The following is a 72,089-nucleotide window of genomic DNA, read 5'->3' as shown; positions in this document are numbered from 1 at the left end:
TTCTTTTTTTTTATTCAGCAAAAACTTTTGAGTATTTCTTATACACTCAAAAGTGTCCTAGGCTCTTAGGATATATCAGTGTACAATATAAACAAAGAGCTTTGAGATTTTGAGACTGCAATTTAGTGAGGGAAACAGTGAACAATTAGTATACTAATGAATTAAGCAATATAGTATGTAAGAAGCTGATAAAAAAAATCATGGAAGAAAATAAAAAGTAGGGTAAAGTCTAGGGGATTGAGAAAAAGGGAGTGAGAAAGTGGGCTACAATTTTAAATATGGTGGTTAGGGTAGATCTCCTGGAGAAGGAGACATTTTGTAGAAGCATAATGTACAATTTCTAACACATTTTCTATTGTTACTGGTCTATTCTGGTTTCTCAATTTGACCTAATTATATGTGAGCACTTTATATGTGTCTGAAAAAACTTTCATATAATATTGTATTTAAAGTTTATTGATATCAGACTATAATTAGTGATGATTTCTCAGTCTCTTCTGTATCTCAAACCTAATGTTATTTTTAAAAAGAGTTGACATGGACTGTATCTATATTTCTTTAAAGTATTGCATTTAATTTTATTTATTTTGTTTTTACATTTTGTTATGTATTATTTTTGTTATTAATTCCTTTCAACATTTTTCATGGCTTTCTCACTCTTTTTCTAGTTATTGGAATGAATTACTTAGCTAATTTATTTATTTTTCCTCCTAAAATATTCATTGAAATTTAGAGTAGGAGCTTTTAATGACAAAGACTGGAACAAAATTAATCGTAAGAATATCATAATATTGGATTTTATCCTGTAGGGCAAAATACATTTTCCTGAACCCATACTGACACAAATTATCAAATAAGAAATTCATTCAAGCTGTCTATTTTCCAAGATGTATCATTTGTCTACATCTCTTAGGTTTTCATATATTAAGATCTCTTATTGTTCTTCAGTTTCTTAAAGGAGTTCTTCACTTCAAGAAGTCATGTAATACTTTTTGGGAAAACTGTCTTAAATGAATATGTAATGGATTCTATAATTTAAAAAAGAGTGTGTGATAATAAATAATGAATAAAATACTGACTCTGAATCTTTGTGTTTAGGCTGAGATGCACATTTGATGTCTCTATGCAAGATGCTTTATGTTGACCAAAAGGAGCATTATCTACCTCATCTACCATTCCACCTCCGAATCTCTGAAAACTTATAAACCAGTGTCTCACTCAAATTCAGTGCTGGACTAGATTCAGATGCTGCATTTATCGATAGCTACTCTTCTTATTTCTGGCCTTCACATGAAAAGGCTCCTCATCTTCCTCAAGTCCATAAAACTCCACAAACTTTCCATTAAAACATTAAGTACATGTTGCCAAAAATTTTCTGTTGTGATTTGTTTTTCAGCTTTGCATGAAAAAGAATAAAAGAGTGGGAGCCAGGAACAGCACCTAGACCATTCATGAGCAATGTGGCAGGATTCCAGAAAAATAACTTTCCAGTTATCCCAAGATTCCACGTTGAAATATGCTGCTCTTGATCCCTCTTGGGGGCGGGAGGGAGGGGGAGATGTGACATAAAATTACCTGGAGAATGGCATAGGTAATGATGCCATTATCTCTAAGTATACACTGAGAATCTCTGAAAATTTTGCCATTTAATGAAGCTGGAAGTTTTTTTGTGACTATTGGTATGTTTCCACTAACAAAGCACTGTTATATTATGACACAGCATAGCGTGTGCTATCCTGATGACCTCTGACACGGGTCTTCTGTAGAGTGAGACAGAAAGCTCCTTTCATAAAAGTCTCCTTTGCCTCTGACTGCCTAGTGCTGGTAGGTAGGCTCTTTTCTTTTTGTTTTGTTTTAACTCCAATTCCTTAATCTTGAAGCTAGGAAAAATTTCTGTATTTTGCCAATACTTTCAATCGGAGGACTGTGTCTTTGAAAATCCAATGTACTACAATATCACCACTCTAGAAGGATGCTTTTTACATCAATTTTTAGTGTTTGCAAATCATTCATATATATTTTAAAAGGAAAATAGAAGAAGGCACAATAGGAGTTAGTGGACTAAAGCTATTTTAATGTAGTCTATTTTAAAAATTATTTCAGTCTAAAGTATTCACTAGTTCTATTGTTCTTGTTTCTGTTGTTCTTAAATATTTATTACATCAGATTATTTCAAGTGCTAATAAATGCATCTGTAACTTTGATTTATTGTTTAGATGAAATAATTTTCTTATATAAGAATATACATAATTTTGTATATTTTTATTAACAGACTAGAACTTCATCATGTAAAAAAAAATTAAACTTGACTCTTTACATTTTGTTTACACTAGTTTCAAAATATAATTTATATAAATAAGAATGAACATAAATGTTTGGATTTATTAATGATGATTTACAATTAAAATGCTGAGTTTTAAGATATTTTAATTTATATATTATGTATTCAACAAAAGATACTAGCTGTTTAAAATCTATTTTACTTTTTGGCGAAGAATAATAAAAATAAAATAATAATAATAATAAGATAATAATAAATAAGATAATAAATAAATAAATAAAAATAAGATAGGAAGAAGATGTTATATAAGCAAGTTATGTACTAAAAACCTAATTTTGAAACGGAACTCTTAAAATATTTTATATTTATTTATATATTACATAATATATATTTATTTGGCTATAATAGTATTCCTTAGCTGTTTTCATTTTGGTTTAACTGAAAGTTTGTCTTTTTAGAGTTCTTTTCCCCTACAAGTAGGCTATATTTTCAACCTCTGTAAGTCTTTGGAAAAATTCTAGATCTTTCTGGACTCATTTAACTCCCCTATTCATAATCATTTTTTATAGTTCCAATCTTCTGTTGCAGTCAGAGACATAAGTTTAAACTGATGTTTCCCTAAGATTCCCCTTCTCCTTTTGTCTTTAAATACGGATATTTACTGCATAAAAGAAAAAAAGAAGGAAAACAGATGGAATCTGAGGCATGAGAAATAATTACAATATGCCTGTAACAACACAGGAAGTTGTTTTAGTCACAATAACAATTTCGCTTCTTTTCTTTGCATTTATTGTTCACACATTCACCTGTAAACGAGTAAAATACTAGTCATTCCTGCTGTACCGCATTGAATCATAGCAGAATTAAAGAAAAAGATAATCCTATAGCGAGATGGTTATACCAATGGAAGACACACAAATACTTTAACCACCATGGATAAAATATAATTAATGTAATGTCTGAGCATGGTGGACAGAACATATTTGTCATAAACAAAACAAAATAAAACAAAAAATTTATATATTTTTTTCAATGTTTACAATTATTTTTATTAACAAGGTTGAGGTCAAAGTAGCCAGCAAATTCAGTACACTAAAATGAAAATCAACTAGAATTCAAATGTGTCATTAGAATATGTGTGAAAAGTAGAGAGATTAGTTAAATGGTTCTGTGAGACATACTGTAAATGTGTGAGACAACTCTACGTTTAGTCTTGATATTCTCACTAATCTCCAGTAAACATTTCATCATTGTTAAATTAGGGCAAATAACAAAATCAGCAAGAAAACAAAGAGGGTATTATATTAAGTAAAATAAGTCAGACAGAGAAAGACAAATACTGTATGATCTCACTTAAATGTAGTATCTGAAAAAACAAAACTCATAAACAAAGAGATATAAATTCATGGTTGCCGAGGCAGGGGTAAGAGGTGGGGAAAATGGGTAAAGATGGTCAAACTTCCAGTTATAAGATGCCTAAGTTTGAAAATGTGATGCATAGCATGGTAACTATATTTAACAGTACTGTTTTGTATTTTTGAATGTTGCTATGAGAATGAATCTTAAAAGTTCTCTATAAGTACCAAAAATTTATAAATATGTTTAGTTGACAGATGTTAATTAAATTTATTGTGGTAATCATTTCATTATATATAGATATAGACAGAAATAGATATAGATATTACATATTTTATATATATTATATCAAATCATTTTGTTGTATAATTTAAACTTGCAGAATGTTATATGTCATATCTCAATAAAACTAGAAACAAATTATCATATGATTTCATGTGTGGAACATAAGGGATAGCACTGAGGACCATAGGGGAAGAGAAAGGAAACTGAACGGGAAGAGATCAGAGACAGAGAAAAACCATGAGAGACTCTGGACTCCAGGAAACAAACTGAAGGGTACAAAAGGGGGGGTGCAGGGCTATGGAGTAACCAGATAATGGGTATTAAGAAGGGCATGTATTGTGATGAGCACTAGGCATGTATGTGACTGATGAGCCACTGAACAAAAACTAATAATGTACTATAGGTTGGCTAATTGAACAGAATAAAAAAAATAAATCAAAAAAAATTTTTAAGTAGCAAAAATACAAGTTATCATACCATCCCCCACAAAATTAATGATAAGATCAAAGAAGAATAAAAATACTTAATCTTTCCATTCTCTTTCTTCATCTTTTTTCTTTAAATTATATGCAGGAATGGTAAGAAAAGGTAAGATTCCCCTTGAGAGAGTTGTGTGTGAAACAGAAGATGACCCTTCTTCCAGGGATGGATGTTAACTATGTCTAAGACCAATGCAAATTCTCAGGTCAAAAAAAAAACTTCTCACGATCAATTTTCTTTCAAAAATACTTAAACCTAATTTGTTAGAATTTGCATTATTAGGGATAGTAACAATTTTACATTTGAACAATCTGAGGGGCAAATTCGTGCATTTTAATTGTTAAGACAAATAAAATCCATATTTTTCACACTTCCATTTCAGAGTAGAAATTAACAATAACACCTACTAAAAACTATTTTAAGCAGACTGATGACTTAAATTAACTAGAGAAATGCAATTATTTTTAAACAATAACAGAATTAATGCAAAAATAATACTAAAGAAGAGTCCTTGCCACTGCTTTAGGTAGTTTTACTCCAACACTGAAACAATGTATGCCCAAGTGTGCCTTTGGGGCACTTCTAGAGAGTAGACTTCCATCAGTGCAGGTTTACTTCCAACGCTTTTTTTTTTTTTTTTTTTTAAGATTTATTTATTTACTTGAGAGATAAAGAGAGCGAGAGAGAGTATGCATGAGTGAGCAGGTGCGGAGGCAGAGAGAAAGGGAAAGAATCTCAGGAAGACTCCCCACTGAGCACAGAGTCCAGCCACGCAGGCCTTGATCCCACAACGATCAGAAATCAAGAATCTGAAGCTTAACCGGCTGAGCCACCCAGATGGCCACTTCCGTTCTTATCGGTGCAAATATCTGAGATCTTTCTACAAATACAGGATAGATTTTAAAGATGTTGGGGAAACAGAAGATACCATAGGAAACCGCTACTTCCAATTTTTAATTTAATTAAGTGGTAGAAGCACAGAGGAGCAACAGTTCACAGATTTATATGTAACTCAATGGAAATGGAGAGCTTGAAGTGAAAAGAAAAACAAATTTAATATGTGCAAATGAGTACTTTAAAGTTTTCAAGAAGAATGTAGATACCATGGTACATTTTTAGATGAAAAACAATCTGTGTGTAAGTCCATCTTTCGGTTCCTTCCTCCCTGTTTCAGGATCCTCTGTTGGTGCTTCACCCCACCATTGTCTCTCTTTCAGGGGCTTCTCCACACCCCTCTGGTTCTCCCAGGAGCACCCTGACATCTCAGAGCTGTCCTGTGTTGAGGAACTGAAACCTGACCTATTCCATGTGCAGCCAACTGAAGAAGGTGACAGCGTTCATTCCTCGCTGGTGAGAACAGAAAGCCAACAGCTAAGAACACTCTGGGTTTGCCTAAGTCTGTGGCCTGATTTGTCTGATGAAGCAAAAAACAGTCTGATTGGTTCATCACTAATTGTCCAAAAAATTTGCATATTCATAATAAAGCAAGCTTAAAAATCAATCACCACTGCTAAAACCTCTTGCATAGTAAGTATTCACCACCGCTTGACAGTGCTTGCCAGTTTCAAGACACATTTCCTTATTATATATGGGTCATAGTTATTAACCTACTTAAAGATGCTGCTCAAGTTCAGGTCGGAGCAGTGTATCACAATTTACCTGAGAAACAGGCATTCAACACTTATGCCCTCACTCCTCATCAGATTTGTTACCTGTTGACCACATGACAGCTTGGTGGCACATGTAAGGAATTCAGGACAGTTAAAAGACAGCCCCTTTCCTTGAAGAGTTTACAGTCCACCCCCACCACCACCACCAAAAAAAGAGACACTGACATTGCTTATGAAAGCTATGATTTGAAACCTCCCCTGACAGAGGTGTACTGTAGGCACTGTCAGAGGACAGACGTTGTGTGTGGGGAGGTATGTGTGCCTTTGGGAGGCCGAGTCTTTCATGAGGGAGATGTTTGATTTGAATCTTAAAAAATGATGAAGAATTAAGAGGTGAGTGAGAAGAGATAACAGGACAAGGAGACGGTGAATCTATACAGAAAGAGGCAAGAAAGAAAGAAAGAAAGAAAGAAAAGGAAAAGATGAGACAAAATGTGTGTTCTAAGACACACAATCCCTTACCACAAGAGCATAAAAACAGTGGTAGGTTCAGGATGAAGTTGGAGAGAAAAGAGGTAAGATCATGGAGAGTCCTATCCTTGCTAACAAGGATTTGGGGTCTTAATCAACATAAACTGATTACTTATTTTAGATAGTCTCCTTATAATTCAAAAAGGTTGAATCCTAGTGAGAGAAACTTTTTATTATCCTATAATAAAAGTTAGTATTAAAGGTATTATGGGGGATAAAAGAAGACACATCCCTGAATCTCAAGCAGTTTATATATGATTTTTTTAAGTATGTATTTATCCATGCAAACACACAATCTAGTCAAGATCAAAAGTAGTGATTTATCTATTAAGTGCTATTACACTTGTCTGAAATGATTAAAGAAAGCTTCCTAAAGGAGTTGAGATATAAAAGATTGCTAGGATTGTCAGTGAAGAAAGGAGAAGGAAGAATATTTCAGAGTGGAGAATGGAACATAAAAACGCAGAGAGGGGGAAACAGAAAATAGATGCTTATGTTTGGAACAATGAGAAAATCCGAATGGCTGGAGAGCAAGACGATAGACAGTTGCGTACCCTGCTTGGTTGTTATTGCCAACAGGACTCAAATTTCTTACTAACGGGAAGTAGGATGTTAGCGCCTCTGTGAGAAAGGCATAGGTTTCTTTAATGTTTCTTGCAAACATTATTGATGATATTTTCCCCAATGATCATTATAGTCAAAATTAAATTCAAAGAGAAAGAAAAATCAGGAAACAGATTAAAAGCAATGAACCATTTTTACTTTAGAAAGGATGGGAACTGCACGTGGGAACTACAGGAGTTAACTGATATTGTAAACTCGGAGTCAGTGCAGGATGTATGGGGAATTGTGGGAAATAGAAATGGGCAACTGTTTGACAAGGATCTTTCTTCACATTCTCCTCGCCTGCAAACTGATGATTTCTCCACTGTGAAGACATAGTCTATGTGCAAAGCCAGATGCCATGACAAAGGTCTATTGTGTGTCCTGCAGTCATTCAAACGTTATATTCTTTCTCATTCAGAATATGAGTCAGTATCTATTCTGCTGGCTGAATATAAGAATAGAATGTGACTGATGCTTTGATTGAGAGGTTTTGAGCTTCGTTTCCCGTGAGGAATTCTCCTCCTATAAGTCTTTGTTTTCCTGGCATTTTACTCATTATACCATAACGCTCATCAGAGAATTCGTATCAGATCTAAACATTGGCATTTGATTGTAAAGTTTTATATTTAAAGGATGCTGTTTGGCTGTTTATAACATAGAAATGCCAGTTTATTTCTCTGGAAAGGGTCACAGAGAATAAGCCAGTAATTTTCCCTCACAGACATCAGTGGAAACTGCTTCCTGTTAGATCACTGCATAAAAATTCGGTTTTAATGCCTTTTCAGTACCTTAGCGTTGACATCTGTATGTTTAGAAATGAGTGTTGAAAACCTTCAGCATTTTATAAATGAAAAGAAAAATTGTTTAATTATAAATAGTGTATACAATAGTATGATTATTATTGCTAGTGATAATAACACCAAGAGATGATCTAGGGACAAATAAATATATATTTTTCCAATTTGTATGTTGATAAAGTCACTTAAGTAAATTAAAACCCAGTATTCTCTGCAGAGCAGTACATTATTCTCTGTACACACAAATAATTATGAAAGAATAAGGCATTTGTAGGAATTTATCATGTATAATATTCTACCTTGCATCTATCACGCAATGTACCATTAAAAGGCAACTTATGGCGAAGGGAATATTTTAAATTATTGACTTATAAATACTTTGCCAACCATTCCTTCTGATAAACTTATTTCCTGATCAGAGCAATGTTGTATAAATTTTGATCGTTCTATATTTTTTCCATCTGTACTTCTTTCAAGCTCAAGTCTGGATATCTTGAGTGTATTGCTTGTCCCCCATTAAATTGCCTGAACCCTATCTCAAAGCCTGAACCATGCTTATGTTACATAACACCCAGGGGGAAATTTGTTTCCTGCAGGGACTCAGTTAAAAAGATGCCTTTTCCACATAAAGATCTTTAATATTTCTGAAATCACATTTTCCCTGAATGCTAAAATCTGCTTTCCATTACGCTGTAATGGTAAATGTTTTTGCTTGGGCATCTGTGATCCAAAGGTTTCCTCAGCAGGGTCACTTAACAGTCTCTTAAAGTAAATCTGAGGAGCACCCCTTGGGAGGCATGGTCCACCAAGCTCAGCGCAGCAGCAGCAGGCCTTGCTGCTCATCGGGGAACCAGATCAATCGACCAGCACGGGAGCTCTCATTGGGCTGGGCCACTTCTTAGTTAATTGTTCGTATTCAAGTCAACCTTTCCAAAAGCAAGAAAGTTAAGAATTTATATTTTTAGGAGGTGAAGAGTGAAGAAAGAAAGCAAATATATGAGACACCTAGAGTAGTCGAACTTACGGAGACAGAAAGTATACAGTGGCCACCAGGGGTTGGAATCCGGTGAGGCGAACAAGAAATTACTGCTTAATGGGTACAGGATGGGGCAATGAAAGCATCCTGGAGATAGATAGTGGTAACCATTGCACAACAATGTGAACGTACTTAATGCCACTGAACTGTATATTTAAAAATGGTAAATTTTATGCACGTTTAGCCACAAAAAAGGAGTTCTTATTTTTAGGGGCACCTGGATGGCTCAGTGGCTAAGCGTCTACTTTTGGTTCAGGTCATGATTCCAGGGTCTTGGGATCAAGCCCCACAGCAGGCTCCCTGCTCAGTGGGAAGCCTGCTTCTCCCTCTCACTCTGCAGCTCCCCCTGCTTGTGCTCTCTCTCTCTCTCTCACTCTTTCTCTCAAATTAATAAATAAGATCTTAAAAAAAAAAAAAAAAAAAAAAGCTCAGGAAACTGGTGGCTTGGAGAAATAACCACCATGACAGCTTTCTCTGGGTGAGTGGTTGGCTCCTTAATTTCCTATGATAATGGTTTTCAATGATGAGAACTACCAAGGTGTCAGCACCTACATTTTATAAAAACTGACTAACTGGAGTATGGTATATGAGGGGAAAATGTTGTTCTACAGTGCAGAGAGGTAGAGTCATTCCTTTCTGAGTAACTTTAGAACTGTATAACACAGATGGGACCATTAAAAAAATTTAGATATTATTTGAACTCCGTAATATTGTGCTAAGAATTTTGTTGCTAGACAATTATGATTAAAATAGGTGAATTTTCAGCCCTGTGAAAACTGCTTAATGACACTGCCAAGTGGAAATTTGGTTTTTCTATTTATCACCAAATATCAAAATCAGACCTTTTTACAGGATGCAGTAACTTCAGTCCAAAGAAAATAAGCTACAATACAGTTACACATATGTAAATGCTAAGCATATACCTAAACCAGAAAGACAATTCATGTTTGCTTGAAGTCAGAATGGATTACCAAATCTGTAATCATTTTTTTTAATGATTATCCAAAGAATGAATTCACAAGTTCAACTTTTAGGACCTCTTCATCACCAAGAGGAAAAGTGATTAAATATTTAGCTCTCACAGCTCTCTATGGAGTAGTTACTATCATTCCCATTTTAAGATAAGGAGAAAACAGGAAGAAGGATTAAATAAATTGCCTAAGGACACATAGTAGACAGCACAAACAGGATTCAAACTTGTATCTGACCAAAAACAGGTGCTTTGGGGGCACCTGGGTGGCTCACTTGTTAAGCGTCTGCCTTCGGCTTGGGTCATGATCCCGGTGTCCTGGGATCAAGCCCATATCAGGCTCCCTGCTGCTTCTCCCTCTCCAGCTTCCCTTTGCCTTGTGTTTCCTCTCTCACTACCTCTCTCTGTCATAAGTAAATAAAAATAAATAAAAACAGGTGCTCTTACTTCCTTATATTTTCTTCCAATTAATAATTATTAAAATTGTATCTTACAAAGGATACTAAGACCCTATGTAAGCTAAAATAAACATAAATATCCCACTTCCAGATGCAGTGAATTTGGTGATATAATGATGTAATCTTCATACATGCAGAAGAAGGAACTGATCGTTAAGACTTAAACTTTCCAGGAGAGTCTGCAAGTGAAGCTAGGAAAGCAACAGATAAGGAACTCCTGGATGAAGGAGCAAGCTCACGACTTGGTCTTAGCCGAAGCCATGGAGAGCTGTGATCTTCCTTTGAGTCATCACAGACCCATGAGACAAGCTCTTATATAGAGTGGATGATATATAGTTATTGAATTAATGAGTATGAGAACTAAATAATAAAATAATTTGGCTGAAAGGAAGGCTTTATGAAGAAAAATGATAAAATTGGCCAGAGACATGAAGGGAGTTTGTAGAATGATTTCACTATGAGACTATGAATATTAAACTTAATCCTCTAGAAAATGGGGAAGTGACATAAGTTGAATAATAAAAGACAGAGAGGATTTGTTGTCTAGGAGGGATTGGAAGGGGAGAGATTGGTGAGAGTCATTAGCCCAGGTGTGAAATAATGAGTATATCTGCTCTGAGAGTGGAAGAGAGAGATGAATAGGCATAGTTTTTCCTATGAAAATGTGGAAACCTATTTCAAGAATAAGTACGACAAATATATTCCAACAAAATAAATATATCCCTATTAACAAATCTTTCTTACAATTGAAGATGAAGGGAAAAATACTGGTAATAAAATGAATTTATTTAGATTTTAATAAATTTTAAAGCAGCTTTATTATTTGATTAATATTTATTATTCATTTAGTTACCGGTCCAGATACTTTTTCATATACACTAACATATGATCTTAGCGTCTACACTGAGAAAGGGCCCTTGACTTCACTTAAGATAACAAAGCACTTCCTTTTCCCGCTGGAAGAAAAAAAAAAAAAGACTAATAAAACTTTAGGCCAAGAAGATAATCTTTTACTTCAGTATTTGGTGAAATTATAAGTTTAAAAAAAATAAGGAAGGTCTATTGGCTTTATCCAACTTCTTTTTGCCTTGAAGAAAACAAGTAAGAAAAGCCCAGCATTTTAAGATCATCTCTTATTTGGACTGAATATTATTCAACCTTCAAGTAAGTCTTTTGTTTTTAATCCTGGCTTCCTAGTAGACTCAAAATAAGGTATATTGGTTACCTGCCAGTAGTCAAGTCTCACACCAGAGGACAAGTGGCCTCTCACAGGCCACCAGGGTAAAGGAACACCCAAAAGTCATCCCGAGGTGCCCTTCCAAATCACTTGCAGCTATGCGTTATTTAATCCCCACAGCAATGCTTTTGTGACATAGGTCAGGATCTCTTTGTAGGCAACCAGGTGGCTGAGTCAAGTGACACAAAAGTCAGGATTTTAGGGCTTCATTCAGCTGCTCCATTTTCATCTCTGTTTATTAGACCAAAGTAGTAAGATTTAACCCAAGTATGTTTCCAACATGCATGATCATAAAAGATAGATTCTTGGCTGCAGTAAAAATTTCAAACCAAAAATAAATAAAAAGATGTTTCATACAGCTGTGGAGTTTGAGTTTATAGAAGGGTATTTATTAACACAATAACGACCTTAGCATTAAGAGCTTATGTTTCTTAAAAGCTCTTCAGAGCTTGAAATACTCACCAATACACTACGGCAGATGGCATATAAATGGGCTTACTTACTATTTTGTTCATCTTTTGTTTAAAATTTATTTATTAATCCACAAAGGAAGTGAAGTGTTTTCCATGGGAAAAGTATAAAGACTGAGTTTATGAATATAAAAAATGAGGAGTAGTAGAAAAGCTAGCCCTGAAATAACACAAAATAAATTGCTGTCAAAAAGCAAAAAAAAAAAAAAAAAACCGTGGATTTTTCCACTTCTAATGCAAAAAAAGGAAATGTTGCTCATTTTCATCAAACCCAGACTTACCTTTCCCCAAATTAAGTCAATTTCATAAGTAATTATAAGTACTTTTATAATCAGTGAGTTTTGATATTAAAGGTCTATTAAGTAGTAGAGGTAATGTGATTATTTGTGCATATAGATTTACATTTACAATCAAAATATACTATCATTTGATGCATTCATTCTTTAAAATGTCATTGTTTTATTTTAGAAAGAGAAACACAAAAAATTAAGGGAATAAAAAGAGGGGTTAGAAACAATGTGACACAATAATCGTGATAGAAAGGACCCTGGGGAGTCATAGAGAACCTTTATCTAACTGTAAGAAGCCTGCAGCATAGTTATTTAAGATAAATACTTGTCTTTGTTTTCTTCATGCACATTCCTGAAGCAATAGACTGGGAAGAAACACAACCACTATCATGTTGTGTGCGCATGTGCATGTACGTGTGTGTGTGTGTTGGGGGGGGGGTTGCTGTCTAACACCAGTATGTTTTTGGCATAATCATCAAACTTCTTTATGCCTCAGTTTAGCCATATAGAAAAACAATGTACTGTATTATAAACTTTTAGTGTTCTTCTATCTCTAAGACTCGGAAAAAAATAGATTACCTTTGAAAAGTCTTTTAGTTTCTCAAGTTGAATTCAGAGAATTTTCTCCTAGCTAATAAGCAATCTTTCAAGAAAAAAGGCCAAATTCCAACATCATAAGTAGGATGTGCATTGCTAAATATCTCCAAGGAGAAATGCAGATCTGTGTTTGGTGTGTGTGTGTGTGTGTGTGTGTGTGTGTGACCGTGTGTGTGTGTATGCATGCATTTGTGGTATTTGTCTACATCTACTTACACACCTGTGTACAAACTAATGGGACAGCATATTGAATGCGATATGAGTATAAAATCTATACTTTATACAAATATTAAACATTGAAATTCTATGGGATATTCTATTGAGCGAGCGAAATGTATTAAGATGTAAATCACAGAACTCATCAAGAGACAGCAGTTCTAATCTGAAGGCGGGTAAAGTCATACATGCAAAGTTTGCCTGGTCTTACTCTATAATAGATGGATTAAGTAAAGACATTTAGGTTTATAACTGAAGAGTGAAGCCATCCTCATTGAGAACAGTATCTTTTTAAAGTTGATTATGCATGACTTGATGTATGCTGCATTTATTTAAAGAGAGGTAAGATATAGAGGTGTCTACCCATCATCTACTGTGAGTTTCACAGAGTTACAGAATTTCAAGTGGTACTGGGGTTTGGCAAGCAGAGTCACAATAATTTTAGAATTAATTACTTAGGTTTGAAAGCCCAGAAATTCTATGAAGTCAAGAGTGAGAAAGGCATGGGTCTTCTTGACCATAACAGTATTCAAGGCAATACATTGTTATTTCAGAGCCATAGTTGCCTTAGTTTCAACATCAGCCCTGACACTTTCCAAGCAAATTGGAAAAGTCATTTAATGTCTCTGTACCTTGATGTCCTCATTTTTGGGGGAAAAAAAAAAAAGGTGACTGTGGTCTTTACCTCATAGGGTTAGAACACCCAATGTGCTTAGAAAAAAGATCCATGGCATAGAATCATAATGGGGTGAATCTCTGGTGCCAATTTTCCCAGTTGATGTTCCCAATAGCCACTGGACCATCCTGAGAGCACAGGGCTAAAGCTCCTTATTTTTGGTGTTTCTTCTGAACTTATCCACTTTCTAACTCCTTAACTTGTAGCTTTCTGTGCCAAGTTGAGACTTGATAAGATTTCTGGTCCTTTATTTTTCTTCCCTTGCCATGAATAAAATCCCTTATCCAGTAAGATTTTATTAAATAAATACTATGTGCCTGATAGTCTTCTAGGCACTGTGGACGCGTGAGTGTTCTATCAGATGGAGATACGTGCTTTGGAGGAAAATCATGCTGGGGAGTATCAGTTCTTCAGTCAGATGACATGTGAGCAGAGACCTATGGGAAAAGGTGAATTATCTGGGAGGATATTTGAAGCCTGAGTGTTTGAGGGACCAATGACAGTAAGCACCAATCTCCTGCAACTGGATCATACTGGCTGGATAGCTCATCATAGAAACCAATGTATCTGAGGCAAAGTGAGGGAAGAAAGGAGATCATGCAGCCCTGAATAAGAAATGTGGCTTTCTCTCTCTGTGCAGTATGAAACTACTGAAGGGCTGAAGTCAAGAAGGGGCATAATCAAACATGGTTTATGGGGGGAAAAAAAGATATGTCTTTGATTGATGTGCTGCGAATAGATTGAATGAGAGCAAGAGCTAATGCAGTTAGAAAGCTCTTCCAAATTTCAGGCAAGAAATGATGATGATGGAGAAAGAATTTACATTCTGGATGTCTAGGTTTGGGGATAGAGCCAACAGTGTTTCCCCACAGACTGGATGTGGATATAAGTGACAGAAGTTGTAGACAACTTCAATGTTTTGGGTGTACCTGGGAAGAAGGGGTTGATTTTTAATGAGCTGGCAAAATTATGGAATGGGTAGAGTTTGAGGAATCTGGGGTCATGTTAATTTGTTAACACAGGAGATGACTATCAGATATTTGAGTAGTCGAAACAAGGAGGCAGTGAGGTGAATTGTCAAGATGGGTTACTCTGGAATGAGAGCACAGGGGTGAACCCATCATTGCCAGGGTATTTGGGATGTATCCATGACTTTTATGCATTAACGGCATATTGTTAGTCATTTCTCTCAGTAAGTACATCTATGCCCATTGGTATGACTATAAATAATAAATAGATCTTCATTTCCACTCCACCCAGCAGAGTATTGGTAGAGTTGTAAGAGATCATCTCCACAAGCTTGATGAACAGCTGCATGGTGTGAGGTAAAGGGACAGCCCCATCGATTCTTGGTACCATTTTTTTCGGCCATCTCTCTACCTTTAGACATTATTTGCCTAAATTATATCTCCAGATCCACATCACATTGAGCTCCGGTCTCATACACAACATGATATATAGGGTGATTACTGGCTCCAAGCAAAAGGAGAAAAGGGAAACAAGATAATTTACCACTTTGGACTCCCCAGCTGAATCAGAATTGTGATCCTCACAGAGGAAGGTAAACATTTCAAATCATTTTCATTCCGTGAGTCTGAATGTATGTTCCTCCTATTACTAGGTCTCACTTTTTTCCTCTAACCTACCCTTGCTGTTTGTTTTTCTGGTCTGTTCTAAGTATATTTAACTACAGGGAAATGGAATTTTATTTACTCCTGAGAATTCTGATGATTTGTTAGCTGCAATGATTTCAAATGCTGTATTAATGTGCTTGTTACTACAGACTATAGGATAAAAGCGTGTTTTCTTTTTTTATTTAAAAGTTCCTTCTAAATGTAGACACAGATTCCCATGCAGTGCCTGCAAGGATTATAATTGCTTGTATATTTTCCTTGTTTGGTGTACCTGTTCTTTCTCTCATTTCATTCTATGCCACTTATTTTTAATTAAATACAATCACTTCTCACCAGGATGTTTCCTTTTATTCTAGAAAGTTGCCTCTAAATTCTTCAAATGTTCAAAAGCCACTAAACATTTATTAATACAGTGGGATTCATTCTTAGGAATGTCTCTAAAACAATGCATGTTCTATGCAACAAATCAAAATATGCATACCACTGTCCCTGTATTTCCAAAGCTGTTTCTGATTACTGATAGAAATTCCCCTGTTCTTCATTAAAGGCTGAGATTCTTTTAAAATGCTTATTTACGGCTGCCTGGTCCACAGGGGCAGACTGTGGATTTAATCGCCTACAGCACCAAATCTCTTTTAACGTTTGGCCAACTGAGCATAAGGTAACTTGTTGGCTGGGGTGTGCCACGTTCCTACTCAGTGTATAGATAAGGTAGCCACAACCCAATATGCTTCATTTACTTTCAAGTATTATTAACACTAATGAGCATTACATCCACACATGAAGAAAAGATACAGAATGGAGTCACTGCTTCTCAGACTTCATTAAGCTCAGCATTGTTTTATTCAGGGGACAAAGCTCTAATTTTAGAATGTTCTTTAAAGACAGATGAAAACAAATATGCTGTAATTAATAGAAAGTATCGCCTCCTTCTTTAATAGATAGCAAGTATTCAGATACAGCTGTGAGTCTTAAATGATATTTCCTGGGGTAATAGGAGAAGATAATTAACTGTACTGTAATAGAAAGTAATTCATTAAGTGACAATGAATTTTATTTTTTCCCAATATAAGTAAAACAGGCAAGTGCCCACATTATATTCATATCTTCTTTTGTGACTATGACCTACTGCATAAGGTTTTCATTTAAATTTAATTTTTGTTACATGATTAATATTATTATTTACTATATGTCTTTAAATGACTTTTAGCTTTGTACACACTATAAAATTAAAAATAGGTCTTTTCCTCTTGAAAAATGTCAGGTTTTTTTTTTTTTAACCTTAAATCTGGAGTATGTTTTCAAGGTCTCTTCTAAAATGATAACCTTCATATGAGTCACAGGAGTTTAAGAACATCTCTGGATTAGTCTGGCTTCAGTGAGGTTAAAGGCAACAAAGTATGCCCACAAAGAGATACGATAAGCAGTTTTAATGGGTATCACTCGACACAACACCAAATATAAATCAAAACTAACACATGCCCTCCCCCACAAATCCTCTCAAGTTAAGTTCCTTGAATTTAATTATTATAGCAAATGGTAATATAACAAGAGTGTCTACTGTCAGGGAAAAAAATTTTTAAGACAGATGTGAACCATACAAAGCGTATGTAAAACACGTGTGATCCAGAGCAAGGTCATAGGACCCACTGAAAGAACACATGTGGACTATACCCACCACATATGGACACATGTTGCAAAATCATGTGTTTCTGTTTATTGCCAAGACTCATATCATATTCTAAAGAAATCAGGGGCTCTTAAATAAACTTTGTACTTCTTAAAGTAAATGGATACCTTCTTGTTTAAAATCTGTTAGTGTAGGCAGACAAGGACCCTCAAATCTAATACTAGGCTTGAAAGTACTCAAAACCCTGTTTCACTCCTGTTTCCCTATCCCAGGGTGATTCAGTTGATTATTCTAAGGGAGCAAAGATTTCTTCCTTGCCCACAGATAATTCTTTAAGGATGCCATAGCTTATCATGAAACCTAAGCCAACAGAGCCTAAGTGTGTGAATTAAGAGCAACTTTGGTTTGAATGGGCTTTTTCTTTCCTAAAACCTAAATTAGCAAGACACTCATGCTGTATCTCATGTATCTGGAATAAAATTAAAATCCTCCAAACTTATAGAAAATCATTGAAATGTAAAACCCTAGTGAGAATATTTACTTTATTTTTTATCTTGGGGGAATAAAATATCTATATAATTTAAAGTGAAAAATAAAAAGACATATATATACATGAAAATAGGCAGAAATACGTCTTTCACTCTTATTTTCTAGAGGATAATGACACTAACAGTGCCTTGTACATAGGTATTAATTTAATTAGAACCTGAATCCTTAAAGAAATGTAGTACACCTAGAATTAAAGAAAGCAACTAGGGTGGCTCAGTGGGTTAAAGCCGCTGCCTTCGGCTCGGGTCATGGTCTCAGGGTCCTGGGATTGAGTCCCGCGTCGGGCTCTCTGCTCAGCAGGGAGCCTGCTTCTCTCTCTCTCTCTCTCTCTCTCTGCCTGCCTCTCCATCTACTTGTGATCTCTCTCTGTCAAATAAATAAATAAAATCTTTAAAAAAATAAAATAAAATAAATAAAGAAAGCAACTACATGATATTCGTAGAAAGAATCAAAGGTATAATAACAAATGAGGGGAGTCAAATTTGGCTCTCATAAGGGTGCCTGGGTGGCTCAGTCAGTTAAAGGCTTTGTCTTCTGCTCAGGTCATGATCTCCAGGTCCTAGGATCAAGTCCTACATCTGGTTTCTTGCTCAGTGGGGAGCCTGCTTCCCCCTCTCCCATGAACCCTGCTTGTGTTCTCTCTCTCTCTCTCTTTCTCTCTCTCTTTCTCTCTGTCGAATAAATGAATAACATCTTTAAAAAAAAAAAAGTTTGGCTCTCATAGCTATTAGACTTCTGCCTTCAAACAAACAATACACCTTTCTGAATCTCAGATTTTGAATAAAGAAACCTTCTTTCTAATAGTTCTGTAAATTTCACAAACTATTGTATGCAAAATACTATTGTAAACACAAATATATTACATATATATAATATGTTATTTCCATTCACAATATACACCAAGAGAAATACTGAGATTCAGAAAAGTAAGTCAATTGTCACATGACCACTAATTAGTAGGGCTTAATCAGAAGATCGATATATTTACTTAAGTTTCTTCCATCATCTTCCAAAGGGCAAAATAAGCAGAGTATGTTTCTCCTTAACAGGACATTCATTCTGACCCTAACTCAACAGACATGCATTGATACCATGGATAATCATTGTTATAATAATGTCACATTCACATTTATAGCATTTTACATTTTCCAATGAAAAACATGATCCAAGAAACATTTGTCTCTCCCACTTTATGGAGCAGGGAAGCAGGGAAATTGCCTCCTTTCTGTAGATGAGTAAACTAAGGTACCAAGGACATGATAAATAGGTTGCTTAAATTCATATATTTACTAAGAAGCAAGACTAAGAATCTAATTGGGCAGATGAAATTCTAAACCCAGTAATTATATGCTACTAAATTAAAATACTTCAATATATTAATACAGGCTCCCAATATCATGTACCTGAATACTCACATCCAGAAAAATATTTATTTTTTGTGTTTTCTGTACTAGTATTTTTTAAATTAACACTTAATGTATTTTAATGGTCTTGCCTTTCAAAATGAGGGGATGATGGAAGAAAAGCATGACATTAGGAAGAAAAACCTTAGCAGTAAAAGGAATGGGTAGATTTTCCTTTGTTACTGGTCTTGGCAAAGTACAATAGACCATCCAACACTTCCTGGAAAGATAAAGTCCAAGCTGCTTACTGTGCTTCAAACGGATCTGCTACCTATTGTCCCTTGTTGCTTTTGAAAGTATCATTCTACTAGATCTCAAGAAATTGAAACTATTTTTCTTAGAGATACATGTTTTTAAACTAATTTTTTTTGTTAGTATGACTTTCCCCTTTAAACCTGGCTCACTGCCATTCGTACTTCAAGACAAAATTCTAATATCACTTTTGTAAATTCTTCCTGGACTGTCTTAGCAGTTAATTCCATCTTTCTGTTGTACTTGTCACATTGTTACAATTTATCTGTTTGCAACTCTGCCTTTTATCTCTACTAGTCTGAAAGTATCTCTACTAGTCTGAAAATAACTCTCAAGCAGAGTCATTATTTTTATAACTTTGTATCCACAGTGCTGGGTAAAGTTATCCAAAATGGTAATTATGGAGTGTCTGACTGACTCGGTCTGTAGCAAGACTCTTGATCTCGGAGTCCTGAGTTTGAGCCCCCATTAGAGGCAGAGTTTACTTAAAATAAATAAATAAAATGGTAATTATGAGAAAGCAAACAATGAAAGAATGCTTGAACAAACGATATGTGGTTACTTTTCCTTTTTGGTATTAGGTGACTTAGAAGTTCACAAACTCAGTTCAGGTGCTTGGTAACGGCAAGCCCCATACAGTACTAACCTACTTTCAACCTAAAGGAAAATAATTCAAATAACCAAGGTGCTAGATTTTTGTTCATTCTTCTTAGGTTATCTATTTATGAAACATCCCTTTAAATAAGTAGCTAGAGAAGTTGCCTGACTCTAAGATGATTATATATTACACATAATATATTATAATTTTCATGAATCACTCCTCCTGCCACCCCTCCATGATGCTAGAGAGAATATTGATGTCAGGCTCATGTCGAGAATTATAGACAATATCCACGCACTGGGTCTGGAATTATTTTTCTGGATTTTGACAATAGATTATGTACGCAATTTTATCATACCCTGCATCTCCATTGGAAATACACGAAAGAGTAATATTTTGTCGTTTCAATTTGCCACAACCCATTGACATTCCTCTATTAGAGATGTGGAGCTGGAAATGTGAGTCTCCCCCCTTTCGTCTCATCTTAATGAGCCATGAGGAATGAGACCCACTCAGCATTTTGGCTGTACGCTTCCTACCATGTGTAAGGCAGACACTGTGTCAGCCAGTCTTCCAAAGGGTATGCTGATCTTGCATGCTTTCACATTTGATCAATGCAAATTTGACAGCCTGCTACTTGGTTTTTTCCAAAGTTGGGTCTTATACCTTCAAACAGGAATAAAGTGTCCAGCTCAATCTGAACTGATTGTTCTATTCCTCTTTGCCCATCTAATCCTCTCCCCAAATAATCTGGGTGCTTCCATACGACCACAAATATCTTAAATATATTTTTGAAACTTCCTCTTGTGCACAAGGAGAGGTACAAACTACTTGTGCACACAGGAATGGTTTGTTGAGTCTAGACCCACCCTACCTCCTTATGCTTACTTTTAACTACTTCGTCTCCTGCCCCCTCTTATTCACCTTTATTCTCCAACCACATGAAGCCCTTAAACAGTTTTTGAAAAATGATTTCTACTTGATTTTCCTGGATTCTCCTATCTCTACCTCTGCCTTCAATAATTAACTGAAATATCATCTCTTTTATGACTCTGTTTTCATGTTTTCAGAGCACTTTGTACTACTTCCATGGAGGAAACTGTCACATTGGAATACAATTATTTGCTTACGCTTCCTACTTTGCATTAGACTGGGAAATTTATCAAGGTAAGGAATTATATCACATGTATATTTTATATAATTTTGCATTTACCCAGTGATTAAATAGTATATGGTAAGAACTTGAAAGATTAAAGGAAGCAACACAGGGAAGGAACAGCTAATCCTATATAAAGAGGAATAGTTAATGCACATATCCCAAAATATGTGTTGCATGAGAATTACCAATTTGTCATTCTTAATCCCCAGAGATTCGTTTTTAGTAAAGGATGTCCCTGAAGATAAGTTTACATCATGGATTCTAAAAAAAAAAAAAATAAAAAAAATAAATAAATAAATCTATTTAGATTTTTTATAGAGCATAGTGTCAGTTTGGGGGGCAGGGGTTGGGGTTTGTACAGAATGACTCTTAACTTTTGTTTCTATTATATTATGATCACTTACCAATATTGGACCAACTACTAAAAGCAATTGACACTTATACTTACCTTTTTTCTTTGTGTACATCATTATCAAAGCCAATATATCACTGAATTTTGGTTTCCAATAATAAACACTAAATTTTTATTTCCAATAATAAACATGTGATCATGAAACCATCTTGGGATGATATCAGCCAAACATAGCATAATTTGTATCACATATCCAATAAAATATATAAAAACTGGTGTCTACAATGTACAATGTAAAATACTCATTTGTATCACATATCCAATAAAATATATAAAAACTGGTGTCTACAATGTACAATGTAAAAGAGTAACTCACTGAACAACTGTTTGATTCTAATTAGTAAGGGAAAATCCTGAAGAACATTTTTATATAGATAAAGCCTTACTTTTGTTATTGTTTTCTGATGATTTTTTTTGAAGATTTTATTTATTCATTTTACAGACAGAGATCACAAGTAGGCAGAGAGGCAGGCAGAGAGAGAGGAAGGAAGCAGGTTCCCCGCCTAGCAGAGGGCCAGATGCAGGGCTCCATCCCAGGACCCCGAGATCATGACCTGAGCCAAAGGCAGAGGCTTTAACCCACTGAGCCACCCAGGCACCCCATTTCCTGATGCTCTTAATGCTAAAAAGAGTGTGAATGCTTTAAGTGGTTTTGATCTCTGAGCAACTTTCAAAGGTAGGACTCTTTTCCAAAACAGATAGGATAAAATCTCCATACACTATGCTATACCTCAAGAGAATTCCCACTGTGCCCCTAGTACACACACACACACACACACACACACACACACACACTGGTTAGGACATCCCCTTTATTTCTGAAAGTCACTCAGGTTTTAGTTTAAGCCAAATAGTCTAACCATATTTCTTAAAATCTCAAAGGCCCAAGGAAGAAATGATATTTAGTTTCTGAAAGAATGATGAATTTATGTTCCAGAGACAATTTTGTTAGAGAGCAGAGCTGAGAAAATGCGTTCCAGAGATGGGAGAAGAGCAAGTGAGAAGCAACTGGTTGTACTTCTATGTAGATTGAGTAACACTTCACCCTTTGTCAGTTTTGCCACGGGCAGAAGGAAGACTCTCCCTCTCAAACTATCCATCCTGAGAATTATTAAGAACATGGACACATCACAGTCAAAAGGCTTTTTTCTTAAATCTTCCCAGCAAGAAGCTGGGGATAATAATTTTAATACCGGTCCCACAGGTGTCACAGAATTGAAGCTTCCTTCACTGTGTGATCCTTTCTCCTCTGGTGACTAACTGCCCCTTTCCCTGACTAACAACAAATACTGTCCGGCCCTTCCATTACTAACAAACTGAGGCATTTTTAATGATAAAAAAAAAAACCCTCCTATAAATATTTGCCTGTTGAAATCCATACCAAGTCCCAAAATGAAAGCATTTCCATTTTAAGTCAAGCAAGTCTTGCTTGCATGAGACAAAAGTTGTATTTCTCATGATGACCTATAAAACAATTTACTATGAGTCACTGTAGGATACAGCACAAAGATCATGGAAGAAGAATTATATATTATAGGGGTAATAATTGGTTTCAATTTTTTGTTCTTATTGTGGTTTTTGATGGGGCACTTTACTGAAGACCTTCTAAGCATGCCTGTGTTAATGTCTATGTTTTCATTTAATATCTTTTCATCAGGAGAGTAGTACTCTTCTTATTTACTTACTAACAATTTTACAAAGATAAGTGAACATGGGAACACACTGTTTTAAAGCAATTTGTGACAGAAAAAGCTGTGCTTACACTATTCGAGGAGCTTAACCCATTTTGTCTATCTCAAAAGGAAGTTATGTTTTGGGATATTTGGAAACTGTGTCCAGACATTCCCTTGTGTGATTTTTTTGTAGTTTCTTTCAAAATTATATATAAAAATCATTGTGTGCTTTAATTTCTTTGGAATTTATTGGTAACAAAATACCAAAGACTTTTAAAACAAATCTGAATTCCTTTTCCTTTCTCTCTCTCTCTCTTTCTCTCTCTCTCTCTCACACACACACACATATAATTGATAATATAAACTTATTTATTTTGAAATCCAGTCTATTATAAATCAAAGCACACTGAGTTGCACAGAGAAAGCTGCACGTGTGCCTAGTCATGCCTCAAATATGAGACGTTCTTTTTCCCAAAGCTTTCTGCATTATACTGAGAGATAAATCAACAAAACTTTTAGATCACTTAGACCATATTTGTCTTGTATCTATATTTTGCATATATTCTTTCAACACTTATTCCTAAAACCAAGAAGCATAGGACTAGGGAGGTACTGTTTAATTTAATGGTATTGCTTTTGAATAACCTATAGTCTTTTCAAAAGGATTTTCATTGAGTCAAAAAGTAAAATTGAGTCACTTGGCTAAGTGGAACACACTGGGGTGTCCCTGATGCTAGTGTACATACCTAAACCTTTATGATGTTAAGAGGCTATACACATAAGCAGCAGTAAGAAGCTTTATCTTGATGCTACCATGGCTTGTTTGAAAGCATTTCCATATAAGAGTTTGCAAGAGTTATTTACAGCACCGTGTCTGGGAATTAGGCACATAATTCTGACTACAATAGTGGGAGTGGTGAGTTTAATTCCACCCACACATCCTTATTAACTGAAAGCATCATTTCCAAGCTGTAAGACTTCAAAATCCTGGTTCCAGCAGCAATGGTGTCTGCCAGTATCCCATAAAGCTTTATTTCCCCAAGGTTTCCACAATATGACATATTTGGATCGTGTTCAGTTCCTACCTTCCCCTGTGTACATTCATTTTGTGTGTTTTTATTGTTCTGTTAATTATCTGCACATAGATATTAATTCCAGAATGTACAAATAGGCTCCATTGTGATTTCTCCACCACACTCTATATGATAACATCACTTATGAATGCTATTTACAAGTTTCCAGGCAGACGTGTGGTTGATCTAAATTTGTGGGACAGCAGCATTCAGATATCTGCTTTCAATTTATGTGCATGTTTTTCCCTGTTATTTTCCCTTTTTTTATGGTTGTATTAATTGTTACCAGAAGTCTCTATGAAATGAATGAGCAAATTAGCAGATTAGAAATTATTGTTTTGCCCCATCCGAGAAACGTGTCAATGCAGCCTAATCCTTATGTCTTCGGAACATTCGTGGAATGTTACACCACTTGATTCTCAGCATGTGGGCACTAGCTGACCAACGGGACATGAACTGTCTGAAAGTTGATGCTTTTATCGACCCATTTGACACTTAAGATACTTGCAGAAATGATGAAGCGAAAACGAACCCATCACTAAGGGAAACAGGACATGTGGGAATCGGTATGTTGCAGCTCACTAAGTCTTAAGGCATTAAGGCTAAGGATTAATCCAAAGAGTCTGTGGCTGGCATCAAAGCCATAGACTAGCAGCATGCCTCAGTGAGTTAAGCAGCAGAATGGGGAGCAACGGGCCCTCTGGTCTAATCCCCAAGTACCGACTTACTATTTGGTCAGGTTTATTTCTGTAAATATCTTTTGATACAATACGATACATTTTTTTTCTTTTAAAAAGGACTTTTTAAAAGTATAAATAAAATTACTAATTACTTGAAAACATTGCTTAAAAGGATATGAATAAAACCATAATTTGCAAAACATGGAACTCTTGGGGCTTTGGGCTGGAAGACCCTGGACAAGTTATAGTGGGATCAACACTTCTCTGCAAGAATCAAGTAAAGAATATATCATGGGTCTTTTAGATTGAGATTAAAGTATAATGTGATTGAGTCAATCAAGAAATAACACAACAAGGAAATGCCTCCAACCCCTTCAGGGTGCAATATAATTGTTACTGTCACCTCTGCAAACAAACAGTTCCAGGGGACACAGAACTTCATTGATCCAGTCATCCTTTCTCTCTCTCTCTCTCTCTCTCTCTTTTGTTTTGTTTTTACATTTTACCATTTTTTTCTCATTCACCACATTCAGTTCAATTTAATCAGAGTCTCCAGAGGTGTGGTCCAGCCATGGGTATTTTTAAAAATACCCCAAGTGACCCAAATGAGTACCCAACATTGAGAGCATTTTAGAAGTGCTAATCAACAGCTTACTCAGTGTAAATAGCAGCAGGAGGTATGTGTGTGAGCTTGTGTGTCTATGACCAATTCCCGGAGAAGATTACTAGCTCCCAAATAATAATTTGTTCCATTGTAATGTTAAACAGCCACTGCCAATTGCTTCATAAGAATGTTATGCTTGTCTTGGTGTTTTTTTTGTTTTGTTTTGTTTTGTTTTTTTGTTTTTGGTGGGTTTTTTTTTTTTTTTTTGCCTTCTTTCCTTTTCCTCCTTTTCTTTCTAGACCAGATCAGAGATAGAATCCCTTATCCTTTCTAAAAAAAAAAAAAAAAGGCAGTTTGATTGACAATGCTACACTGACATGTACATTTATTTGACAGGGAAATGTTTCTGCATCATGTTACTAAGTGACAAAGGGTTGTAAACATGGACAACCTCCTTTTGTCCCTTCATGGGATACAATTCTCACTACCCGTCTATACAGTAAACTGCTATTTTCATTCACTCTTAAGATGAAGAGTCCTTTTTTTCCTGCCTCTGTCCATACAGGCTAATGGAAGGCTACATTCACTTAGTACAAAAGATAAAAATATGTAACATAGCAAGCAGCAATACATGATGGTTGCTGTTCTTTGTCCTCATCCACATTCCAACAGAAGTTCACTCAGGAAATATTTAAGAAATGTTTCCAGAGTGCACATTAGGTACATAAGAGAAGATCATGTTGAATTGCCTCAAGTGGCTCCATACCTTTACACTTCGTTATTCTGGGTCCATGGAAAATAGATGGCAAGACGGGATCAGACTTTCAAGATATTTATTAGTAAAAGGAGCGTGAAAATGTAAGGAGAACCTTCAGAGCCTGATGCAAATCTGATACCCATAGAAGGGAGAGAAATGGAAGGAAGATTAAATAAGAAAAACCTCAGACTACATCACAGTTCCAGGGAAAATTTGGCAAGGCCAATGTGCCAACCTTCAGCCCAAGTCACCTGTTGGGGCAATCTCACATTTCACAGGAATAGTTGGTTCTGCTGTCCCCAGCAGTCTCTGTCCTGTGTTGGGAGCAACCTGCAGAAAGTGTAGCAGTAACTGGAGCCATCAGTCAATTCTCTTTATAATAGCAAATCTGAGGATCATGTTTACAAAGCTACCCCAGTCCGTCCTTTGTGATACACATATCCAATTCTCCATGATATTTAGAGGAACAGCTCTTCCACAGCATAGCTCCTATGGGCTTATATTCCTGAGGAGAACCTCAAAATTGGAAGGTTGGGGCGCCTGGGTAGCTCAGTCAATTAAGCATCCAATTCTTGGTTTCAGCTAAGGTCATGATCTCAGGGTCCTGAGGCCAAGCCCTGTGTTGGGCTTGGGCTCTCATTGCAGAGTCTGCTTGTCCCTCTCCCCTCACTCCTCCCCCCCCTTTCTCTCTCTCTCTTTCATAAATAAATAAAAATAAATAAATAATTTTAAATAGTGGAAGTTAGTGAGATAAACAACAGCTCCTCTCTCTACAAATGGTCTCAGAGCCATAGCTGGTACTCATCCTTGCCCATCTCCAGTAACAGTTCTAAGTATCCCTGACCCGATAAGATGGGCCAGATGTTACCTGAATGTGCTGAAGTTGCACTACAGGAAGGATCTTTGAAATTACGAAACTTGGTGCTAACACACAGAGGCTGACATATTTGTTGGTTCACCCCTCTGGGGGTGGGGAAGAGAGGGCCAGAGGGAGAGAGATAAGAGACTTGGACTTTGCTGTGTAAACAATCCCCTCTAAGCTACTCTGAATTGTCATCAAATGGCTCTGGGAGAGATAAGAAAGGGGTCTCCAGATTTTTTACATTAGAATGCAAGCAAATGGCATTTGAAAAATGCGCAATCTCTAATTTCCAAGGCATGTTTACCATCCAGTTATCTTTTACATAGATTTTTAGTAATCTTTACTCAGAACGCTGTGATTTTGCAAAAACATGAAAATATTCATGGAGGCTTGTTTCCCAATATGACTTCAAAGGTCTTGGCAGTGTGACTCAAGCACTCATTCCCAAGGTTCTGAGTTCTTGTCAATTAGGTCTCAAGCCAGGTCTCCTAAACATGTTTGTTCAGAGTTAGAATGAGGTCAGTGAGGACCAAGAGGTGCTCAAGTGTATCATCTGGTTTCACAGTGATTCCTCCGCAACTGCATTTTGTAAAAGCAGCCCTAATTTCTCCTGCTGATCAAGACTGATGATCCCTACCACGGTGGTGACTTTTCTTCATATCTATTGATCATCCCAAGTATCCTGGCACTACTATTTATATCACTACTATTTATAACATGCCACATATAAAGTATACACTCTGATTTAATAATAATTTATGGTGATTATGATGATTAATGATTTAATTTAACTACATCATGGTTAGTATTCTGACTTTTCAGAGTTTGCCTCCAAGTCAGTGATTTATCTGTGCTTTTAAAATCTACCAGTGGGGGGCGCCTGGGTGGCTTAGTGGGGTAAAGCCTCTGCCTTCAGTTTGGGTCATGATACCAGGGTCCTGGGATGGAGCCCCGCGTCTGGCTCTCTGCTCTCTGCTCAGCGGGGAGCCTGCTTCCTCCTCTCTCTCTGCCTGCTTCTCTGCCTGCTTGTGATCTCTGTCTGTCAAATAAATAAATAAAATCTTTTAAAAAAATTTAAAAAATAAAATCTACCAGTGGGATGCCTGGGTGGCTCCGTTGTTAACATCTGTCTACCTTCGGCTCAGGTCATGATCTCAAGTTCCTGGGATCGAGCCCCACACTGGGCTCCCTGGTCAGCGGGAAGCCTTCTTCTCACTCTCCCACTCCTCCTACTTGTGTTCCCTCTCTCGTTGTGTCTCTCTCCATCAAATAAATAAATAAATAATCTTAAAAAGAAGAAGAAAAGAAGCTACTCAGCTACTGTATGAAGCCAGATACTTCTCTGATGTGTTCTACTATGTTCTACTGTCCTAGGGATGTGACCAGTGGACTCCAGAATCATAGGTCCAATCCTGTACCTCCTTCACTTAAAGTGGGTCTTCTGGTCAGATGGTCTATTGTATGGCATTCTGTGCCTATGGATCAGACACTGAATAATTATGCTGGGACTCTGAGGGCAGGAAAGTAAAATTCACACTTAAAGTATCTGTCCTTATGAGAATGTAAAGTAGGCCTCTGGGGATGTAACGGATTATTTGCAATCAATAAGGAACCTTTTGCTTTTTTATAGGAATAGAGAGCCATATCAAAGTTTCAGCATTGGCCTTCACTCTTTCCATTCTTCTAGAAGCTTCTCTAACAGTCAAGCATCATTAAAGTCCAGTTCTAGAGTTTTTTCCTTGACTCTTCCTGGTAACTGCCAGCTAATTTTTGAGGTTTCTCCAATGTATACTTCTTTTCTTTTTTATCACACTCTGCATATCTTTAACCAAGTTAACCTTGTTTGGCACCTTGTGAGTCGACAAAGATGGCAGAGAGAGGTACTGAAATGTCACATGTTAGATTATGGAGGAGAGGCTTTTGCAGCATCTTCCAAAACAGTACAAGTCCTAGTTCTTGGGGTGGGTGGGGGGAGGCGCAGGGCACATCTGTATAAACTTACAAGGTTCAGGAGTCTGCAAAGCCACTTTCTCAGAGGCATACTTCCAGAAGTTACCATCCCCACTTTCAGGTTCACAGGTGTTCAGATCTTTCCTGGGAGAGCATTCAAACATCTCCTGATCTCCACTATATCAGAATTTTGTTCTGCTGCCCAGCTTTTGCTGTGGGACTTTTGTAAATTACTGAAGAGGCTTTTAACTGCTCGCTAATTGCCCTTGGTTTCTCCTTCCTCTGTAAGGAGTCAATATAGATTAGCAGCAACCAGCAACTCTGCTCTATTTATAGGTAAAGTTCCCATTATATATTACAAATTTCTGAAACCACCACAACTTTAAGAATATTTCCCTCCAACAGGGTATTTTCCCAGGTATTAAATAGGAAAATCTTTAGTGAACTGGGTGACCATCTTGTGTTAAAAACTATCTATGCCCCAATTTCCAAGAGGCATGATGTACTTTTCACCAGCCTGGTGGAGAGTGAATCAATTCCAAATTTTCATTTTGCCACTAGTTGTCTTAAACTCCTCTAATTACCATTCATGTTAATTTGGGCTCTCTAAGACACAAAAGACAAAATGGGATTAGTGATGAAAATGAGGTTGGAGGGCTACAGCAGGAGAAAGGAAAGAGAATTTTGAGTTCGTGATATAAATATGGATCGTGTATAAGAAAAGAATAATGGAATGAAGATTATTACAGAGGAATGAGGTAAATATAGTGTGGAGGGGAGAGAAAGAGAGAAAAGGGCACTGTTTAGCATCACTAATTTAATCTCATGAATTCTAATAAATTAAAAGTAGAGATGCAGAGAGTAGCTGGAAAATACAAAAATGACACTATAGTTTGTTTAAGGTTATGTTTTGGTTCCATGAATTGTTCATGTAGAGAATGTCAGAATAAACTGTCTTTTCAAGATACCCTTGGCTGCAGGAATCAGACTATATCTTTCAAGCAATATATTTTCAAAGAAAAAAAGATATGGAAGCATTACCTTTAAATTTCCAATCTTGATAACATTTTGAGCAAACATAGGTAGAATTTACCCCCTATTTCTGCTTTAAGGCAGAAAATGTGTCATTACTTTCATTACTCTAAACACCACAGATAAATTTAGATCACCACAATGTAATGTGAATCAATTACCTGTGATCCAGGGAAGAGTATGGAAGTCTTCGTAATACTTGTAATACTAGAAAATTCTCTTTATAAAACCACACACGCATATATATCATGTTGTTAAGTAAAAATTTCTGTTCAAATTAGAGCAGTGATTCATGAAAACCTTGCAAAATATATATAATGCAAAGTTTTTATGATAGAAAAGCCACAAAACCTTTCAGTCCTAGAAGTAGACAGCACAGATGCAAAATTCAAAAGTTTCAGGTATGTAAATGAAAACAGCCAAGCCTAAAGGGGGGAAAAAAGGAAACCAGTTAAAAGTATCTTCTCAAACATTCTAGGGTGCCCTGGGATGAACCATTTAGAAATCCTAGATCAGAGCAGATCTCTGAATGTAGATCAAGTTTTATCAAAGCTGACTACTTGGTCTGCAAGTGGAACAAAAGACATAGTTTAACAAATGCAGAAATAATGAGGGTTTCGGATTTCTAACCCAGGCACCAAAAGATATACTTGAGTCTAAAATTTCAAAGCATGGGAGTTCACAACTGAAACTGCACCATTGCCACAGAGAATCTCTGCATACCACAGGCAGGACCTGTAAAGGCAAAAGTATCAGTCACATCCTCTTTGCATTTCTATAATAAAGAGAATGTATGCTAGATCTAACCTGTGAGAAATTTGCAAATTTCAGTCTTTCTTTTGGCTGTCCAAAGAAGCCTGTTTATTCTGTAGAAAATTGAGCACCTTACTCTTCTGCAGATTCTCAAGATGCTGAAGTTCAAAATCCTGGCACCCATCTTCCAAAGACCGTGCTTTAATGTTGCAGATTTGACATTGTGTCTTGGGTGATGCTAACATGTCACAAAATACAAAAATATAAAGAATTAAATAAGAAAAAAATATACAAATCTCTTTTTTTTTCCTTATGAGATCCTAAAAGTAACTTCATTCTCTTCCATGTTTATTCTCGTTAAGAGCATAGGGACTGGAATGGTATCTAGATCCTCATGAATTCATGTGCTTGATCTTCCCCTTGCTCGCTAGGTGACTTGGTCCATGTAAATGTCAGTGTACACACATTAAAACTGAGAGTACTTTTATTACCTCCCTCGTAGTACTACTGTGAAATTCAAATGTGATAATAGCACTAAACTGTAGTGGCTTACTGGATGCTTCAAAAAACATAGTCATTGTTATATTGTTAATTTCTTTACACCAAGAATGTAACATTTTTGTACACCTGAAACTAGCTTAACAGTGTACGTCAACTGCACTTCAATTTTAAAAGGGAGAAAAATGAATGGAGCAATATGAAAATTCAGAGGATCACAGAATAATTTCTGCATTAAAGGAATATGCAATGTCAAAGGTATTCTTTTTATGCTCTTGTCTCTTAATTCCTGAAATGCCTGGCTTTTTTTGGATTTAAAACAACAGTTGTTCAATATTAATGCAAAGAAGAGTATTAAAGCAGTAAAATATAAATATATAATATTTTAATATATAAAATATAAATATAAAGAAGTAAAATACAGATTTGATGTCTGTCTGGATGGGGGAGGTGAGTGTTAAAGGGACATGGAATAACTAATATAGAGTAGGAAGGTCTCTTCAGACAGGGGATGAAAACTTGGTTTTCCTGTAAGAGATGTTCATTGGCATAGAGAAGGGAGGGAATCAAGATATTCAGATTAATTAAAATTCACTAAAAACTTAATTATAAAACTGTAGATGCTGATCTTTAACACTCAATGTCTCAAACTGCACTGTCATTCAAAATATACAAGATCAAACTTTGGATCTGTGTTTTGAATGTATTTGTGCTGTGCCTAGAAAACTTCAAAAAAATTTTATGGGGCCAAACGTAAAAGTTCTCTACTTCTTTAAACATGCCTTAAGCTGAGCAATCATGGGCTTGGATTTATTCACAGTTTTCTTTCTATAAACTCCTTAGCATGGTCAGCAGCTGCTCACCTGTGCCACAGTTCTCTTTTCCACCTGTACTATTTTTATTACCTGTAATAATATTTCCACCTGCTACTTGGCCTACCAGACAATATTCAATAGGCACTTCACTACACCTAACGGCAGCAGATAATTTAACTGTATGGTCACTGCATCAGTGTAGCCTTCTTTTCCACTGGCAGTGATGTCATCCCTGTTTTTAAATATAAACACATCAGATAATAAATCCCAAAATATTATCTTTATAATTGACTTCATGGAATCACTTATGTTAATAAAATTCTCAGTTTGTGTTTAGTGAGGATGACAGTAACCAATCTAGACATTTCAAGAGGGAAAAGATTGAATACAGTAGAACAGTTGTTTTTTTTTTTTTTTTAAACAAAACTTGACACTTCAAGACTCAAGAAAACTGCTGATAGTTCTCAGATTTGCCACTAACACTTGGGGAGTCATGAGGTTGCACGAACTACAAGAAACTTTTGGCAATGAACACATCTGGATGCAGACATGAGGCAGAAGTTCTGCAAGAAAACTTCTGGAGATTGCAACAGCAATTTTGTGCCTGATAAAGCTCATGTTTTTGTCACTGCTACTGGAGGAATTATAATAAGTCTTCTGTCACCTTCCTTCCTCCAATTCTTCCATTAGTATCTCTAATTTTCAGACTCTAAACCTGTCTCTTTTGTACAGATTGTAGGAAAAAAATTCCTGCACTTCCTGCTGGGAGAGCATAGAAAGTGGGAAAATGAGAAGCCTCGGACAATCTTATATGAAATTGTAGTGTATAATTTCTACTGTGTTGTAGTTACTTATGGGGTAGATTAAGAATTACTTATGATAAATCTGTATGACCTTATGAAAAACTAGGATCTTCTCCCAGCCTTAGGTTTCCAAGTAGCACTTAATGTATCTAAACTTAAAAAAAAAAAGTCAGATATTTTTTAGAAGATACCTTGAACTACAGAATAGAAATATACTAGAAAGGTAAGCTAGTGAAAGCACACAGATTGCTGAATAAATTATTGCTATATTCCGGAGTGGGGGGGGAATGATGAAGATTAAATTAAATGAAGTGACAACAGAGCTCAGAAGAAGGAATAAATAGAAGAAACATTTTAATATAAAATTAACTTGAATTGGTTAATAAAATTAACATAAAAATAACTGAATTAAGGGAACTCTTGGTTCCTCCCCTTTTCTATACCACCCTCTACTTTTCCAAACCTATATTCTGTTTAATTGATCACTGTTTGGTTAAATTATTTTCCTATTTCTCAAACATATTAAATAGGTAGAAAGATAGATAGACAGATACATAGATGGTTGATAGACAGGCAGATAGAGAGATGATAGGTAGCCACTGTCAATGTAGAAACTCTCTTCATTTCCCACGAGGATGACTGAGACAGGTTCTAACAACACAACAAACAAATTACTCTTCTGGAAAAAGCCCTTCAACAATTCCACATGATCTAAAGGAAAAATTCTAAACCCCTTCATGGAATCAGATGCACACCTGATATATTTATCAGAGCAGGAGTCTGGTCTCTTCAACTCATGGATACCTTTTTTTTTTTTCCACTTAATTCCATATAAATTAAACTTCCCCTTAATTCCATATAATCCTGGTAAATATGACCAGTTAGTTTGTGGTAGGAAAGATTTGCTATGTAAGAAAAATGGAGCCTATCATATTGCTTCTCTCCTTGGCCTCAGGGATATAACTAGATATTGGCATGGTCCAAGTAGAGCCAATCAATGGCCCCTACCTAAAGTTCTGCAGAATACTCAGAGATTCAGAGATGGAATAGAGTGAACATCTGTGGTCTTGATCTTGACACTATGATAAAGCCATTCTGCATTTTGGGAAGATAAAGCAAAAATACAAGAAACAGTAGACAAGAAAGAAGAAAATTCTGTCCTTGGTTCATGCTGAACAATGTGTCTTTGTGTTTTTGAGGGTTTGGATGAGAGCAAAGTCTCTTTTTATTTAAGATTGAATTAAAATTCTGCATCAGACTACCAAAAAGAATGAACAAGTGAAAGAAAGAAGGAAGGAAAGAAGGAAAGACAGAGAAAGAAAACACATACTAATACCATTATCCAAAAGAAACTTAGTGATCTAGATACGCATTTTCATGTTTTCCTGACTTCATGTATGTTGCCCCTTTTTCTGGGCTCTTCTTTCTGTTTCCCCTTATCCCTTTACCTAGATTCTTTCTACATTCCTTTTAAGACTGGTTCCAGTCTCACCCTCCCACTAATCCTTCCCTGACCTTTTTTTCTAAACAGATTTCCTATGCATATTTCTTTAACAATCCTTACCATGTATATTAAAACTTACATACATTAATATATGGGTTCTCCATACCACTGGGAACCCTTTAAACAGAAGATTCATCTCTAATTTTGTTTGTTTGTTTGTCTCTTCTAAGAGACTATTTTAGCAAAGGTATTGCTCAAGACATGTTTGTTGAATAAATAAATGAATGACAGGAAGCAGGGTACTCCATATCCATGGAAAAAATATTATTCTTTCTCATTTTTTTCTAAGACAAAATGTTATTATTTTCATCTATAAGTAGATATCTATTACATAATTCTTAATTTAGCTCCACATTAAATACTAAGTCAAAAATATATAAATAAACTAACATGAATACATATGATAGTACATTTGCCCAGGTATCTGGACCACACTATTTTTCGCTTTTGCTTCAAAATTTTTTTTTACATATTGATATTTATTGAAAAAATCCTATAAGTGACTGACAATAAGAAATATTTACCAATGTGAATGGCAAAATCAAAGACCAAAAGCTAATTCATAGTGCCAGCTGATAAGATTCAATTCAATTCCATTGAGTTCAATTAAATGTTGGTCTCATCATCTCCACAGCAGGTACTGAACATCCACTATAAGAAATACAGTTTCTTAGGCCCTATAGGAGACACAAATATAAGAAGTTATCCATAAACAAGTATTAATTTTAGTGAAGCATGTAGAAATAGAGAGTGCACTTTTGAATCTATACCTCAAAGTTCAGTTTCGGTCAAGAAACACTTGACTCTCTTAGATTAGCATTACAGTAATAGATCCTTAAAAAACCCAAACAATAGTTGATCGAGTCTTTATGAGCTCTGAAATTATGGCTTCGATACTGCAATACAGCCTATAAACAATTACAGTCTATACATATAAACATAGTGTTACAATTAATCTACAGACAAAGTCATTTTATAGCAGATTTGTGACAAAGCAAATTGAGCAGTGACTTTTACACCAGTGTGTACTCATTTTGTAGCTGCCTCCCACTATTTTGGCAAGACTTCCAAACGTTTTCTTGTTCCATCGTGTTCCAGCAAGAAAGCCAACAGCTGTGGCCAAGGCAACAATTTTGGCAGTGGCAGTGCCCAGATGACAACCTCTGGAGTATTTCTCTCCAGCAGTAGCAGTGACATCTGGACCACTTTCCACACTTGAGCGTATCTGGGCTCCATTCCATTTTCTGTACACAGCTGTAGAGCCATGTCTAGTGCTATCTTCAAGTAGAGAAACAGTACTGTGAGAAAAATTATCTTCTTATCCTCTGATTATAAGATTATTCCCACATTATGTATGTACGGTTGTGTAGTTGCTCTGTGGATGAGTATTTTGTGAGTAGGGTTAAAGTCAGTTTGTTTAAAAAGAGAGAGTGTTAAATACACTCCCTGTCTTCAATGCACTATAGTCAGTTATGTCTACATATTTGGGGTTATGTATGGACATGTACATACACACAAGCACAATCTGAATCAGTTATTCAGACAAATCAGCATTTAAAAGACTTGGCCTACCGTAGGATGTGACTACTCCCTTTATGAATTCGTTTGGTGCATAGAGAGTGTGTTCACTGCTAAACCTTACATGCTTTGAGGAAGTAATAGGTAAAGATGCAGATTATTTACACATGGTGTAATCACAAATGAGGAGTTTATAATCTTACCACTGGGGAAAGGCATAAGAAATTCAAGAAAACCAGTAAATAAGGAAGCACTTTAACATACCCATTATTTGAGAGCCTTGAAATGCATCCTCTATACTTCATTATGATGTCAATTCCTACTTATGTATTAAGAATTGTGCTATTCGCTATGCACACATTATGTATTTAATTATCACAACCCTCTGAAATAGACATTATTTCCATTTTATGGATAAGATAGATGAGGCTTAAGCAAATCAAAGGTCACATAACTCATAAATGGTGAAGCTGGATTTCAAATCCTCATCTCTCTGCTTTCAAAAGTCACTATCCCTACCTCTGTTCTTCCCCTACAGCACCTAGTACAGTAGCTTACCAGTCACTGCATTTCCTGAAATATATCCTATATATCATAAACAGTCTGCTGTATGGAAACATGTTTACAAGAGTTACAGAAGGACTGCCAAAGGGAATTGAGTAAAAAATATGAGAAAAAGAATGGAGATAGGACATCTCAGGTAAGAAAATTTACCATTAATAGACAGATAAGTGGACATCGAGAAGGCTAGTTAGCAAGCTGATTGGCTTGTCTGCAACCACAGGGCCAAAAGTGGACTTTTGGACACCTGCAGAGGTAGAGTGACACACTCTGATTTGCTCTCTTCTGGTAGCAATATTTTACTATAAAGTTTGACATTTCTATTTGCTTTGACAACAACACAGGACATGGCATTGCCAGCATTGTTCTCCAGATGAAGTCAGCAGCATCTCATTACCTTGGTCTTGCTTCTGTGCTATAGAGATGAGGAGCAATTCCTGACCAAAACACCACAGGCTTCCACTATTCTTACCGAGATTCAGTATAACATCTTGAAGAAATATTTCGTAGTTTTTACATGACTTTGGTGCATTTTAGATGCTTTAAATGGATGAGTTTTTTATAAATTTATCTGATTTACCATTTCATTTTAAATAAAGGATTTGTTTAGGTCCTTAGTCTGCCATTCTGAAAGTCCTACTCTCTCTCCTTCGTTTTTCATTCCTTCATTATTCCTTCCTACCTGCTTTTGGGTTGTTTGAACCTTTTTAGTGTACTTAATGGCTTCTTGACTATATGCGTATATTTGTGTTAATAGTTGTTCTTGGGATCACAATATAATTTTAGCATTTTTATCTGTTTGGAATTTTTTTTGACACTCAACTGAGATATATAACACTTACCACAATCTCTATCCCTTTATCCTATAATTACAGTTTACTTACATTACATATTACATTTATGTACCTTGAATTCCATGACAGTTTTAGGGGTTTTGCTCTCAGCCATAACACATATAATAAAGAACCATTAAAGGAAAGAATAGTCCATTATATTAACCTGTATGTTTACCATTTCAGTTGCTCTTTTCATTTCTGATATTCCAAACTTACTTTCGTTGCTTTCCTCCCTATTTGTAAAATTTACTTTTACAATTATTTGAAAGCTTCTAACAACAAATTCTCTAAGATTTTCTTCTTCTGGGAACACCTTTACTTCGTTTTTTAATTCCTGAAAGATATTGCCTCCGGATATAGAATTCTGGGTTGATAGTTATCTTTCAGCCTTTACAAATGTTAGTGCATTTACTCTTGGCTTCCACAGTTTCCAATGAGAAACCACAGCCTTTCTTATCATTTTTCCTTAGAAATAATGTGCCGTTTTTCTCTGGCTGCTTTCAAATATTTTTCTTGTCTTCAATTTTCAGCAATTTACCCATGCCTGCTTAATACCAGGGCATGGGTGTTTATCTTTTTTGGACTCACTGAACTTCTTGAATCTGTGGATTTATACCTTTAACTAAATTTTGGAAGTTCCCAGCTTTTTTTTTTTTTTTTAATTCACTACATAATTTTTTCTTTCTGAAATTGTGATGACATGTTCTTAGAACTTTTGGTTCTGTCTTAAAGGTCCCTGAGGCCCTTCTGATTTTTAATATTTCTTTCCTCTTTTTTTTTCAGATTAGATAATTTCTAAATACACTTTCAGTTCACTGACTCTTTCTTTGGACATTTCCATTCAGCTATTGAGCCCAACCAGGGATTTTTATTCTGGTTACCATATAGTTCAATTCAAATATTTCTTTGATGGTATTTCTACCTTTCCATTCATTCCATGAGGTTCCCTGTACTCATTGGGATATTTTTATAATAGTTGCTTTAATGTCTGTGCCAAATAATTTTAATATCTTTGTCATCTAAGTTTTGGCCTCCATTGAATGTCTTTTCTCAAGTGAGATGAGGTTTTCCTTGTTCATATTTTACTGAGTATATTGCACTAAATCCCCAGATATTTTGAAAATTTATGCTATGAGACACTGGATCGTCTCTAAATTCTATGGATAATGTTGATATATTTGTTTTAGCAGGCAATTGGCCCAGTTAGGTTCAGACCACAATTTCAACTACTTTCTGCAGGATGAAGTCTGTGTCCACAGTGTTTCTCAGATCAGTCTCACATATGTAGTACCGAGTATATAGTCTGTGACATAGGCAGTGGTCTTTTTTAAGTTCAGTTCTCAACATCTATGATGTGTTGTTTAGGATCAGGCCCATGAATACACAAAACAGAAGTATAAAAGCTCATAAACAACTCAAGGGGGTCACTTTCCCAAACTACTCCCTCTCCACAATCTCCCTGATATTTTCTGCTACCCTGGGCTCCCCTTTGGGTTCCTCTTTTCTTTGCGCAGGAAGATGGGGGGTTTTTTTTGTTTTTTTTTTTTTCTGTTTTTTTTTAAACCTTGCACTGATGCACTGTTGTGTCCTTCCCACAACTATGGGATAAGCAGCAAGTGGCAGGGGGTGGGGTGGGGACGGACCAAAAAACAAAACATGGCTATGCACCACACCTTTAGCATCACAGCTCTTTCAATGAGGAGGAAATTTTCTCTCTTTCACGGTTAAAGGCTCTTACAGTTCCCCATGATACCAACACCATCGGAATGTTTGGTGGCTGAGACAACAAGAAAAGAAAATGTAAAAGAAAAATAATGATGGACTTCCCATACTCTTTTTGAATGTTAGGAGACCCCCTTCCAAATCCTCACATCAGAACTATAGGAGGTCTGTTGGAGCTTTCTCCCTCAGTATCAATTCTCATTTCTGGGTTTCCAGTCATGTTCAATCTAGTCCTGAAAATATGGGAAGGAAAGAAATAGTTAAGTCCACCAACAGTGTGATTTGATTTTGAATTTTACTCTCTTCCAATCTGCTGTCTGTTATTTGCTTTTCAGAGTTCTCAAATAGTTTTTCCAAGCATTTTTTCCCAGATTTTATAGCTGCATTCAGTGGGAAAGGCAGTTTTCTCACTTATCTTACCCAATATATTTTTGCTACACTGCTCATGTCTTCACCCATAACTCTAGTTGAGAATCATATCTGGTGCTGCTTCTATTTCAACAAGTCATCACGATTGGTGTTCAAAACTTTTGTCTCTCTCTGTCCCTCTCTCTCTCTCACACACACACACATACACATACACACACACATCACACACCGTCCCCAGAAATTGATTAACAAGGTTTCACACAGGTCTCCTTTATTCTTTTTTGCTAGAGTTTAATCTGAAGACCATTCTGTTAACCCACTGGGGAAAAATTCTAAACCTAAGTAAGTTCCTTTGGTTATGTGAAAGTCTGGCAAGTGATTTTTTTCACTCTTTTTTGTAAGCATGCATGCCGATTGTTTTCCTGGAATTGGTACCAATTTACTCATCAAAGGATAGCCATAGGGATCCCTCCCCATTCCCTGTAGTAGAATGCATTGGCTCTAAGTCACAACATTTCTGCCAGGAAATGTACTTTTATGAGCTGTGGTTGTTTGCAAAATATACGATTACAGCCTACAATTTGAAGACCTCCACATCACTTCATTCTGTCTAGGTATTTGACAAATTAATCACTGTAGTTTGAGTGACTAAATAGCCAGAATGATGAGTCTTCTGGGGGTTAGACATCTCAAAAGATCTTGGAACATTCTTCAGAAATGAAAATTCCTGAAATAGCTGATCCCATTATTTTAAAAGATGTAAAGGCAATGACATTACCAACAAGAAAATACCTTAAAAACGGGACTCCTTTGGATAAAAAATATTTATTTTTAACCATTTGGTCTCAAATAATATGACATATACAAAATCTCTTTCTTATTGATATCTTCAAATTTCATTTCCAAGTTGGTATTTGCAAGACATTTGGAAAGTTTATAAACAGAATTTTTGTGTGTCTCTAAAAGGACACAAAAGTAATAGCTAAAACAAAAACATACTTGTTGGCGTAAAATACAGTCAGTGTTTCATGTAGGCTTTTTTTCTTAATTGGAAGAGAAAAATATAGAAATTGCAGGATGGTTTGTATCTGTCTTCATAAAAGGCGTTGAATGAATAATATTAAAAAATCAAGTTTATCTATAGCTTTCTTGATGTTTAGCTTTGCTTGCATATATACACATGTTCATGATCATGGTCTACTGACAATTTGCCAATAGTAGAAAATGTTGATTTTATTTACTTAATCTAAGAAGCAGAAGAAGTATGGGCTTGGGAGAAGCTCAGACTATGACATATTTTAGAATAATAAAAATTCTGGATTTATAGCTTAATATGTGGCTTATTTCAAACAAATTTAAATTTTACTTGTAATGCATTTCTTACTTCTTGAGATATTTATGATTTAAGGTCTATGCTGACTCTTGTCAGAGAATTTGAGATGTGGCAGATATTGCTAGTTGCTCACCCAATATCCACTCTTATGTTGTTCTTTTTATTAGGAACAACATAAGAGTGAAGATTTCTGAAATTTTCAGGAGATGGCAATTGGCCCAGTTTAAAAAAAAAAATCTAGAATAGGATTAGACTTCTGTGAGCTCTTAAATGTGTCTCTAATAGAAAATTCCTTCTTGTGCTTGGTAATTTCTCCTTTCATCCTATATAGATTGAATACATAGTTATTGGAGCTCCAGCAATCATTTTGTGAGCCCAGAGAGCTTGCATATGCAAACCACAGAATAAAGATGACAGAGAAGAAAGACAAAGGAGCCTAAGTCCATGAGGTCACTACAAAATGACAATGTGATGCTAAGATATAATTTTGTAATAAAAGAGAGGCAGGAAATCCTAGTTTTTGAAGCTATTGTTATTTTATGTCTTTGTTGTTAACAGCCAAAGTAATTTCCTAGCAGATGCAAAATACATGGTGTGTACCACTGATTGTCTTTCAGTAATAGCATTCATTTTTGTGGAAAACTTTTCTTCCCATATTTCAGCTACATAATTCCAATGATAACTATCCTCTTTCTATAGAGCTTTGCTTTTCTTTCCATTATTAATTGGTTCAAAGTCACCACCTGAACTTAGCTGGACAAAACAGCACACTTAATCCTTACTCACACCCCCAAATTACTATTTTTTTAATTTAATTTAATTTTTTAATTTTTTCAGTGTTCCAAGATTCATTGTTTATGGACCACACCCAGTGCTCCATGCAATACTATTGATTAATCTTGCAATGCTCATGTGTCTTTTCTGTTTAAAGGTTTCAAGGATCTTTGAATTTAGCATTGGCAAGAAAGAAAAAAAAAAGAAACTCTATTACCTCTTAGGTGATGATATAATCGGGTGAAGCCTGGGATCTTGTGGTGGTCTTATTTCCTACCTGACAAAGAAGGTGGCCAGAGAAAATGGGACAACCTGCAAACATTTAGAAGAAAGAAAAGAAACTGGTCATTTTCAAGTTCTTGGTTCCAGTCATTCTTAAAGCTGTGTTACACCTTTTGTTCATTCCAGAGATATACTGCACAATTTATTTCACCTTTTACCTAAACTTCTTAGAATGGAAGTGCTTGATATCTGCTATGAAAATGTAATGAGCAGGTAGATTCACTTGGATCATTTTATTGTTTACAAAGAATACGAAGACACATTCATCTGTATCTGCGTAACTGGAATTATGTTAGTAACTCAAGTAGAGCAAAAAGTGATTCATTAAAATTAATTCTTTCCAGAGAAAATTATTCACTAAGACATTTAAGATACTATTCATTCTCACATTCTGAAATAAATATTTTAGCCCAAGTCTTATACTTTATCTTGAAAGTTTCATTCTTTTGTGTGTGTATTATTATTTATCCCTTTTTCTCCTTCACTAATGTTTGCTTCCTGAAAATCTGCTTGACTCAGCTTAAAGGGGGGAAATATTTGGTCATTATTCTTTACATATTTATTTAATTAATAATTCTTGGGTACAATAAAGGAACCTCTACTGAGGCAGGATTGTAAATATGACTAAAACATAGTAACATAGCAAACCCTTTCAATGATCATAAAGATTATTATACTTATATAAGGATAAATGCAAAGACATCATGATGCTAGAAATATTTACAATGAACAACAAGGTACAAACAAAGGAGTAATCATACTACCTTAAAATTGGGAGTTTTTAGTAAAGGCTTCACACAAGAGTCAAACTAGAACAAAATTTTAGAAGGTGAATATAAATACAAAGTTAAATAAAATTATTGTCCTCCTAAAATTCTAAATAATTTTTTTTTTCCTGGTCTATAGGTTAAGTAAAGGTTTAGGGTAGATGGCAAGTCAAGAAAAAGGAAAACTATGTAACTAAGGAGCGAGGCAGAAGCAAGATCATAGAAGGAGTAGTATGATTTGCTAAAAATTAGGATATTTCTCTAATAGTAATGAGCTACTATTGGATAGATGCAGCAAGATCATTCTGAATACAATGACTTAACTGATATGTCATAAAAGTCTAAATAAGAATGAAGTAGTAATGATAAGTGGAGTAAATAAATTTGAGAGACCAGGGATATAGAATTTCTAATATTCAGTAAACAAACATGTATAGTTGATGAAAGATGAGTACAAATTCTTCACTTCTATTGAGATATGGAGTTTCCTTTCCTTGAATCTGGGCTGGTTTGAATAACTAGTTTGACTAAAAGAATGGAGCAGAAGTGGTACTGTGCCATTTTCATGCACAGGTCTTAAGAGGCAGGTAGTTTCCACTGCCTGACCCTTTGAACACTCTCTCTGGAAACCCTGAGCTCAATGTAAGAAGTCCAGCTACTCTAAAATCACCACATGTAAATGTTTTGATACACAAATTCATCTGAGGCCACCTTCCCAATCAGCCGCTCTGCAGCCACATCCTCTAGATGACCCATTTCACAGTTGGATACTTTAGTCTATGCTACATAGTAGGCATCTTAGTCTGTTGAGCTGCTTAACAATTGTTATATATGTAATTGCAACATGAAGGAAAAACTGGAATGTCTCAGGAAGATACTTCTGAACTCCTGACAGCCCAAGAATTCAGCAACATTTCTTAGACTACAGAGAAAACTCTCAGAGCAGCACCATTGAGATACCATTTTGCATCTCAGATACTCCAGATTTGCACAGCCATATACATGACAAAGAAATGCCATCCCTACTTCCTTCCAAGGGGTCAGGGTGTGTGCACTTTCCTCGCGCATCATCTCTCCCAGACTGCGCAGACTAAGTGTCATTCTTCTTCATGTTATGCTTACTCTGTCTTTCCTTCCTCCATCCTCCCTCCTTCCCTCTAGGCTGCCGATGTTTTGGTCTCATGGATAAGATTTAAACATTTAAAATATATGAGGCATAACTCCCCACCAAAATACTATGCGCATATGTATGTGTCTATGTGTATATATAAGTACATTATAAGTACATAACACATTATGAATGTGTTTCTATGTATGTGTGTGTATAATGAATGTATATTTATATATTATATATTTATAAAAATATACATTTTTATATGCATCATATTTTTTCAGAACCATCTTAAGTAAGTTGCTTATATAATGACCCCTTACTTCTAAACACTTCAATTTATATTTCTTTAGAATAAGGACTTTTTCTTTTTTTAAAGACTTCATCTGTGTATTAGACAGAGAGAGATCACAAGTAGCAAAGAGCCAGGCAGAGAGAGAGGGAAGCAGGTTCCCCTCTGAGCAGAGAGCCCAATGAGAGGCTCAATCCCAGGACCCCGAGATCATGACCTGAGCCAAAGGCAGAGGCTTAACCCACTGAGCCAAACAGCTGCCCCAGAATGAGGCTTTTTTTTTTTTTTTACAAGTATAGTAGTACATAGTAGACCTATCACCTTCAGTAAACAATACTGGCACAATAATTTTATCTGTTATTCTAATTTTATGAATTGACCCAAAGATTTATTTATAATATTTCTTTCCTTCAATACTATATACACTAGGTTTCAATACAGTACCTATTGAATTTAGTTTTTACATTCTTTTCGTTTACTTTATTTTGAACATTTTCAAAGCCTTTCTTTATGTTTTATGGCATTGATATTTTTGTAAGAAAATTGTTCATTTATACTTAGCAGAATGGTACTTATTTTGAGTTTATCTGATGTATCCTGATGATTGGAATCAGATTATGTATTCCTGACTAGAATGCTTCATAATTAATATTATATTCTTTGATGGGTTCCATGTTTGACAGCACACAATGTGTATATCTGCTTTTCACTAGTGATATTTATTTGGACACTTGGTCAAAGTGTTGCCCAGTTTCTCCAATGTAGAGTTATTTACTTTCCCTTTACAATGAAGTGTTGTCCAGTTTCTCCAAAGGATAGTTATTTATTTTCCCTTTACAGTGAGTTACAATCTATAGGAAGACACCCTAAGACACTTATAATCTGTCCCTTATCTCAATATCCCACAACACTTAGCAAGAATTGTTGATTATTGCTTGCAATAATCTCTACTATGATTGTTACAAAATTGATAATATTGCCAACTACAGTACTTTCTCCATAAATCACATCACTTGGCAATTTACTGTAAGGCAAGAACTCTCCCTTTTTTCCTATTTAGTTATGTATTTACTTAACTATATCTATTCCTTATTAGTATTCTTTTGTATTTTCCACAATTTACACTTCATCAGTTAATTACTCAAACTTTGAAATCAATTACTTTCTGAGGGTTACCTTAGTGGCAAATGATATTAAACACCATGATCTGGGCACTAAATGCACGAGATATGCTTTTTACTACTGGGTATGTGTGCTTCTAGTCGCTTTCAAGATCAGAGCTAGGAAATATATGCATATATCTGTACATATCCATACAAACATGTGGACAGTATATATGTACATATGTGTGTATGTACATACACAAATATGCATACATTCGAAATCATGTCCACACACCAATATGTCTGACTCCAGCCCATTTTCACTGGGTGCTATTTTCACCCATACCATATGTGTTTCTTCTTCCACAGTGAGAACCCTGCTTCTCAAGAACATGGACATAATTTTCCATTTGTTCAATCTATAATCTGAAATAGTTTCAAAATACCTTTTCCCATACAACCACAAAATAACCTATTTTTAGAAGGCCAGGATTCATTTGTATTTCTATTGTTATAAATCCCACTCCAGACTGAAGCTATATAGTAAAATACTGTGTTTATACATTAATTTGATCAGTTTTTGTTTTTAATTCTCCAATTCATTGTGAATATTCTTTAAGAAAAAAAAAAGAAAGAGAAGGATTTTTTTTTTAATATTTATGTGGTCCAATAAGTCAATCTTGTCTTATTACATAGAAAGTTTTTCTTTATAATCAGTTTATGGAGGAATTAACTTTTTAACATTTAAATTTATGATGCTCTTGGAGTTTATTCCTAGTTATGATGTGAGCAATGGATAAACTATTTCCTTTTCCAAAAGCTGTACTGACTCACCAAAAGCATTTAATAAAAAAAGCATCTTTGTTCTTATGATTCGATATAGTGCCTTTATCATGCCCTAGACTTCTATGGGTAATTGAGTCCATTTCTAGACTTTTTATTTTGTTTAATTGACCGTACTATTAATGTGCCAGTATCATACGATTTTAATTTTAGAGGCATAGTATTATATTTTGTTATCTGATAAAAATCAACCTCTTTTAAAAGTTTATTTTTCAAAGTTTTCCAAGTTATGCTTGCATTTTGGAAATTATTCCATATAAACTTTAGAATCAAATAATCTAAGTCATGATATTATTATGATCTTATTAATCAAATTAATATGTTAATTTAAGACACATTTATATTTTCATGTTGAGATAATTTTATTATGAAATAAGAAATGTCTTTCCATTTCTTCAAATCTATTTTTGTGTCTTGAATTTCAAAAGTGTGTTATGCTTCTTTTTAGATAGGTTTTAAATATTTCTCATTAAGTTTATGCATATATATTTTATATTTCTGTTAATGAAAATCAGGTTTTTTCATCCTTTATAACTTCCAAATGGTGATTAATTATGTTTATAAATTCTATTTATTTATATTTATTTGAGAGAGAGAGCAGGAAAGAGTGTGAGTGAAGAGAAGGGCAGAAGCAGAGGGAGAGAACCTCAAGCTGATTCCCTGTTGCCTGAAGAGCCACATGCAGAGCTCACGGCTCGATCCCACAACCCATAAGATCATGACCTGAGTCAAAAAACAGAAGTCAAGGGCACCTGGGTGGCTCAGCTGGTTAAATGGCTGCCTTTGACTCAGGTCATGATCCTGCTTGGCAGGGAGTGTGCCTCTCCCTCTGACCTCTCCCCCTCATACTCTCTCTTCCTCTCTCTCTCTCTCTCTCAAATAAATAAATCTTTAAAACCAAGAGTCAGATTCCTAACCAACTGAGCCACCCAGGCATCCCAATGCTAGCAACTTGTGACTGAATTTTATATTGTTGAATTATTTTATTAAGATAAGAATTGTCACTGATTTTCTAGGTTTTATTTTTTTTCCCGTTAAACTATCATAGCATCTGCAAATAGAGAAAGCTTTAGTTTGTCTTATTTTTGTGCTTTTAATAGTTTTATCTCATCTAATTGCATTGGCTAATACCGTCAATATAATGTTAAGTAGTATTTAAGATAACAGCAATCTTTGCCTATTTTCCTAGACTTTGTGGGAGGTCTCCAAGGGCTTATGCACTGATTAGCCACTAATTAACATACTGGCTTTAGGATTGAGGTACATCTACACAGGAACACAGTCAAAACTTCAAGCCAGTAATGATGGGCCAAATCCTTCTCAGGTTTCAACACTGTTTTACTGCCTATTGTGGCCTAGCTCCCTGCCTTCTGCTACTATTCTCTTTTGCTTATAAGTGCTCATGTCATTACATTGGTCCCACTTGGATAATCCAAGATAATTTCCCTAATTTAAGTTCAGGTAATAAGTAACCATAATTACAAACGCACGTCTCTTTTGTCATATAAGGTACACCCAGAAAATGACAGTGGGGAGGGCAGAAATTCCACCTAATACAGGAAGCCCTTACCCTTGTTTTTTCAAAGTTTGACACTTTCTATTAGAAATGACCAATAAATATTGTCAGTTTTGCTCAATATCTATGGAAAAAATCATAGTGATCTTTCTCTTTAGACTTATTAATAAAATTAAATTAATAGATTTCCAAATATTGCCTTATTCTTGCATGCCTGTTGTAAAATACACCTGAATGCAGTCTATCGTTTTCATTGTGTGCTGTTAAAGTCACCTGTTAGTTCCTCAAAGATTTTTTTTCACTGATATTCATAAGAGAGACCCATATGTAATATTCCTTTGGTGAAATCTCAAGTTTAGGTACCAATGGTAAACTTGCTCTTAAAAAATTATTTGACTTATTTCGCTAAGCATGATACGCTCTAGTTCCATCCATGTTCTCGCAAATGGCAAGATTTCATTTCTTTTGATGGCTGCATAGTATTCCATTGTGTATATATACCACATTAAAAAAAATTTATTTGCAATTGGTCTTCATTTTCTGTATTTGGAAAGAATATTTATTTATTTATTTTTAAAGATTTAATTTATTTATTTGACAGAAAGAGAGTGAGAGAGCACAAGCAAGGGGAGTGGCAGGCAGAGGGAGAGGGAGAAACAGGCTCCCCACTATGTATAAAGCCCAACATGGGCTTCGATCCAGGCCCCTGGGATCATAACCTGAGCTGGAGGCAGACACTTAACTGACTGAGCCACGCAGATACCCCTGAAAAGAATTTATATAGCAATGAAGTTATATGACCTCTAATGGTTTAATGGAATGTCCCATTAAATAATATGGACATGATAAGTTCTCTATCAAAACTTTCACTACATCTATGGGAATTGACAAACTTAAGGTTCTTCTTAATATTGAGGTGAATTTTGGTAAATTCTTTTATTCCTAATAAATCAACCATTTAATGTATCCTTCAAATTTATTTCACATATATATGTGCAAGTTGTCTTTTATCACTTTTCAATTCTTCAATGGTAATTTCCTACTTATTTTATTTATTAGCTTTCTTCCTTTTAAAAATTTAATTATTTTTTCTCTTTTATAGAGTATCTTCAGAGAAATAGAATTCTACTTTTTTTTCTGTTTTCTACCTTATTTCTGCTTTTTACAATTACCTTCTTATACTCCATTTTTATGTATTCTGATGCTCATTCACTAGCTGTTTTTTTGGGAATTATGTTAGTCAGTATTGCCCAGAGAAACAGAATCAACCAATCAACCAACAGAACCATTTCTCATAAACAAAGAAATGTTTTATAAGGAATTGGCTTGAATGACTATGGAGGCTGAGAAATCCCAAAGTTGTAGTTAGCTAACTGGAGAACCAGGAGATCCAATGATGTAAGTTTTAGACAAAAAGCCAGCAGATTCCAGACCCAGGAAGAACCAATTACTTCAAGTCTAAAGGCATTAAAAGACCAACATTCCAGATCAACAATTAAGCAGTTTTCTCTAACCTGCAGGAAAGTCACCATTTTCTTCTATTCATGCCGTCAGCTGATTGGCTGAGGACCAGTCAAATTAGAGAGCACAATATGCTTTACTCAGTCTATCAATTCAAATGCAAATCTCATCCAAAAAAATTCCCTCACAGACACCCAGAATGATGTTTGACCAAATATTAGAGCACAGCATAGAATAGTCAAGTTGACACATAAATTTAACCATCACAGGAATTTAAGTCATTTATTATCACTTTTTCATTTTTTTGTTGGTGTGGATATTTGGGGCTATAGATTTTTCTCAGATCACTATTTCAAATCTACTTGGATTTTTTTTTAATTTTTAATTGAAGTATAGTTGATGTATATTAGTTTCAAGTGTAGGAGTGTATGACAAAGTGATATGACAATTATATACATTATAATAATCTCACCATAATGAGTATAGTTACCATCGGTCATGACCCAAAATTACTATATCATTATTGACTATATTCCTTATGCTGTACTTTTCACCACCATGACTTATTTTATAATAAATCTATTTTTAATTAAAGATTCTGAAATGTTGTATTTTTATGAATTTTTTCAGAAATTTTCTAATCTCTTTCTATTTAATCTTTCACTGAAGGGTTGATTAATAGAATTTTTCACATTTCTAAGTGGAATGTCTCTTAGATTGGCAAATGTCTCTTGCACTTTTTATTTATGTCATTGTCATTCTCATTGGTTTCCTGATTTTCTTCAATAGCATTTAAATAAATTTTCATTTGAATCTATCAGTTATATGATTCAAATATTAAAGATTATTATTTTATTGTCTTTATAAAGCTCAGCATATGTAAAACAAAAATTAAGCATATTTTCTATATGAAATATGTATATATAAAGTATTATTGCAAATAAATCGTGCCAGAGTGGGTTGTTTTTTTTTTCAGTGTATTGCTAGTCTTTTGTATGTGTGTATATATATACCTATATTAATTCCTATTCATCTTTGAAGTATATTCAGGTTGATGTTGATCAGTCTATTTTGTGCATGTGTATTTGAAAAATAAGCCATTAAAGTTAAGAAGGATTTCTCTAGTATCACTTTGAAGAGGTATTTTTGTTCAATTGGGCATAGACTGAATTTCCTCTGTATTCCCTATCATTTTAGTGGTGTCTATTCTCCTTTTGGTTCCTCACTAATGTTTGTCACCACTTTATATATTTTTCTGGTCAAGCTTAATTTATATCTTGCTCTTATAATCACCTATATTGGCTCTGGTTTTTTTAATATACCCTATTATTATCTTTTTAGTAAGTATATATTGTTGGTGAAATTATTTTAACAGAAAATTCCTCTTTTACCCTTTCTCAGCTTCTTACTTAACTTTCTTCCTCCTTCTGTTTTGCAGTATCTATAGATTATATGTGTATTTCTCAGGATTATTATTCACTTCTGAATTGGGCCACTTTTTTAAATGATAGTGTGGAAAGAAGGCTCATGTTGTCACAAAAACTATCTGAAACTAAATATATTATTCTCTTGGGGTCAGGAACACAAGACTTCCCTCCTTTGGAGAGCTCTAAAGTTTCCCTGTTTGTTGCTTTCCGAGTGTTTTGATCAGGTGTGTTTTTGTTTCACCACATTCTTCCCCCTCAATTTCCAGAAGGGATTTTAAGCTAGGACACTGAGTTATAGTTATGAAAAACAGCATGTCAGAATTTTCTTTGCCCTTCAGTAACAGATCACTTGACATTTAATGATATCAACTTTGATCATTAAGAGTGAATTTAAAAAATATATATAGAGGACCCATCCATGCTTCTAAATCTCATTGCATTAAGGAAATCATCATTAGATAGACTATTTGGAGCTATGGAACCTATTTTAGGAAAAACCTATATTCAAACCTGTATTTGAGGAAAGACCGTCTTTCCATAACTTAAGTTCAAACAAATATCCAGTGATTGGAAAGAATAATTTATATAATTATAGGAATAATTGGTTAGTTTCAAAGGAGAGAATATATTTATATGATATATATTATATATATGGTGTTTTGTTCTTTTTACTTTGCCCTTTACTTTTTGATCATAGTGATTTTTTAATTAAAGTAAGATAATCACTAAGTCTTTAAATCCATTAATTTCTCTGCATTCTTAAAATGTGGAATACATAGCTTATTAAACTAGGCTTTTCTTCAGTCACACCTTACCTTTATGAACTTAGCTCCTGAACTCATCTTTACTAATTTAGGTTAAACTCTTTGGGACACCATGAATAACAACAACAACAGTTGTATCTATATCATCTACATATATTGCTTGCTCCCTCAGCCATTACATTCTTTTGGTCTACAATGCCCCAATTTTCCCTTATGTATTTCCTTTCTAATTATTAAACCCAGCTATTTAGGTACATAAAACCAAAATATTTTCTTGTGTCATTTAAAAATAGATCGACCAAAAATGTTTGATCTAAAAAATCTTCCTCCTTCAATTTTAACACTGCCAGAACATTGCATAGTCACATTAAGAAGCTATAAACTTAAGACTTAATTATGAAAAAAGAAATGTTTGATAGAGTAAGAATTCTACACAGCACTGCAAAAAACCTTTATTAATGAAACGTATTAGAATATTTGTAATGCAATTCCTAAGCGGGAGTGTGCCGCAATCTACTTCAGTTATAAATATGTAGAAGCTGTGGCTTTGTGGAATGAGTTGGTATCTTCCATAGTATTAAATATAGAACAATACTGATAACTAATTTAAATTAACATGGTTTCATGTGGCATGTTACAATGGGAATCTTAATGTATCTTCTACCTTGGTTATTTGTGTAAGACTCCCATTTTCTGTTCTGTTATGCATGGATGTGAACTATGTTAAAGATAACTTGCAACAAATTGCTCTCCATGTCAATGGCAATTCTCCTACAACGATAAGCCATATTTTCTTAAAAAAAAATAAAAACATAAAAAACTTTTCTTGGATAATGACAATGAAAACAAGGAGATTTCAGACTGTTTCCTGGTTTCTTTGTTCCCAAGAGTGTTGATCTTCCCCCTTGAAATACTAAGAATTACTTAATTATAAATAAAAATTTAGATTATATTTGCCCTGAAAATACAGGGTGAGGACAAAAACAGAAGGCTAATGTGGCAACTGGCACAAGGGTAGTTTCCAGGCTTAGTTATTATTCTATTTTATTGAAGAAATTTAAAGCAGTTCAGAGGCAAATTTAGTGGGCACTAAATGATGTATCTAGATAAATATTTGTTATTATGTTATCTTGCTTTTTCTTATAGCAGTTGCAGCCATTTTGAAAAGTAACGTGCTCAATAACCTTGTAAGTGTAAGTTTTAAACTTTGTTATTAATTTGAAAGAGATTACTGAAAGTAAAGTCCTTCCAGTCAAAATAAAAATAAAACAAAGTGGAATTAACTAATTCACAGAAGATGAAAGATTTTCACTGAATTTAATAATTCTCATTATGAAATCACTGATATCTATACTGTATTTATACTTTATAAAATTACCGATGTTCTCAGAGAAAATAGTCTCCTTAAATTTTAACATCCATTTGACAAATGGTCTCCAAAGCACAGTATTATATTAAATATGTATAACCATTAAAATTAGTCTGGACATCCTTCAGGAGACCAACTTTCTTTCTGTGATATATTTTGAAGATCTGACTGTATGATGGCCTAAAGAGAAAGTGTGTTTCAGATAAGTAAGTTTATTCTAATAAAATAGGGACTCTATACATACCACAAATTATGGTATGTTATGATCTTTTATGAAATTGACAGCCACTGGTACATAAATAATTGGGTTTAATAACTAGAAAAATCACCCTCTTTGATACATTATTGAGATAAAACAGCTTATTCCATAATCAATGGCCTTGTTACCAAAATGAGTTTAGTAAAGGAAGAATATAGATAGAACAACTGAAGCAAATGTACTTCAACTTTATGGAATACAAGAATATGACAAGCTCATCAGCAAAATATGTAAATGCTCTTGGGTAGAAAAATTATAGACCAGAACCCAAAGAGAACATCCAGAATCCCATGTAAACTAATAAATTAAAAATGCTATAGTACTTTTTCTTTTATTTCTTTTATCAAATATAATCACTTAAACATGCTTTTTACAAACTCACCCCATGGCACACAAAACTATAGGATTAAAAAAAATCATTTTATCAACTATTTTTTTAAAGGTGCTGCATTCTATTCTTATTACAAAAAAGCATAAACTCCATCTAAAACTTCTATGGTCTTGTCAAAAACATTGAAGAAAAAAAATTTGAATAGTTTGTTAAGGTACATAGTTGGGGTATTTTAGTACTCCTCAAAAATGAATGCAGTGGATCAAAACATCAAATATATTTAAATTCATGAGTTTACTATTGGTATTATGAAACAACAGTAACAAAAGCTTGATTGGTCATCTTTGGAAGAAAAAGATAACCAAATCATTACTTTGAAAATCAGTTTTTTTATAAAATTAGTTTTTTACAAAAAGTGGGAAGAGGACAAGGAGGAAAAAGAGAGATTACGCATTATCTAGATTTTTGTGAAAAGTTCCATATTTCAGATTAAATTTAAAGTTGATAAAATAGAGGGTGGCTCAGTGGGTTAAAGGCTCTGCCTTTGGCTCAGGTCATGATCTCAGGGTCCTGGGATCGGGCCCAGCATCGGGCTCTCTGCTTAGAAAAGAGCCTGCTTCCCTTCCTCTCTCTCTGCCTGCCTCTCTGCCTACTTGTGATTTCTCTCTATCAAATAAATAAATAAATAAATAAATCTTTAAAAACAAACAAAATTTTAAAAAATAAAGTTGATAATAGAAGTCATGAAAATAACTATAAATTAAGTGTTTTACCTATCAAGTGTATCAAACCTAAATCTGATTAGGTCTCTATATCTAATGAACAATTTACATGAAATATAGTGGCAGAAAATGGATCAAATGATATTATGGGGATGCAATTGTCAAAATCTAGAGTATGGGAAACAGGACAAATATTCTGTTTTGTTTTGTTTTTTTTCTTCCAAGCACATCAGCAACATACAAGCAAGAGGCAGGAAGAGATGACTAAGATTTAAACAAGAGATACCAACAAATAAACCAATTACAAAATATAGAACTTAATTTGTACTTTGACTAAAACTCTATTTAAGGATTATAACACAATTGATACAATGTGAATACAACATGGGTATTTGAAGAAGTTAAAAATTAACTTCTTTTAAAGAAGTTTTAAAAGAAGTTAATTTTTAACTTCTTCAAATACCCATGTTGTATTCACATTGTATCAATTGTGTTATAATCCTTAAATAGAGTTTTAGTCAAAGTACAAATTTTAAAGAAGTTTTAAAAGAAGTTAAAACTTAAGAGAAACTTAAGAGAAACTTCTTTTAAAGAAGTTAAAAAATTATTATGAGGGCACCTGGGTGGCTCAGTTGGTTAAGCATCTGCCTTCTGCTCAGGTCATAAGCCCGGGAGAGGTCAGCATAGGGATCCAGGCCAAGCGGGGAGCCCGGCTAGCCGTCTCCCTCTGCCCCTCCTCCCTGCTTGCGCCCTTGCTTGCTCTCTCTCACTATCTCATATAGATAAAAATCTTTTTTAAAAAAATCATTATGAATTTTTAGGTGGAAGAAGAATTTAGATATGTTTTGAACAATTTTTAAGTTTTTATCTTTTAGTTATGTAATGAAAGATTTACAGATAAAATGCATTCTTTAGGATTTGATTCAACATTATTTTGGAGGGGAAGGTGGATCTATAGGTCAAAATGACATCAGTTGGAAAATTGATTTTTTTTTTAATCTTGATGTGTATATAGGAATTCATCAGATTATAGATTATTCTTTCTCTTTATTTTTGTATAGGCTTGAAATAGTCTATAATAAAATTTTTAAACATAAAGAAAACATTTGGATCTTTAGACAAAGAGAGATCTAAGAACATGGGATCTGTAGAGAATGAAGCCACTTTGAATTCTTCAGAATCCTGGAGCCTCACAATGGGACAAAGACATGGTCTCAAGTAACATTAGTAAAGAGTTGAAAAGAGAACCCCACAAAAACTATACCCTCAACAAAAAAAGATACACTACAAAAAGTACATGTACTAAGCAAAAGCAACAGCAACAAAGTGAAATTTCTGTTTTGCCCTAAATATGCATGGAAATAGAGGGACAAGCTAAAAGACTCAAAAAAAAAAGACTACAGACAACCCAAGTTGTGCTATATTCTACAGGATAACTTCCATTAGTCAGTATATTAAAAAAAATAGAAATAATGAAAGGCCATTACATACTGAACAAAATTTCAAGAGGCAAGATAAATTGTGCACTGAGTTGTCAAGCTTGGTTTGTATAAATCAAGTATAAACATAAATTATCAAGATAATTGGGGAAGCATAATAATGGGTTAGAAATTAGATGATACTAATGATTATCGTTAATTTTTAAGTGGGCTAACACATGTTTTTGTAAAAAAAAAAATCATGTTTTTGGAAATGCATATTGAAGTAGGTGCTGCTGTACATTACAGAGTATGGTCCCTTGATCAGATGCATTGGCCTCACCTGGGACATATGAGAAATGAAGAATCTCGGTCACCACCACAGACTTACCGAATCAGGGTTCCCATTTGAGGAAGATCTCCAAGTGATTTTTTATGAACATTAATATTGAAGAAACTCTGATTTTAAAAATTCCAACAATAAAAAATAGACAAGATAAATGAAGACAAAGTAGCAGAATTTTCATAAGCACTAAATTTAGAATAGACACAAGATTCATTATATCATTATCCTTACGTTTGTATGCTTTGGATATTTTCATAATTAAATCTAAAAATAAAAAAAGAGATAATATAAAAGTCAAAGTCCAAGAGCAAATTTGCATAATTTCTTCTATCTCTATTCTTGATCTATTTCTCTAACTACATAATTTTAAAATTCAATTCTTCTATATTGATGTTAAAAAGAAATATGTTGCTTGCTACTTAAACTAAAGAGGGTACTGGAAGGCAGAAAATTCTGATAAATATGGTTAATTTTCCCTGAAACCTATGATACACTGGAAAACTGTGTCATGATATCACTAGAATATTCAGCATTGATGTATGAACACAAGTTGTGGTTTATGATAATATAATTATTTTTAAACGTAACTATAAAAATGGAATTTTTATTCTATATCTTTCCAAGAATCCATAGTATTTAATGATTATAGAATCAAAGAAGTAGTAATCATTGAAACAGGAGTAGCTAATATTGAATTAGATGATTCTTAAAGTGGTCAAAAACTCCTGATCAAATTGTATTTTTGAGTGCACAAATAACTGTGAGGGAGATTATTTTTTATATTATTACTAAAATAGAAATTATATACATGTGTAGTTTCACACATTAAAGCTCAAAAGCTATAGAGATATAGCACAAAGTTAATTTGAAAGCCAAAAATAAAATGACAATTTCCAATCACATAGTATATAAATCAGACATTCTGAAACAAAAGGAATATAAAATAATTTCAGCATCTTCAGTCCAGTTTATAGGTAAATTATTATGAATAACATCATTACTATGCATATTCAAATTCTCAAGAAAACTAGAAAAAATGGAGGAAACAATCATTTTGCATTATACATCTGTCACTGCACTTTCTGTTTCATATTCTAAACTTATTCTCGTTTCTTTTTACATGAAAGTACTATTTTTCTTTTGTTATTCTTTTTAATGATTATGATAAAGTAAATATTTCTGTAGGAATATTTCAACCTTTCCTTTCAAGTAACATGATGGATATATTTACAGAAAGTTATCACTAATCTCTAAATTCATGGAATTAATGGACCAAGTCAGAGCCAACAATATTAATCAATCTTCTAGATTAATACTTTGCTTTCATTTTTTTAAATTCCAGTATAGTTAACATACAGTGCTACACTAGTTCTAGGTGTACAATATAATGATTCAACAATCCCATATGGTACTCGGTGATCATCATGACAAATGTACTTTTAATCTTCATCACCTATTTCACCCATCCCCCGAATACCTTCCCTCTGGCAACCATCAGTTTGTTCTCTATATCTAAGGGTCTGTTTTTTGGTTTGTCTCTTTTTTTCATTGTTCTTTGGTTTCTTTCTTAAATTTCACATACAAGGGAAACTATATGTTATTTGTCTTTCTCTGACTGACTTCTTTCACTTAGCATTATACTCTCCAGCTCCATCCATGTTATTGTAAATGGCAAGATTTCATTGTTTTTTATGGTTATGATACCATAATATATATACCACATCTTTTTTATCCTTCATCTGTTGATGGACATTAGGGTTGTTTCTATAATTTGACTATTGTAAATAATGTTACAATAACTTTGGGGTGACTATATCTTTTCAAATTAGTACTTTTGTATTCTTTGAGTAAATACAAAATAGTGGAATTACTGGATCATACAGTAGTCCTACTTTTAATTCTCATGGAACCTCTATGCTATTTTCCACAGTGGCTGCATCAGTTTGCATTCCCACTAATGGTACATAAGAATTCCTTTTTCTCCACATCTTTACCAACACTTGCTTCATGTATTTTTTTTATTTTAGCCATTCTGACAGGTGTGAAATGATATCTCATTGTGGTTTTGATTTGCATTTCCCTGACGATGAGTAATGTTGAGCTTCCTTTCCTGTGTCTATTGGCCATCTGTATGTCTTTCTTGAAGATTAATTGAAGGTTTATTTCTGGGTTCTAGATTTTGTTCCACTGATTATGTGTTTATTTTTGTGCCAGTACCATACTGTTTTGATTACTACAGCTTTGTATTTTATCTTGAAATCTAGGATTGTGATACATCTGATTTCATTCTTTTTCAAAATTGCTTTGGCTATTTGGGGTCTTTTGTGTTCCATACAAATGTTAGGATTATTTGTTGTAATTCTGTGAAAAATACTCTTGGTATTTTAACAGGGATTGCATTAAATCTCTAGATTTTTTAGTAATATGGACATTTTAACAATATTTGTTCTCCCAATCCATGATTATGGAATATCTTTCTGTTTGTGTCATCTTCAATTTCTTTCATCAGTGTTTTACAGTTTTCAGAGTACAGGTCTTTTCACCTCCTTGGTTAAGATCGTTCATTGGTATTTTATTATTTGGGGTACTACTGTAACAGGGTTGTTTTCTTATTTTTTTCTGTTACTATTAATCTATAGATATGCAACAGATTTCTGGGTATTAATTTTGTATTCTGCAACTTTACTGAATTCATTTATCAGTTCTAATAGATTTTTGGTGTGTCTTTAGGGTTCTCTACATACAGTATCATGTCATCTGCAAATAGTCAAAGTTTTTAGTTCTTTACCAGTTTAGATACCTTCTATTCCTTATTCTTGTCTGATTGCTGTGGCTAGGGCTTCCAGTACTTTGTTGAAAGAAAGCGGTGAGAGTGGACATCCTTGTCTTATTTCTGACCTTAGGGGAAAAGTTCTTAGTTTACCATCATTGATTATGATGTTAGCTATTGGTTTTCATATATGGCATTTATTATGTTGAGGCATGTTCCCTCTAAATCTACTTTGTTGAGGGTTTTTTTATCATGAATGGACATTGTACTTCATCAAATACTTTTTTCCATCTATTGAAATGATTTTATGGTTTTATCCTTTTTTTGTTGATATGATGTATCACACTGATTGACTTGTGAATTTTGAACCACCAATGCATCCTGGAAATAAATCTCACTTGAGGATAGTGAATGATTTTTTTAAATGTATTTTTGGATTTGGCTTGCTAATATTATGTTGAGGATTTTTGCATCTAAGTTCATCAGAGATACTGGCCTGTAGATTTCTTTTTTTGTAGTGTCTTTATCTGATTTTGGTCAGGATAATTCTTGCCTCATAGAATGAATTTGGAAACTTTCCTTCCTTTTCTATTTTTTTTGGAATAGTTTGAGAAGAATAGGTATTTACTTTCCTAAAAATATATAGTAGAAGTCACCTGTAAAACCACTGATCTTGCACTTTTGTTTGTTGGGAGTTTTTTTATTACTGACTCAATTTCAGTGCTGGTAATTGGTGTCTTCAAATTTTCTATTTCTTCCTGCTTCATTTTTGGAAAGTTATATTTATCCATTTTTTGTAGGTTGTCCAATTTGTTGGCCTATAATTTTTCATAATATTCTCTTAGAATCCTTCATATATCTGTGGTGTCAGTTGTTATTTCTCCTCTTTGATTTCTGATTTTATTTGAATTCTTTCTTTTTTCATTTTTTTCTTTCTGATGAATCTCACTAAAGGTTTTTGTTTATTTTTTTCAAAGAAAAAATTTCATTGATATGATCTATTGTTTTTTTTTTTAGTTTCTATTTTATTTATTTCTGCTCTAATTTTTACAACTTCTTTCCTTCTATTGGTTTATAGGGTTTTCTTTTTCTTTTCTAACTCCTTCAGATTTAAGGTTAGGTTGTTTATTTGAGGTTTTTTGTTTTGTTTTGTTTTGTTTTGTTTTTGCGTTTTGAGGTAAGCGTGTATTACCCTAAACTTCCCTCATAACAGTTTTTGCTGCATCCCAAAGATTTTGGACCATTTTGTTTTCATATTCTTTTGTCTCTTTGTATTTTTTTATTGCTTCTTTGATTTCTTGATCCATTCATTGCTTAGTAGCATGTTATTTAACCTCCATGTATTTGTGCTACTACCACATATTCTTCTTTTGTTTGAATTCTAGTTTCATGATGCTGTGGTCAGAAAAGATGCATGGTATGACTTTGATCTTTTTTAATGAGTTGAGACTTGTTTTGTGGCCTAATGTGATCTATTCTGGAGTATGTTTCATATGCACTTGAGAAGACCATATATTCTGCTATTTTAGAATGAAATGTTTCCAATATTTCTGTTAGATACATCTGGTTCAATGCATCGTTTTTAAATTTATTATCTATGTATCTTATTCTTAAAGATTTTATTTATTTATTAGAGAGAGAAAAAGCATGAACAGGGGGAGTTACAGAAGGAGAGGAAGAAACAGACTTTTCCACTGAGCAGGGAACCTGACATAGGGCTTGATCCCAGGACCCTGAAATCATGACCTGAGCCACTGTTCATTCTCACTTAATGGGCATTTCATAAATAAGAGTTGTTAATTCTAATATAAATTCATTTACTGATTGTTTTTCTTCATATTTAGCACATATGTCCATTTTTAAAAATGTTTAACTACTTGGAAGTCATTGAGATATGTCTCTGGTTGTCTACTAAATCCTCCATTGTTTAAAATTCATATTGAAATATGTAATCGATCTGCAATTCATTTGGAATTGGAGTTTTTTACATTATTTTTCATATGGAAAACCATTGATATAGGCTCATTTATTGAAATAACTACTTTTCCCCACTGCATTGTAGAATCATTTTTTCATAAAATATGTTCATATATGTGTGATGTTTTGTTTCTTGTCTCAGTATTCTCTCCACTATTCTATTTGTGTCTGCAACAGTATCACAGTCTGTTAATTACAATAGCTATATAATAAAACTTGATATCAGGTAGTGTTTTTCTTCTTTTCCAGATTGCCTTAACTGTTTTTACCCATTTACATTTCTGTAGATTTTAATATATTTTCACTGTGATAAAATACACACAACAAAATTCACCATCTTAACCATTTTTAAGTATATAGTTCAGTGGTAATTAGTACAACCATATTGTTGCTTAAGATTTTAACTACTTTAAGTACACCATTGAAATGAAACCGTACAGGCTTTGTCCTTTTGTCCTAGGTTGATTTAACTTAGCATAATGTCTTCAAGTTTCATCCATTTAGCATATGTCAGAATTCCCTTCCTTTGTAAGGCTGGGTAATATTCCATCTCATGTATATACTATATTTTGCTGTTCCACTCATCTATCAGTGAACACTTGGGTTGCTCTCACATTTTAGCTATTGTGAATCAGGTTGCCGTTAATGTGGCTGTACAAATATCTCATAGCGAATCTGCTTTCAACTCTTTGAGGCATATATCCAGAAGAATAATTACTGGATTATATGGTAATTCTATCTTTGATTTTTTGAGGAACTACTGTACTGTTTTCCACAAAACTGAGCATTCCCACCAACTGTGCACAAGGATTTCAATTTCTCCATATCCTCATCAACACTTCTTAGTTTCTGTTTTGTTTTGGTTTTGGCTTGTTTTATAGTAGCCATACTAATAAGTATTACAATGTTTTTCTTTGCATTCCCACGTAATTAGTGTTGTTGTGCATCTTTTCATGTTTTCATTTATTGGCCCGTCATATATCTTCTTTGGAAAAAATACCTATTTAAGTCAAGTGCCCATTTTTAAATTGGGTTATTTGTTCTCTTGGTTCCCACAAGATGTGTGCAAGTTGCTCTCAGGATGCATGTATGAGCCTTGTCACAAGACTCTGAGGTGGGAAATGGGTAACTTGTTGCTGAGCAAAGAGCTTAAATTGATCAAAATTAACCGCAATTTACAGTCCAAATCTTCCCCTGGAATTTGCAAGCCTTCATAGATTCCAGAGTTCCAAAATAGTTATGTTAGATTCTGCCACTGTGATTGTTGTCTAGGTGGGGAGATAGATTCCTGATGCTTTGCACTCTGCTATCTTTCCCTTCTTTGTATTTAAATGCTATTTTTACCTTTTATAGATGATCAATGTTTTTCTTGCTCTTGAGATTTTATACTGTTGATGAGTCTATATTTTTCCTTTCTTATATTCTCATCAGCTTTTAGAATTTCTTGGTCTTTATAGAAACTTTGGATACATTCCTAATTTTTCTACTCTTGGAAGCACTTGCAAAACATTTGTAAATACTTAGAACAATCCACAAATAAAGACACCTGGGCTTGGAATATCTTTGTACAAAAAGTTTTATTTGTGCATTCCATTACTTTAGTAAATATCTGCTTAAAAGATTTTCTATTCATTTTCTCTGAGCTTTCTTAAGTTGTGTTTTGTTTTTGTTTGTTCATTCAAAATGTCAAAATCAATGCTTCCAAAATTGTTCACAATAATTTCTTGTCATGTTTGATCTTCATAACATCTGTACTGAAGTCCTTTTTTTTTTTTTAATTAAAGATTTTGTACTGAAGTCCTTTTTATTCCTGATATTGGTAACTTAAATGGATGTGTTTTCTCCCCCACTTCTCCCCCCTCTCTCTCTACTTACTTTTTTTTTTCCTGTCTCTTTCTCACTTCTCCAACTAATCCACTTGTGTGTGAAACTAACCCACATCCGGTCTTCAACAGCTCTTGAGAGATGTAACTGCTTTGTCTTTTCCACTTTGGTTGAAAGTGGCAAGGATCCTCCTCTTCCCATGCTTCCTCAAAAGTAAGATTAGTCCTGTGTCTCATTTCTCCTTGCAAATGCGTGCCCCTTTTTGAAATATGTATTACTTGGTTGCCTTGAAGTTTCAGCTCTCTGATTCAAGAAGAGTTACTATTTTGTATTTTATGTCCCTCCCCCCCATTATTTAAAACTTTCTCTACCCTAAGCAGAACTCTAACAATGTAAATTTTGAATCTCTATTTTTTTAGAATAAATTCGAGAAAAACTGAAGACCTCATTGGGGAAGAAAAAACAGAATGTGAGAGTCATTGATCTAGAAATATGCAGTTGCAAAAATTTTCATGCACTCATATAACTTTTCTTCCTAACTTCCAAATATTTTCAATCAAAAAGGCACAGTAAAAAATATTAAGTTTTTTTAATACGTAACAAGTTGCTGTTTTATTGGCTTTCTATGTTTCTAGTGAATAATTTGTATGTGACAAAGGGTCAGATTAATTGTGAATCAATAGATCAATCCTGTTTCAATAGTACATTAATTTATTCAAGAACAAATAATTTATGAGTGTGTCTTTCATGTGTGGCAATGTTCTAGGCCCTAGAGAGAAATAAAATCTCTACTTTTACAGAGTTTATATTTTTGCTCTGGGAGTTAGAGAATAAAGAATTATACACATAGAAGATCAAGATAATTTCAAGTAGAAATTAGTACTATAAAAAATATACTACTCAGTGATATAACAGAGAAGATTGGAGAGAAGAAGTTCTGATTTGGATATGGTGAGTGATAACAGAATATTTTATTAAAAGTTGTGTATTTAGAAGGAAACTCAGAGACCTGAGGGAACCATCTTTATAAGAATCTGTGGGAGAAAGACAACTAAGAAAGCTCAGAACAGAAGTCACAGTGGCTAGAAAGTGATGATTTAGATACTCCCTTTGGTCTATATTAGAAACTATTGTTCAAGTGGGCTATTTTAGTAGATTACTTACCCTTTGTAAAATTTTACCAAGTGGCAGCCTAATATGTGTAGAAGAAAGCATTATAAAGGAAGAAGAAAACTTGTGTTCAACAATGTTACAGCTGAGAGCATTCAAATCAGTTGGAATATCTGGATCTCATCACTGTTTTTAGTGATCTTACTACAAAATTTCTTTGTAGTAAGACAGTGGTGACAATGTAATCAGTGTAATCAAAGGATGAACAATGTCTGTTCTCATGCATACCTGTCCATGCACCCAGTTGTCTCAATTTTTGCAAACTTAATTTGATGGAGGTTGTCAGGCAATCACAAGGTTAGATAAAACATGTATAATTTACACCCTCTTCAAAAGTTTAATGAAAACCAGTGCATTTCTTGCCTGAATCTTCTTTTAAAAAACCCAGACATATCACTTCAACAGTCCACTTAGAGGGTTATACCAGATGGAATCCACCTCCATATTTTCTATATAAGAATATAGGAAGTGATGAGAGAATGCCATTTTCTTCCCTTTGGAGAAAAACATCAATAATACTTACTTATAATTTTATATTTCAATCACATTTCAAACTGATTATTCAGTTAATCATAAATTATTTCTCTAACATTTGTTTGTAAAACCATTAAAAATAACCTATTTTAATAATGTATACACCTATCTGATTATTTGCAAGTGATATATGTCTTAGCATAATGTGAGGACACAGGTATTATCTTCTGATGCAAATCCATCCAACCCTAACAGATTCAGTCTGATATTTCTGTCTAATAAAGGGAATAAAATAATTTATGATAAATTAGTTATTTCCTTTTCTAAAGTTACCGATAAGCCAAATCCAGTCAGAAGATGGTTCAAGCTTTATTTTTCATCTCAGAAACTCCATATTTTCATCTCTAGAAGTGCAATTTGTGTTATATTTATATCCTCCATGTCTCTTTAAAATGTTGATACTTTCCTGTAGCTTTGTGAACCCATGAAAATTAGCTGTAATAATTGTTTGAATGTCTTTATTAACTATACCATTGACAACATTTTTCAAGCTGTTTCTATTGACTGATTTTTCTCCTTATTATGGGTTATATTTTCCTTCTTTGCATCCCTGGTAATTATAGATTGCATGTCAGACATTGTGAATTTTACTTTATTGGTTGTTGGTTATTTTTGTATTATTTTAAAGATTGTTAAACTCTGTTCTAGAATGTAATTAATAAATAGTTTGATCATTTTGAGGTTTGCTTATAAGCTTCATTAGGATGCAACTGATACAGAATTTAGTTTAGGGTGAATTTAAGCCCATTATTAAGTCTGTATCCAGTGAGTACTCCATGGGTATTGATTACTTTCATCGATGCTACATGTATTAAATTATTCCAAAATATATTTGTATAATTCTTAAAGCAATAAATGTAAAATTTATAAAAGTATTTTTCTCCTAGTAGTTATAGTATTTTAACATATTTAAATATTTTGTTCTTATATGAAACTCATTTTGTTAGCAAATATGAAAAAATCCAGCTTTATTTTGTACAGATGAACAGAGCCTTGTTCAGACAAGAACATTTTAGTATATTATACAAAATATTATGCCACCGGTTTTTAGAGATTACCACTATAATTAATAGCCTTATACAATCCATTGCCCTGTGCTGCTTATTGTTCAGTGTCTAAAAATAATTGGTAAGTAGATTTTGTTCTTTTTTGATTGTTTATACCAGCACAGTATATCCAGTTCCTATTACTCCATTTTGGCTAGAAGTACAGTGTTTTTTTGTTTTATTTTTTGTTTTTTTCATTGACAGAGAGCACAAGTAGGTGGAGGAGAGGCAGGAAGAGAGAGAAGGAGAAGCAGACTCTCCACTAAGCAGAGAGCCGGATGTGGGCCTTGATCCCAGGACCCTGGGATCATGACCTGAGCTGAAGGCGGACACTTAATCAACTGAGCCATCCAGGTACCCCAACTAGAAACACAGTCTTAAGTGAAATTTGATATCAAAGAACAAGTTCCAAATTTTGCTAGCAGATCCAACACTGGTTTTAACATATTGCCCCACACCTGAGTCACCTAGATAACTCCTACTCATTATAAAGCTTTATGATAAGCAAAACATCCACCACCATGATTTCCTCAGCATGTGAGCATATTCCTAATTTACAGATTATAAATATTCTCTAATTATCCATTGTCTTGTCCTTTTTTTATTAGATCTTTATTTCCACATTTTTTCCTAATAGTTGACAGAAATTTCTATCAGTAACAGCAATAATAGAAATGACAATAAATTTGAGAGACCAAATTTATGTCACATTATTTGGGGGGGGGTTGCAAAATGGTTAATGTCACATATTAACTATTTATTTCGCTTCATGAAAACTACAAGATAAAACCACTATCATCAGCATCATTAGAATGAAAATAGGACATACTAAGATAAAAAGATGTTTTATTTCACTTAGTAAATTTAACATTATGACAGAATTTCTCACAGCACCTTCCTTAATTTCCTCATCATAGACTAATATTTGGAGACTCTTGCTTGTAGTTATTTGAAACTAAGGACAGTGTATAAACAGTATGTGAACAATGGTATATGTAGAATGATTGGCAAAAGGTAGATTTTCAAAAAAAATCCTGAATAAGTGATAGAATTTATGTTATCAGTTTTTCAATTTTTAAATCTTTAAATTATTCTTTAATTCTAAGAGAAATCATAGCATTTTTAGAGATTTCCAAATCATTCTAAGGTGCCTGCCTTCATTTCCCCATCTGAGAGAAATAGTATAGAAATAGATGACTCTAAATTCCTTCTAGGCTCTCTAAGCTTCTGTGTCTTTTGTATATCCATAATTTTAATCCTTGTCATTTTCAAGATTTGCTAAACTATTTGAGGTCATCTTATTAAAATGACAGATTTTATGTTGTATAGTGAATATATTAACAAACGACTTATGACAGATGATAATATTCATAACATTCATTTATTTATTTTTTAATATTTTTATTTATTTATTTGACAGAGAGAGAGATCACAAGTAGGCAGAGAGGCAGGCAGAAAGACAGGGGCAAGCAGGCTCCCTGTTGAGCAGAGAGCCCAATGAGGAGCCCGATCAGGACCCTGAGATCATGACCTGAGCCAAAGGCAGAGGCTTAACCCTCTGAGCTACCCAGGCACCCCTCATAACATCAATTTAATCTTATTTCCTTGAAATGAGCATGAGTTATTTCTTTGAGAATATTAATTCATCTAGTAAGGATTAGGGTATTTAGAAAATATTACCTGAAACATTTTTTTAATGTTTTAAGACAGTTTTCCTAGAAGATAGTATTTTGGAAGATGATAGAAAAAGAGAATTTTTAGACAGAATCTTCAATTCCAAATTAAAGAAAGACTCCTTATATAAGGTATTTGGGAAAACCAATTCACCATATATAGATTCAGATAAATGGGTGAATACATGAGATATCTTTAATGTAACCCAAATTATAAGAAATAGGTTTTTTTTTTAAAAAGAAACAACTCCTCTACATTCTGCCTATAGAAAAACATAAAATCCGAGTTCACTGAAAATTTGTCTCATTGTCCTCTGATAGTTTGCACCTGCCCAATCCATAGGGCCCCAGTTAAGAACTATTCTATCAACTATACATCAGAGGGGAAAGTGCCTGTGTGCTATGTTGATAGTCATTCTAAACAAATATTTATACTGTTGAGATCAGAGATATAAAATGTCAGTTCCAAATCCACCCATGATGGCACATACACCAGGAAGATGACAAAGTCTGGCTCAGGTTATAAAGGCTTGTGAAATACTTGAATCATATTTTGCAACCCTTGAAAGAATTCAAGTTGGAGATTAGCAGAAACCAGGCTCAGTTCTGTTCGTAATCCCCTTTATCTGTCTTCTAGCCAACAAAATGAAAACCTTAAAGCCAAAATGACAAATCGAGTGTGAAGGACCTTCTACTGCATTTAAAAAAATAAAAGAGTCAGACCGGTATAGGTAGCAATTATCTTGTATGTTATTATTATTGTTGTTGTTAGTCATAGAAATAATGCGGGGAACCTCTAAATGACACTATTCTCCTGGATTCTTTGTTATATCTAACATTCAATAAATTAATTCCCTCATATTACAGTGGACATATAACATGAAAATATGTGCAAAGAATATAAATCAGTCTCTGTAAAAACAAAAGCCTCTGGAATGAAGAAATCTATTATTTTAAGTCCAGACGATTGGAACCATTAAGGAGTAAAAGTGTTTCAGGACAATCCTTCTGCTAGAGATAAAAACTTAGAAGTAAATTTTTTAAAGGGAGAGATATCCTAATTAGAAAATGTTTAAGATTATTCTATGCTGATGTGACAGGCTGGAACTCTGCATGAAGTTACAAACTGGAAAAGTAATCTTAGCAACAAATAAAGCAACATTCTCATCAAGCATAGATATTTTAAGAAAGGTAAAGAGTATATTGAATGTAAGACTTATAATATCCAAGTTAACTGTATAAAAGAAGAAAAAGAAAAGAAAGGGAGAGATGCTTTCAATCAATCAGATAGGCTACATTGATATTGGAAATCCTTCCTGCCAAACAAAACACAGTCACACGTGTGTTTGTTTTTATATGTTCCTTTTATGTATAGCAACTGATAAAACATAAATAAACAGTAAATGAACAATCTTACAAAAAATGGTGTGGGGACAGAAATCCTCAGTGTTAGGATCTAAGGGGCAAAAATATTCAACATTAGAGTAATGAGTAGGAGATAAAGCCAAGAAATTCAAGGGGAGACTAGAAACAATACACCTTGCTTGTGAGGGCTAGGTTTAAATATTTGTTGTCTTCTCAAAAAAGAAATAAATGTTGAAAGATAATAGAATATCTCCATAGTCCTGAGAACCTATAATTATCCAAATTAAAATTGTATACCTAGTATAAATCACCCAAGAACAAGAAGTAAGTAAAGCTACCTCATTCATCAAGAGACAGAGGAAAATTATCACACACAAAATTAAGCTCCCAAAAAAGGACTCAAGCAATCATAGCAGCTTTTGAAATCATCTGGGGAGCAACAAAAAATATTCTGATACCTGAATGAGTATCTCGAGATTTGTGCACTTAATCGATCCAAGGAGGTGCCTGAATACTAAGAATTTTAAAAACTTCTCACATGATTTTCCTGTGTTTTAGCTAAGATTGGAACACACTGTACATGAAATGTTCTTCAGCAAGAAAGAAAATAAACACAAACAGAAGGAGTAGGGTATAGTGAATAGTGACAAGTAAAGAAATTAGTAATTTGAAGATAAATTTGAATAGCGATTGAGTGTAAAAAATAATAGTAAAAAGGGTGTAGGTACAAAGTAGGACTAAAACACTAGATAATATACTGAAAGATTGGAAACCAGAAGTAAACTTGGGGGGACCCATGAAATGTTTAGGAAGAAGTTGAGATAATGATTAGTCTCAGGCTATATAAAGTTAAGAATGCATTTGAATTTTTTAAGAAACCATCAAAAATGAGTACTGCATATATAATTGATAAAAAGGTATACCATAAAAGAGAATGAAAAAAATCTGACTACACAAAGATAATATAGGAAAGGATGAAACACAGAAAAATAAAGGAGAAATAAGCAAACATATTCTCTATAATCACAGTAAATTTGATTACAGAAACAATAAAAATAGATTTAAAACTATCCAGTTCATGTCCATGAAACATCCAGTTTCATGCTGCTTATAGAAGATATGCATAAACCATTTTAAAGATGCAAGGCTATACTTCAGTCAAAGAATTAATTATGTGTATGATAAATATTTTTCAGAATTACAATTTTGCCATTATGACATGTATAAAATTTTCCAAAAACAAAGCAATCATATATTGCTGATGGATTCACTTGAATATAGTAAAAATATTACAGCATGGACTGTAAGTATTCATAACCAATTAAGAGTGAAATGGGAGTAGGCAGGAGAAAAACCAAGTCTTCAAATTCATCTATGTTGTTTTATCTCGTGTGTGTGCATATGTGCTCACACATACAGCATTCAAAGTTGTGGCCCTCTCACAGCATCATTCACTAGACTCCATCATCATATTACTAAAGATCTCAAACAATATGGGTATTTGTGCAGAAATTATAATTGTCGCTTGGTTATGTGTATTGTACAATGAGCTCACCTTACTATTTCCATTCGTTCCTCAATTAGAATCTAGAAATGAGAATGGGCTGTTATAGCTTAGTTAATGAGCCAATTATTTTTTCAGATCATGCTAGCTTGTTGTGCACAGCTTCTCGTTTGCTTAATTATGTTTTAAAATAATAGGCATTCATCTTATGTCTTTAATTGATGGTTATTGCACAAATTAGTTTGAAAATTCTTATCAATATTCTTGAAATATAAATGTGTTTGAATCATTAGAATAATCTTTTTAAACTTTTCCTGAAGTATAATATATTTTATAATTTTCTACTGAAAACAGTGTTTCTGTTTAGCCTTCATAAAGATAATGGCATATTTCCAAAGCACAAAGTAATTGTATTAAAATTATTCCTAATATGAAGACACTCAATATTTGTAGAAATAAAGTTTCACATAGAAATTCAGCTTTCAGGGATGCCGGGGTGGCTCAGTTGGTTAAGCATCTGCCTTCAGCTCAGGTCATGATCCCAGGGACCTGGGATCTAGTCCTATATTGAGCCCCCTGCTCAGCAAGGAGCCTGCTTCTCCCTCCACCTGCTCTGCCTGCTGCTCCCCGTGCTTGTGTTCTCTTTCTCTGACAAATAAATAAATAAAATCTTTTTTTAAAAATTCAGCTTTCAGAATAGAAGAAAAATAAGAGTAGAAATTTAATTAGAGACAAATCTGAAGATTGAAAATCAAAATCTGAATTTTGTAGTAAAAGGTAAAGTTTAGTCAATATAGAAAGAAAAGCCAAAATATTTAAACAAGTCATCTGCTGCTCATTAGAAAGCATCTACACTGCCTGAGGTGAAATAATGTTCAGAGAATGTATTAATATGTGTTTATAAAAACTTATAGAAAAGCATAAGATTAGTTCTTAATATATTAACAATTTCCAAATCAGTTATGGGACTACACATTATTTTGAAATTTTAAATGAATGATAATTTTATATACATATATGTATCTTATCGTGTTAGTATTTAATGATTTTTTTTCTTCAGTAACTAAGATAGGTAAAATCCCGTGAAATCTAAGTTTGATTGAAAAAATTTAATTAAACATATTTTTGCGTATTTTCCAAGCATTCAAAAATGAAAACAATTTCTATTATTTCTCATTTTTCTTTGGAGTTTCTTGGCTTCCTGAAAATATTGGTGTTTAGGTGTTAGAGAAATATCCTTAGGAAACAACAAAGGTCAGGAGAATGGAGACCCACATGGTCTCCTCATCAGCCAAAAAGAAAGAAAGAAAAAGAAAGAAAGAAAGAAAGAGATTTCTTATCTATCCATTTCAAAGTGCATCCAAAGATGCTTAGAATATAGAATTTGAAAATTGAAGACATGCTAGCTGCCCCTTGGATTACTCACTCATTCCATCTTAAGTATGTTGTTCTTAAAATTCAGAGGGGTCCTTGTATCTCACTCTGCTGATGCCTCACAACTCCAGATTTTCCTACTTCATGGCATAGTAATGTACAATTACTGTGTGTGCAAGGCACTGGGGATCAAAGATGATCACCATGTATTGGAGAGAGGCAGAACTGTGAGCAAATGACTGCATAAAAAGATGAAGTAAGGTCTTGTTTATTCAGAGGTAGAAGTCCTCATCATCAAGCAACAAGTGAAATCATTTCATTGTCCAAGAGATGAATATGAGATTGAGAATGAGTACATTTACCTCATTATCCATCAAAGATGATCACCTCTCATAATCACAGAGACTTAATGGCACAGCAGCCAAAGAAGGACATCCTGCATGAAGCGGTCATATTCAGAAAACGAGTGTCACAAGGGCAGCAGTGCAGGAAAGGAAGTAAACATAGAAGCAAATTTAAGATTTACTCTAACTGTTCTTGCTATTATTAATCTACTTTGGCTAGTAGTTTTCATTAATGTTAGCTTTTTTCATCCAAAATTTGAAATGGGTCCTCAATACTATTCTTATAAAAATACAAATTATTGACTTATTCACAAATCGATCAAAATGGATCAGCACTACAGACCTATAGATTGAAAAAAAAGTAGAACAATCAAACTCATTGATAGTTCTTTGCTAACCAAGGTAAACAGAAGTTTATTACATAGAGATTAATATTGTGCCAGAAACTATTTTAATATTTTCATTAATGATTTAGATGATGAAGAAGTCTGCAAACTTAGTAATTTACATTTTTCTATAGTTGTAAAGACTGATTAATGCTTTAAATCTCAAGATCAAAATTCATCATGACCATAATATGACCTTGAGAAACTGGAGAAGTGGTTTAAAACAAGGTATTTCAATAAGATTACAGGTTAGATATAGACTTCAAAATGACTGGGAAGGAAATGGAAATTATAATAGTGTAGGTGATACCATGCTAGTGAGAATGTATATGTGTAAACAGATATAATAAATAAGATTATGATGTTCTTGAGTGAAGAACATAACAATGGCTTTTAAATTTTTTCTTGCTTTTGATACATATTATCACAGTATACTCAAGTTAAATTCTATATCCCTG

This window comes from Mustela putorius, unplaced genomic scaffold (assembly GCF_011764305.1).
Source record: "Mustela putorius furo isolate JIRA1106 unplaced genomic scaffold, ASM1176430v1.1 tig00003846_pilon_pilon_pilon, whole genome shotgun sequence".
Lineage (NCBI taxonomy): Eukaryota > Metazoa > Chordata > Mammalia > Carnivora > Mustelidae > Mustela > Mustela putorius.
The sequence above is the reverse complement of the archived record's forward strand: the minus strand, read 5'-3'. Positions refer to the sequence as shown.